This window comes from Cornus florida, unplaced genomic scaffold, assembly GCF_030987335.1.
Source record: "Cornus florida cultivar Cherokee Brave unplaced genomic scaffold, ASM3098733v1 CherokeeBrave_3.0.0_Hap2_Chr11, whole genome shotgun sequence".
Taxonomy (NCBI): Eukaryota; Viridiplantae; Streptophyta; class Magnoliopsida; order Cornales; family Cornaceae; genus Cornus; species Cornus florida.
In genome coordinates, this window is record NW_026775581.1 from 70,231,883 (window position 1) to 70,303,971 (window position 72,089).

The 72,089-nt window shown below is 36.7% G+C and overlaps 1 protein-coding gene, 1 long non-coding RNA gene and 1 pseudogene across 2 annotated transcripts; all 3 read right to left on the reverse strand.

Annotated features, from left to right (window-relative positions):
- Nucleotides 1–4,351: 4,351 nt before the first annotated feature.
- On the reverse strand, nt 4,352–47,625 carry LOC132282375 (uncharacterized). The gene is made up of 10 exons (XM_059784032.1): nt 47,447–47,625; nt 45,183–45,355; nt 33,983–34,114; nt 33,844–33,894; nt 32,639–32,735; nt 32,380–32,426; nt 11,456–11,675; nt 5,316–5,445; nt 5,206–5,248; nt 4,352–4,830 (listed from the first exon to the last, which is right to left on the reverse strand). Exons 1-10 carry the CDS (start codon nt 47,499–47,501, stop codon nt 4,750–4,752), a joined length of 1,029 nt encoding a protein of 342 aa, XP_059640015.1. The 5' UTR covers nt 47,502–47,625; the 3' UTR covers nt 4,352–4,749.
- A 1,204-nt stretch (nt 47,626–48,829) lies between these two features.
- Nucleotides 48,830–56,517, reverse strand: LOC132282657 (putative disease resistance RPP13-like protein 1; annotated as a pseudogene).
- A 4,277-nt stretch (nt 56,518–60,794) lies between these two features.
- Nucleotides 60,795–65,063, reverse strand: LOC132285772 (uncharacterized). The gene is made up of 2 exons (XR_009472605.1): nt 62,559–65,063; nt 60,795–61,652 (listed from the first exon to the last, which is right to left on the reverse strand). It is a non-coding gene; the product is annotated as an uncharacterized LOC132285772 (long non-coding RNA).
- Between the last annotated feature and the right edge of the window lie 7,026 nt (nt 65,064–72,089).

Below are 72,089 nucleotides of genomic sequence, written 5' to 3' on the forward strand. Positions count from 1 at the left end.
GAAAAAATATGAAGGAATGAACAATTTTTGTTCGGTAAAAATGATACAAGTAAATAAAAGAGAATAGGAAGGATGGCCGCCATACTTCCTCCTTTACAAATTTTCATCGGAAAAAAAATGGATAGAATAAAGAAAGACAAATGGAATATTATAGAAGTCTTAAATTAAATATTACCTTAAATTATTTAATTTTTAAATTACAGTACTATCCTCTATAAATTACAATATTATAAATTTTATTGGATATAATAGTAAAAATAATTAAAATTTTCTATTCATTCTCTCCCAACGTACATGGTAAATTATGAAATTATTCTCTACTCTTCTATCCAACCGAACAAAAAAAAGGAAATACACAATCATTTCCCTAGTGATGTCTCATCCATCTCTTTTTCTCTCCTTTCCATCCAATTTTTTTCTTTCCTACCAAACAAAGCATTAAGGTTTATAGAATGGTTAAAAAAAATTAATTTAACATTTTAACAATAGTTTTATTTTTTGAGAAGTTATAAAGAAAAGCTACAAAATGATTTATATTTCATATGGTTAATAATTTTATGAAACTGTGATAAAAAGAAAAAATATATTGTAATTCTCTTAAAAAATTTTAAACCCTTTTTGTGAGACAATTTTTCAAAACTCAAAACAAACATACTCTTAATGCTGCATTTGGCATGCACTAATGGAATACAATGCAAGTTAGAATCGGAATGAAATAAAATGGTCATTCTTATTTTATTGTTTGGTTATAAATATAAAATGAGTAGGAATGAAATGATAATAACTATTTTAGTATTTAGTTGAACAAATTTAAAATTTAGAATGGAATGAATCTTAAATTGAATTCTCCAACATACCCCTCTTAGTGGCAAATAAATTAAATTAACAAAATAATATTCTTCTATAATTTTTTTAAAAGTCATTATGGCGGCGGTAGGTGGCGGTGACAATAGTGGTGGAGGTGGAAAGCAATACTGGTATAGGTGGTGGTGTTGGAAGACAGTGGTAGTAGCGGTAATGTTGGTGGCAGAAGGCAGCAATGGTGTTGGTGGAAGACGATAGCAGTGGTGGTGTGGTGGTAGTGGTGGAAGTTGGTGGCGGTGGCAATGGTGTTAGTGGTGGAGGCGACGACGAAAGGTAGAAGAGGCGGCGATGGTGATGGCAGAGACAGTGGTGGTGGAAGCTAGGCAATGGAGGTGATTGTGGTTGAAGGTGGTAGTGCGTGGTGGAATGTGATAGAAATAGTGGTGGTGGTGGCGATTATGAAAAGTAGCTATCGGAGAAGGCGACGGTGTGATTATTGAAGGCTGCAATAATTGTGGCAATGACAATGACGGTGGTGGGAGGCAATAGAGTTTGCAGTGGTTGTGGTGGTGGTAGAAATTTAGAGATAGTAGTGATTTTTGGACTTAGAATATAAGGCTATTTTAAAATTTTAAATTTTTTAAAAAATTTATTTAGAAATAAAATGAATGTCTACAGACTTAGTTATAAAATAAATTTTTATTTCAATAAAATGTAATTTTCACTTAAAATTACGTACCAAACACATGAATAATGTTTCATTTCATTTCTGGACAAGAAACACGGCAACATGGAAAACAAACAAACGTTCATATCAAATCTCGAAATTGTCTTCCTTAAGTGTTTCAATCACCGTGATCTCAACCGTTGATCAAGAGGTGTATATCCCTAAAAAGCCAATAGGCCATATCCAATGACCCACATTCAACAATACAGGTGGTCCACCCCCCATCTCTCTCTCTCTCTCTCTAGATTGTCAAAATCTCAATTAATACCCTCCGTCCTCACCCGCGATATTTCTGGTAACGGAGACGTGGTTTGTCTGTCGGCTTATATGACGTCATTTTCAAGCCGTATTCTTCCATGTTAATTTGTCGGCTCGGCTCAGCCAAGTCATGGTCCCCACTCAACAATATAGGGCCCACATATTCTCTCTATTTTCTATTATTACCGTCCACACGTGAACCCAACGTTTGAATTCATACGTGGCTCAAGATGATTGGGTGGTCACCTGGTGGGATAGCCATGTCTCACATGGGAAATCAATGAACAGTGGTGGAGCAGTGACTGGGACCATTTGATGCACTCACACACACTCCCACTGATCGACTCAAAGTCCGAATCTCTCTCTTTCTTAAATTGACATTATCCTCTACAATGTTACGATCACATTTGATGTGATCATGTGAATGTGTTGTCTTTGACATTACATATGTATGTATGTGTGTGTAATTGTGTGTATTATGTTCATTTGATTTTTGGGGGTCAAATCTGGAAACAAATCTTTCAAGTTTCAACTCCGTCCAACTTGGGCTGCCTGCTATATTTGTGCTGCCTATAATGTTTCATACATGATGAGATCAACATAATAAGTTTTTTATTTCCATTATGATTTCAAGATTAGTTATAGCACTTATCTATATATGTATAAATTATTGATAAACTTTTCATTTTCAATTTTCTTTATGTAATATTTAATTTTGTAAAAGAAAAAGGAAGAAGATTTCTAACTGCACATTTAAAGGTTTTGTTCAAGGACTAAAGTTTTAATTTGGAGTATCTCAAGGAAAAATAAAATAAAATAAAATAAAATAAATTATTCGAATTTGATTTCACAAATATAAATTCTTGAAAGTAGTAGACTAAGATTCCATATAATATCTTAATTCAACACTTGAACTTGAATGAATTAAGTCAGTTTGATAACCCATTTTTTATTAGGTAAATTACACTTACCTTCCCTCTCTCAATGTTTACCTCTATGTTTTGAATAATTACAATTACTTCAAACTGACTATTGTCAGATGTATTAATTTTTTTTACTTTATATGAAGAAAAAAAAAATGCCTTTCAAATTGCTGTGAACATACTTTTGTCCGATACATGTTGTGTGAAAAGACAATTATACCCCCAATTCACGACATTTCCATCCATTTAATTTTTTCTTTAGTTAGAAATATAATTGTCTTTTTGCACAACAAACATTACACAAAAGTGCTTTCACAAAACAAAGGTAATTGTTTTTAGTTGCCCAAAACAATTTCACGGACTTAAAGTTTGGGCTCTACAAGACATGACTCGTTTGGATATGTAAACTCATTATTTTGTTTTCATCAATGTCCAAAGGATTGCAAAAAATACCAATACATCACAATCTAGAATTTACCATCACATGAGCAACAAGGGTTCAAAAGTAAAAAGACAAATTGCCAACACTATGGAGCCTTTAAGCACAAGGGGTGCAAGGGCATGTCGGCACATATGATCATCATCAATTAGCAGCTTCTTTCTCATAATGGTTGACAGTTTGTGGTTGCGAGGTTTCGTGTTCATGCACGCATTTTCTTTGCCATTAGACGGCCATCGAGCCAGGTCCAGAGCAAAAGTGGCCCATTGAAAGGCCCTTATCCCCTTTCACATTGAACCGTCACTTTCACAACTTTTTCTAGAACTACTAGTAATCCTATAATTCCCAAGCTGGCTGCCCATTGTCACGACATTGACACCCATAACACTACCATTGAAAGTATAATTACGGGTTCAAAATAAGAAACCGTCTCTCTACATGCCCTCCTCAGAACTTGGTGCAATGACAAGAGTCTCGTAACTTTAAAAAAACACTCGGACAACTCAACTTTTTATCATTTTTTGTATAATCTAAAGAAAATCATTAAGTCTCACGCGAGCTTATGATTGAAAATGTTAGGGGTCATGCTTTCAATTTAGTGACTGTGGGCGCAAACTCAGTTAAATCATCCTTGTAATAGAGTTACTCTTATATAAAATAGCCGCCATCAACACCATACTCAAATTTTTACCATTCTATCAAACAATGATCGCTCTGAAATTGAATAACACATGGTTGTCCAAAACTGCACCTCATAAAATGGAGGTACCTCACTTCCTTCAAAACAAGCCACTGAGAGATTTTTTTTCAATTAACCGGACACATGAATTGGGGGTATGAACTAGTGCTATAGGGGAAGGTGATGCTCCTAATATGACTCGATTAATATCTGATTTGTGGAACTGACGTCGGCCATTGTTAGGTTAGGATCTCACTCCAAATCATCAAATGCAGTTATAATTGAATCGAAGGATCAAATATAATGATCTGGTTTACTTTTATGGGATGAATATGATACTATTATCAAATTAAAATTCAATCTGGTAAGTTGTATAAAGTCGAGTGACTTCACATCCAACTCTTCCAAGGCTCCCAAGCCTGGAAAGGCACTAATTCTCAAAAAGGCATTCTGCAAGAGAAATACACCTTAAATTTGGGCTCAAAGCCTCAAACTGCAATGTGATGGGTCGGTTCTTTAGGCTGAGGCTACTTTCTAGTCAGTATGTGTAGAAAGTCCATACCAACTTTATCAATCCATTGGAAAGACCAATGCATACATTTGCTTAGGCCCAGAAGACAATCCTGAAAAAAAGTTCCTATTGCTAATGGTTTAAGTTTAGTCCCAATGCCAACCAAACAATTTGCTAGACAGAGGAGTTCCAATTACTAAATAGGGGTTTAACACATGAAGATAGGTAAATAGGGGTTTAACAATTTTCAGTTTTTTTCCTATTTCTTTGTCTTTTCTTTTCTTTCTTAACACATGGAGATAGTTAAATAGGGGTTCTCAAGTTTGTTTTGGAGATCAAAAGCAAAATGTAACCTGAATTCATGCTCTGATATCCATCACCAAGACTCGCCATTGTTCAACAGAAGGCTCAGAATGTATTTCTTAACACCCTTCCTCTTAAAATGGCTTCTGCTTTCCTCACCTGCTTCACAGGTCCTATGATGAATACCTACACAGAGGTTTATGGATTCGTTTCAATATTGAAATACAGAGAGTAAGCAATTGATATAATAGGTAAGTTAATGAAAAAAGATCAAATTGCTGGTATGATTTAGTTTTAATGATTTATTTAATTAAATTGTGTGCAGAGTGCACCGATGGAATTTAAACATGAGAAAGAAGGGTGCAGCAATTAGCTTCAGTGAGGGAGAGCAAATACAAAAGTAAACATTGGTGGTAATTTTTAGAACTTATTTATGAACACCAAATACTAAATCAGTTCCTTTTTTAATATAATACCCCAGTATAAAACAATATCCGGAATAGATGCATTTAGATTTGACTAAAAAAAGTGGTAAGCCACTAGTAGAGTTCATGAACAAACCTTATCTGGTGGTCCTTTTGCTCCCCCAATTAGAATTTCAGCTCTGAAGAATGCATATCAGGTCATGATCTAAAAGCAACACACACACACACAGAGAGAGAGAGAGTTACTTGCAAGATTCCTTGATTGACAAAATTGAAGATCCTTTTCTACCAATGATGCAACCCATTTTTCCAGGAGGAACGTTGAGCACTGACAAGATCTCCTCTTCTGGAGCATTGCCTTCTACAATGAGGTTGTCTGGCGGGATAAATCAAACTTTATCATTCAATGCATGATTTCACAAAAGCCCCAGAAGCAAAAACAAAATTCAACCAAATGCTCAATTTAAATCAGTCCATAGGATGAAATTTGTAGCATAATAAAACTATGTTTTACGAAAATCATAATATGTTCTACTTTTATAAAGAAAAATACACATATACATAAAGTAATTTAGAGCCTAACACGAACATGTTCAATTTCTGTTGCTTCTTGGTTAAACCCACCCCGAAAAAGAAATTTAAAATAAAGAAAGAAAAAAAGATCAAGGAGCCTCATATCCTGACTGGATCATCGTAACCCATATAAAGATGTCACTCAATAGTACATACAAAACACATACACCCACTTCCTCAGGGTACAGAAAGCAAATTTTTTTTTTTTTTTTTTTTCCTTTCGTTTTTCGGCTCCAATCAAGCCTAACCACAAGATTACAAAGATAGATTATTCATTCTCTCCAGACTGCCTACACGAGCGATCAGCAATAAAGCATACCACACAAACTAAGGCTCTAATTGGCATTCCAAAAAAGCAATTCCAGGTCTTCATATTGAAGATCTTACTGTTTTTCAAATCAACTACGTAATTACATCACTAATAACAATTCTCCACTTCATCATAATGAAAGAAAAAGTTTTTCATGATTGGATGCGATTTCTACTAGAGGGCCGGTCCATCAGCTTCATTCATTTCTTCCCAACGCATTATAGCTACACCAAATATGCTAGAAATATATTTATTTTAAATCACCGAAACTTCAAATGACCACCTCACACCTTTTGTTTCACCCCATCTTAGTTTCAGCAACCAACACCACATCATCCGCAGATTTACGCCACAAGATCTATTTTTTTACGCAATTGATTCACCTTTAGCTGGTCCAAAATAGAAGGGCTATAGTTAACCCAGTGTGTATACTAACAGGAAACAGAAACTTCTCTAATTCCCCACTACTAGTTCTCAAACTACAGATGCTCCTTTAAACTTGTGGTTAGACTTGATATTACCCTGATACCATTTGATAATTCAATTTATATTCTCTGCTTTAACAAAAACAAATAAACATATGTTTAATTGATATCACAAATTAAACATGTATATCACCATATCAATCAATCATGCAATAATGTAAAACAATTTAAAGTGTGAAATAAGTTAAGTATAGAAATGCACACCAGTGTTTTACGTAGAAAAACTCCCTTTTGGGAGTCAAAAAATCAAAATAATCCACCATGAAGAAAAAAATGTACAACCTAGATCTGTTCAATCCTTCGAACACTAGTTGATCCCTACACACAGTAAGACACCAAGCCTTCAGTCCTTCAAAGATCTCCAGGTCGTCTTTCTAATCTGTCTACAGCATTCAGTACACTCGAACACTACCTCTTCAACTTGAATCTATCTTCTGCAACTAAATTGTCCATCTTCAATAATCTGGTAGATTACTTTGAAGCAGCTTTGTTATAATTGTTGTATAGCACAACTCCAATAGTTACAACACTTTGAATATATCATATGATTACCATGTCTAATGTATATGATATATAATGAGAAATAAAAATATTTATTGGAAGGGGCCGGTGCAAGGGGGGCACGCCCCCACCCTTCTTCCCGAGCCTACATTGGCTCCATCCCTAAATGTAGGCCTTGTAAGATCAACTCGCAATATCAATACAAATCATGTGAAGTTTTCAAGAAATTTCCACTTATCTACTAATTGCTTCTGCAGAAAAATAGAATCAATCATTGTCAAGTCAACTATTAGCACACAAGTTTTGGCTGCCCTGTTTCCAGCAAACAGTCACCAAAAAAAGTTACAGCACCATTCACTTATGCTACCTTAATTCCTTACAAGTTTTATTACATGGACTCTACCATTCCCCTCAATGTACCAGTGTCGACACAATACAATATAAGTATGGATATGAGATGTGTGTCTGACACAGGAACCCACATCGACGCACAATATGGGATTTAGAAAGGTCAAGTGCTTAGACACACACCCGCACCCTAATACTGTTAGGAATTACCCCAAGATATCACACTATAATGGCAAATAAAACAGATGAAAAAGAACACACACAAACAACACAGGATTTATGTGGTTCAACAAATTGCTTACTCCACTGGCAAAAAACGACCATCTTTCTTTCAATATAAGGATTACACACTTCTCTTCTCACAAACTCAACTCAACTCACTCTCTCTCTCCAAACTTTTCTTCTCTAGCTTCTCCTATATATAGAGTCTTCAATTACCAATTCCTTGTTGGACAAGAATTCCCACAGCTTGCCTACCAAGGAGTTACAAAAACAATGTCCAACTCTACAATAGAAGCATCCCAATGAGAAACAATTACCTCCACAAGTCTAGGCCCTTTGGAAAGTCCCAAACGGAAAAGGAAACTGATTCCTGCACATATCAAGAAAGTGAGACCGGTCCGCAATAGTGCGAATGGTTGGACTTTCACCTCAGTCTTCACACTTTGATAAGTGCGACCGGTCGAAAATAATGCGACTGGTCGGACTTCTTCCGAATAGCATCCTTCGACAAAATTTGAGACATCCTCCAACAATCTCTAGCTTGGCTCAAATTTCGTTTATCAACGTGCTCCTCCATAGCTCCACCTTAAACAAAGATTCCTCCACCTCAAACCAAACATCTTCTTCCTTTTTGTCGTTCTTCGCCATTCCATCACTTACTTAGTGCTAGCAAACTCCAAGTTCAAATAGTTGAACTTGGAATCTACTCTCACATCACCAAATCGAACTTTTCTTGCTTCTGGGATGAAGGTTGGTGCTGCTGCGATTGCCAAGACTTCTTCCTTCCCTTGCCACTCTTGATCATCCATTACTTTTGTAGATCTAGAAATAGGCTTCCATTCTGTCTTTGTAACTGCTTCACCTAACAAGGTACTTCCAATAAAACATAGAGATTATTAACCTTCCTTTCCAAAAGCATGATACATGGCTCTCTTCTAATCTTCATCAACCCATGCTTTACTTCACACCAACCACCTTTTGAATCCAAAGCCCCTACAGAAATCACATTTCTTTGAACACTTAGAACATGACGTACATTCGTTAAGGTCCTTACCAATTCATTTGTTGTCCTAATTTTGATTGTCCCAATTCCCACAACATCACAAGAATAATTATTTCCCACCAATTACAGGTTTGTAGGAGGTAAACCACTCTTGACACATGAAAGGAACAAGCATAATCAAGTATCCACTCCTTTGCTTCTCTCTTGCTATCAACAATTGAAAGGGCTTCATCAACATCACTTTCCCCATTCATAGCCTCATACACAACAACAACAACAACAGATGTATTTTCCTTCCTTTTGGACACCACCACTTAAGATGCCCCTTTTCCCCACACTTCTAGCACCTTATCTCCGACATTGGCACAAAATTCACTGGAGCTCCTTCTTTCAAACCTCTTATTCTCTTGTACAACAAGAGCTTGAGACTGATGATGTTGATCCTCACTGTTCAACTTTTCATTAAACACTCCTAGCTCGTTCCATTGTGATTGTATCTCTCCCATAAAATTGCGCCCCCATCTTCACCACAGCCCACCCACTTTCCCTTCCACATGCCATTGAAAGGGCTTGCGACAGAAACAAAGAAATACTCCTTCTATCCCATATTAGATGTCACTTTTGGGGAGTATAACTTTTTAAGGGGACATGTAATTATTGCATTGTCCCCTTTGAGAATTACTAAATTACCCTTTCAAGTATATATATATATAATGAAGTTTGATTTTTTTTTAAAGTCTAAGGGTATTTTAAGGATGTTAGAGTTATGGCTCAAAATTCACGCAGAGAATTCTATTATGAAAAAACGCAACTGGTCTCGTTTCTTCAAACAACCATTCTGCCTAAACGCAACCAGTTCCGTTTTTCTATAATAGAATTCTCTGCGTGAATTTTGAGCCACAACTCTAACAATCTCCACCTTGGCTCAAAATTCTATCTTCATGCGCTCCTCCATAGCTCCACCTTGAACAAGGACCTCTTCATAACCCCACCTCAAACGCTTCATAGATCCACCTCAACTGAAGATTTCTCCGCCTCAAATAAAGCACTATGATGAAATTGAGAAACACTCCACCTTTTCTCAAATTCATCATGCTGCTTCTTCTCTATCTTCTCTATCCACCTCATTGGTGTTCAATTGCTCACGCATGGCAACCCACCAATTTTCAACTCATCTTCATCAATTGTTTTTCTGGATCAAAGCAACAAACCTCTCCTCTTGACTCTTCATATTCCCCTTTGCTCTTTATCGGGCTTAGAACAAACCCCTTCATTCTTCACACCCTTGCCCCATCTTGAGAACTAGCACCTACTCTTTGCTTATGCCCAAAACTTGTTCGTCATGGGCTTCACCCCTATCACCTTTGCTTCATCTTGGAAACTAGCATCCTCTGGCTTGTCCCAAGACTTGTTCCTCATGGGCCTATGTCTTCACACCATCTATCTTCTTCGTGTCATCATAAACTCTGATTGAATCTCCATAGCACGATCATCATCTGCTTTAACAAACTTTGCATTAATCTTTTACTACTGATCTTTAGGACCAATCACAGGCTCTAACCCACCATTGGCTCTGATACCAATTGTTGGGGAAAATTAACTTCTTCTAACCCACTCAATGGTCGGCTGTTGTTGAGAGTTAAATCCCTCATTCATCACACACAGGGGAAGCATCATCACATCATATCAACACATGCATATATGGAGATAACAATCATACGCATCCACACACAACATAATGTTTTACATGGTTCACCCAACTCTAGAGTTACATCCATGGAGAGAGAGATTTCACTATTATGAATCAAGGAAATGAATATACAACCACATGTCAAAACCCCAATCACTCACTCATCATCTTTTTTTAGGCTACATATATACACTTGGGAATTACATATACTCTCCTCTCTCCTCACAACACTCACCCTTAAACCCCTTACATCTTTTCTCTCTTCTCTCTAAACCTCTTGTTGAAAGATATAAATATTAAAGTTGCATCCTCTCTAACGACTTAAGCTTTTAGAGTAGATGGTTGTTAACATGGTATTAGAGCCAAAGGTCTCGAGTTCAAACCTCACAGTCACCCTGATTAAAAATTGAAAAACATATGTTGGACCAAAAGAAGGTCACACATGAGGGGGCGTGTTAAAGGACATAAATATTAAAGTTGCACCCTCTCTAACAGCTTAAGCTTTTAGAGTAGATGGTTCTTAACACCTCTCATACCCATCTCTATTAATAGAGTTTTCAAAACCCAATTCCTTGTTGGACAAGTATTCCCCAACTTGCATACAAGGAGTTACCATATCAATCTTTAACTCTAAAAAAGAAGGTACAACTTCTTCCCCAAATCTTCAGCCTTTTCCCCAAGTCTTCTGGCTTCCAAAATTGATTAGGAAGCTAATTCTTGCACATATCAGGCAAGCGTAACTAGTTGCGCCAACTGGTCCCGTTTCTTCAGACAACCATTCTACCCAAACGCAACTAGTTCCACTAAAACGCAACCGTGTTTTTCTAGAATAGAATTATTTGGGTGAATTTTGAGCCACAACTCAACAATCTCCACCTTGGCTCAAAATTCTATCTTCGTGTGCTCCTCAATAGCTCCACCTTAAACAAGGACCTCTTTATAGCTCTACCTCAACTAAAGATTTATCTACCTCAAATAAAGCACTATGATAAAATTGAGAAACACTCTAACAATGGAAAGACGCGAAATGTGTTGTCTGAATTTAGAAAGTGGACAAGTATTTTGGGACAACCCAAAAAGGAAAGATGGACAACTAAATTGGGACGGAGGGAGTAGAAGGTTGTTAACTTACATCAATGGCAACTGATTCAATCTCTTATATTTTAATAAAATAGTGCATCACCTAAGCGTGCTTGTGTGTGGTGCGAATCGGAAAGGGGGATGGGGGAATTTGGGTTGTCCGTCAGAGCATACCTGGAATAGAAGGAATAGATGGCCAATCAACATACTCATCATCATCATTGATGCAAAAACATCTACAACAAAGTGCACCACGAACAGCAAGTTTCCATAAAGATTGTTCATTCAACTTATCCAGCATATTGTGGTAAATGTAAAGAAGAAAACGGACATCATCTGCGGCTGCATGGACCATGCGTCCAGACAAAGGTCTGTAATTCCAAAATTTTGGATCCTGGAAATAAAATTCAGTTACAATATCATTCTCCGAGAAGAAAGTAGTATTTGTAACAAAATGGCATGCAAAATAATATGAACTATTGTTACCAGTATACACAACCTTCTACACAATCAACAATGGAAAGAGCCAATGGACTCTATTAAATTTATCAAACCAGTATTATGGGTAATCGGATGGCATCTCTTTTTGAACATACCCAAATTTACTATAGCAAATTTAACCATTAAATCTACCTTGTTGAATCATCTGGGGAGAAAGGGAGATGGGGAGCACTACTGCACTTGAAAGGATAAGTATAATTAAGGTTGAAGCACAACTCGTTATTAATTACTAGATCAGAACAATAGAACATAAGAAATATTTTATTTTCTTTTTGTTTCATATAATCTCATTGTTACCAGGTAGGTGAATTTTTCTGGACATAGAACAGGAATGCAGGCTCGGTACGCCACATACTCCAAAATGTGGTACAATGGGAAACGACCTATATAATGATAGTTGGAATGTGATGATGCAGTAAAATTGTGAAAATGATTTTCTTTAACCCAGAGAAGAGAATCAAAAGGCAGCACAACTAAATTGAACAAGTGAATTTAGTTTATGGAACTTTTATTAAATTGATTATGTAAAAGCATTAAGCTAAAAGCATCATATGTGAGTTGAACTGTTGATTGTGTAATGACCACTGCATTTCATTCATCTCCTCAAAAACTGTATTCTATAAGAAACTGGAAGTTCATCGATCAAAGAGTAGGTCGATTGTTCCACAAAACTCCAGTGGCCCTCGATCAAAAGCTCAATCGATCCAAGTCTACCATAGTTTTATACTTAGAAAAATTTCAGAACAGAAAGTTTCCAGAAATCTTATCAAATCAAAAACATGTAAAATTAGAAACCCTAATCATGCATGCATAAACCCTAATTTGGTAATTGTATCAAAGTGTTAAATTACCTTTTTACCCTTGTGAAAAAAGATTATGCAACTGCCCTTATGTATAGCTTCAAATTCCTTCATCAACCTTAAGAAAAAGGTAACAACAGTAACAACTTTTGAAGTTTATCAATCCAAGTCCTATTGACCTGACAGAAACTTTTAATAATTCTTGATGAAAAGTCTTACAAAGAGAAGATTAAGAGAGAGCTTTAACCAATTATTTGACCGGTTAAGTATTAGAATACAATAATAATAACTTATGTGACATACTTTGAATTTGTTGAGGCAAAAGCTAGGGCTTTAGCATTTTCCAGCAACGCTCTTTAAGTCATTCTTTTAAGGTAGATTATAAAGAAGAAAAGCAATCTGAGAACTAGGAAATCAGAATGATAAATCTCTCCCTTTTCATCAAAAACCAACCCAGTATAACCTTTGGAAAGAACACTCAGGACCTTCAATGAAACTACGCATTGAGTGACATATAAGACACATCCTAATTGTCAATTGTGCATGCATCCTGATGCAATAGATATTATCTGCCCATAAATAGTTCCATGTCCCAGAGGACTTCAAGCCTTGGCATTTCAATTCCCGGCTGTGGTTCTGTGAACCAAATGCATCTAGAATCACCAGGAAAGGCATTCAGTTCACAAACCAGAGACCTATCTCCACAGCAAGCTCCTCAAATTGACCCTGTCCAAGTTCAGCATGGAATAAATCTGACCAAAACTGAGAGCCACAAAAGTTGTCCACTTACCCTCATCAACAATGCAAGACACCAGGACCCCAAATAATCCAGAAGAACAACGGAACCTCAAAAGATTTCAAAAGTCATGTAAAACTGATTATATATATATATATATATATATATATATATTTGTAGTCAGGGAGAGGTGGTACTAAACTCCCCTAGGCAGGACATGCTCTACGCAATGTCCTTTTAGTAGGACTGATAATAAGGATAAATTACACTAACCTCCCCTAGATTAAGCAAAATCACATCGACCTCTCCTCTCTTTTTACAAGTTAACCTGACCTCCCCTGTCGGAGAGGTTGGTTTAACGGCATTAATGATTCATTTTACTTTACTAAATTTCCTCATTTGAAACTTTGCATGTCTAAAAATCCTGCCATCTCATATTCTCATTCATTTCTCCTTTGTCCTCATTTCTTCTTTTTCATTTCAAAAACCCTAATAGACTCTCTCACTCTCTCTCTAATTAGATTTGTCAGAAAAATGGATGAACCATATAGTACTCGTGAATTTGAGTAATGGGCCAGAAAAAAAAACTATAATAGCGGGTCCATGGCCAACGTGGGAGCAAATCAGAGAAGAAATCCTATATTTAAAAATAAAAATAAATCTTTGACCGAATGGTACATTGGCTGGTCAAAATGGGTTTCATTGGGTAGTCCAGTTTCAACAGATCAAATATTTCATATGGCTGATGGTCAATCCTTGTTAATGTGTATCAAATTATCTTTTGGATATTCTGCTTTGGTGCAGACCACTGGAAGGATCCATAGTGGTAAATTGCAATGCATATTGTGTACATTCAAATTATATATATACATATACATATAAACACACCAAATACCCAGTTTCCATCTGACTAATCACCAGGATTGGGAAAACTTCCTGCTCTAACTGAACCTGGTTACCCTCCATCAATGGCTGCCACTGCTATATGCACTTCTATATTCATTATAATTGTTTGCCACTTTTGACAAAAAACTGTTACTCATCCAAAAGCATCTAACCTTCACAGGGAAGATCACGTTCCCAAAGAAATGAAAACAGATAACTGTAACGTGATGGCATGGCTCTGTTTAGCTCCTGGGGTCAAACAAAACCTCTTCTCTGTGACTCTCTTATTCCTACCTATTGAGCCAAACAAGAACAATTTGGAAAAGTTATTGAAGGAAAATGTCTAAACTCTAAACTAGGTAGCCTCCTCATGATAGCCCTCCTCCTCTTCTTTACACTAATATGTGCAACCCATCCAACACTTCTCCAGCGATAAATTAAACTGGGGTAGGCCGACTTCAATTTTCATATCATTTCTTTAAGAAACTTCACAATTTAATATATTCTTCATTTTTAATTAATCTTAATAGTTACCATTGCAGATAAGGGTACGTGTACGTGTGCATGTGTAAGTTGCTGAGGTAGAGAGTATTGAGCCTATGAACCAAGTTGTGAAGGACTGACACAAATAGGAAGTGCTGTATGAGGACAGCTGCAGCCTATGTCAATTACTCCGTCCCATATCATTTGACCCATTTTGGGAACCTAACTTAATAAGATGATGACTTTTAATGTTTTTTTAATGGTATTGTTGGTGAATAAATTACCAAATCTACCCATGGCGGGTCTGTAGTGATGTCATGTTTTATACTTTAATTGTTTTTATAACTTCAATGCAAGAAGGTTAAATTAGGAATGTCATAAAATATAATACATTGACTTTTCAACAGGGAGAACTATTTTGGGATAACTAATAATGGAAAGGTGGGCAAATAATATGGGGATGGAGGTGGTATATCTATACTGTTAGAATGTTATATATATATATATATATATATATGTTGAGCCATTATGTAATTACATACAGTTGGTAGGGCCCTTGTGTTATGTAGTTGCCTTGTATCCTTTATATAAGCCTACATAGGCTAATTAGATTTGGTGTGTGAAATATATACATACAAGTTCTCTCTCTCTCTCTCTCTCTCTCTCTCTCATGATTTGGTATCAGAGCTGTTCTTTCTTGGTGGCTGCTAGTTCTCAAATCAGTGCTTCTGCTGCGTCTGTGTGTTCTTGTACAAATCAAAATCGAGAGAGAAAGAGATAGTCTCTGATCGATACCGGAAATAAGAGAGAAAGAGATGTTCTTCGCCGGAGCTCTGTTCGTCGTTCTGTTCAGAGCCGGAGATCTGAAGCTGGTGTTGTGGTCAGCGCCTCTGGTCTGTTGTTCTCAGATCTGAAGCTTTTTTGTTCTCAGATCTGAAGCTCGTGTTGTATCATCGCTGTTTTTTTTTTGTTGGCTTGCCGTCGCCGCTGCAAGGGCTAGGGTGTATTAGCCTCGATTCTTCATTCGCGAACCTCTTTTGCTTAAGTTTAGTGTCGGTAGCAGATTTCTGTTCTCGTCGGCGCTGATCACGGAGAAGAAGAGACGTGTTTGGTTGCAGGTGTGGAGCTATCCCAAACCAGGATATGCTATCCTGATCCAAGTTTACATAAACCCAATTTGTAGACTTGTTTGGCTACAGGTGTGAAGCTATCCCAACCTTGGTTTACTAAAACCAGGTTTGCAGAAATCTGGGGCTAGTCCGACCCGTTTCAGATCCGACCCGTTTGACCAGATCCGGTCCGTTTGCCCAGATCCGGCCCGTTTTTCAAGTTCGGCCAAAATACAGATTCAACATTTTTTTTTTTCTTCTTCTCTGTTTTTGCTGGATTCATCATGGCATCCAGTTCAGATTTATTTTCTCCCACATCCAGTCTTCATTCTCCCATGACTTCAGTTAAACTCAATGGGAAGAATTACATACTGTGGGCCAAATCTGTTAAAAATTTTCTCAAAGGTAAAGGCCTTGGTACTCATCTAACTAAAGAGAAACTCAAGGAAACGGATGCTTCTTTTGATGCATGGGAAAAGGAAGATGCTCAGATCATCTCTGTGATGATAAACAGTATTAAACCCCAAATCAGTTCAACTTTACTTTATTTGGATACTGCCAAGGAGATATGGGACAGATTGCAGCAACTGTATTCTGGGACAGGTAATATCACTCATGTTTATGAGCTTTGTAAACAGTACTTCAATCTTGAACAAGGTAATCACAGTATAGAAGAGTATTATTCCAAAGTTATGGGAGTCTGTGAGGAGCTAAATATGTATCAACCCATTAATGCTGATGTTCGAAGTATGCAACAACAACGTGAAGACTTTAATGTTGTCCGTTTTCTTACTGGTCTATCATCAACATATGAGTCTTTTCATTCACAGATTATGGGCAGTCCCACACTTCCATCTCTTGCTGATGTGTTTTCTCGACTTCAGCGCGACACTTACAAGTGATACCTCAACTTTGAATACTGGGCAAAGTGGTGAGCGTTCAACATTGATAGTTTCAAAGGGTGAAAATACTGCTTACCGTGGAGGTCGAGGGGGACGCTCCACACGTGGCGGTCATGATTCACGGGGAGGACGTGGCCGTGGCAGGGAATCACGAAAATGTACTCATTGTGGCCATTCTAATCATACTGTGAATTTTTGTTGGGACCTTCATAGCAAACCATCTAGTTAGGCAAATCAAGTTTCATCCTCTCCGAATGATGTTGCTTCTGGATCTCACAACGTAGCTGAATCAGATACGGTCCCTGTTCCACGTGATGAGCATAATCAGTTTTTGTCTTATAAGCAAGCATCTAATTCATCTTACGCGACTACCTTTGCCCAGTCAGGTACTGCACACACATGTCTATTGTCTTCCACTCACAGTCCTTGGATCATAGACACTGGAGCATCCGATCATATGACTGGATGTTCTTCTCTTCTATCTGATTTTAATTATGTACCTCCTTCTCAAAGAGTTACTCTTGTTAATGGTTCATCCACTAAGGTTTCAGGTTTAGGGACAACTCAACTTAGTGATTCCTTGTCTCTCTCGTCTTTTTATATGTTCCTCAGTTTCCCTTTAATTTAATGTCTATCAGTAAGCTTACTAAATCTCTCCAGTGCTCTGTTACATTTTATCCTACTTCTTATGTGTTTCAGGATGTCAAGACGAAGAAGAAGATTGGTACGGGGTATGTAGCTGGTAGCTTATATTACTTTGATTTGGCACCTGATCCTGTGGCTCTTCAGTCTTCTCTATCTCCATTCCAGTGGCACTGTCGTCTTGGTCACCCGTCGCTTCAAGTTTTAAAGCGTCAAGTTCCTAGTCTTAGTCATTTGAAATTCTTGTCATGTGAAGTTTGTCAACTTAGTAAGCACCATCGCGTGTCTTTAAAGTTCTCTAGTCCTTTTCATTTGGTTCATTCAGATGTATGGGGTCCAATAAAGCATTCTTCAATCAATAAATTCCATTATTTTGTGACATTTGTGGATGATTATTCTCGCCTGACTTGGTTGTTTCTGATGAGAGATCGTTCTGAGTTATTTTTAATTTTTCAAAAATTTCGAAAAGAAATCAAAACTCAGTTTGGATGCCCAATTCGTATTCTACGTTCTAATAATGCTACGGAATATTCTTCAACCCCCTTTGGTACATATCTTAGTGATAAAGGAATTATTCATCAAAATTCATGTGTTTATACTCCTCAACAAAATGGAGTTGCAAACGTAAAAATTGACACCTCTTAGAAGTAACCCGTGCTCTTTTGTTTCATATACGCATGCCTAAACGGTTTTGGGGTGATGCTGTTCTTACTGCCTATCATCTTATTAACCGTATGCCGTCATCTGTATTAGATGGCAAATCTCCACATTCTATTTTATTTCCTGATTCTCCCTTGTTTTCTCTTACTCCTAGAGTTTTTGAGAGTGTATGTTATGTCCATAATCTTGGTCCTGGTTTTGATAAACTCGACCCACGTGCCACAAAGTGTGTATTTCTTGAATACTCTCATTCTCATAAAGGTTATCGCTGCTATAGTCTTGTTTCTCAACGATACTTTATTAGTGCGGATGTAACCTTTTGTGAGTCCATCCCATATTTTTCAGATAGTGATTCAATTCTTGATATTACTCCTGAGTCGCCTCTTCCTGCGGTTCCTCTTCCCTCACTTTCTCTTCAACCGAGATCTCCTTTGCCTGCCTCGTTACAAGTGTACACTTGAAGACTAAAGCCATCTGCTGTCGTGCCTCCTCCATCATCTTCAAAGTCTTTGGATCCAACACAGTCCACTGTGTCTGATTCCTTGCCTATTGCACTTCGTAAAGGTACTCGCTCGTGTGTCACTAATCATCCCATTGCTCATTATGTCTCTTATAATTCCTTATCGCCATCCTTCTCATGTTTTTCCTCTCAGTTGTCTACTACATTTGTTTCTAAGACTGTGCAGGATGCTTTGTCTGATTCGGGCTGGAGGAAAGCAATGCAAGATGAAATGGATGCTTTGCATCAGAATGGTACATGGAATCTTATTCCATTACCTCCAGGTGTAAAACCTGTTGGTTGTCGCTAGGTATATACTGTGAAGTATCTTCCAGATGGGTCCGTTAAGCGTTTAAAAGCCCGTCTTGTTGCCAAAGGTTATACCCAGACTTATGGTATTGACTATGCTGAGACGTTTGCCCCTGTTGCTAAGATTTCTTCTATTCGTGTTTTGATTTCTCTTGCTGCTAATAGACATTGGCCTCTATTTCAGTTAGACGTTAAAAATGCATTTTTGTATGGTGACTTAGCAGAAGAGGTTTATATGGAGGAACCACCTGGGTTTGTTGCTCAGGGGGAGTATCTTTACACTGTTTGTCGCCTTAAAAAGGCTCTGTATGGATTGAAACAATCTCCACGGGCTTGGTTTGGAAAATTCTCTGAGGCGGCATGAAAATTTGGTCTTAACAGATGTCAGACCGACCATTCGGTATTTCACCAGCGCACTAAAGCTGGCTTCATATTTCTTGTGGTGTATATAGATGATATTGTGATCACAGGTGATGATTCTGAAGGCATTGCTAAGTTGAAGTTGTTTCTGCAATATCGATTCCACACTAAAGACTTGGGTAAACTTAGGTATTTCTTGGGTATTAAAGTTGTTCGAAAATATGTGTTGGACTTATTAGAAGAAACAGGTATGTTAGGTGGTCGCCCGGTTGATGACTACAAAACTTGTGTCTGATGAGGGTGATCTATTTAATGACCCGGGCAGATTTCGTCACCTTGTTAGGAAATTAATTTATCTCACTATCACTCGACCTAATATTTCATATGCAGTTAGTGTGGTAAGTCAGTTCACGGGAACTCCTAGAATGCCACATTGGATTGCTATTCTTCGGATTATTCGATATCTCAAGCAAGCTCAAGATTTTGGGTTACTATATAAATCAAATGGTCATCTCAGGGTGGAAGGTTTTACAGATGCCGACTGGGCTTGTTCTCCTTCAAATAAGAGATGTACTACAGGCTACTGCACATTTGTAAGAGAAAATCTAGTTACATGGCGAAGTAAAAAGCAAACGGTGGTAGCTCGGTCTAGTGCTGAAGCTGAGTATAGGGCAATGGCTCATACTACCAGTGAGTTGACCTGGATACAATATTTTCTAAAAGAACTTGGGTTGACAGTTGAAGCTCCTACTCCATTGTTCTGTGATAATCAAGCAGCAGTTCACATTGCTTCAGATCCCGTGTTTCATGAGAGAACCAAACATATTGAAATTGATTGTCACTTCATTTGAGAAAAAATATTACGTGGGAGCATCTCTACTCCATTCGTGAAGTCTAAAGATCAATTAGCTGATATGTTTACCAAAGCATTGGGTCATAACCAATTAAAAACTATCTGTTCCAAGCTGGGATTATTTGATATATATTCTCCAGCTCGAGGGGGAGTGTTAGAATGTTATTTGTATATATATGTTGGGCCATTATGTAATTACATACATGATAAGTGCTTAAATGTTGCACATTTCAGCATCTAAGCTAGGGTATTTCAGTCTTTGCATCTATCTTAAGTTTATGTTTTAGTCTTAATTTATGTTTATGTGTATTTCAGGGCAATAAAGTTAAAATGAGCTAAGAACGGTCCAATTAAGCCTTTTTGGAGTTAAGCAAAGATTTTCAGAAAATGGCACAAAGCGGTCAATCTCGGGCCTTTGATGATGTTCCCAAAGATGGAGAAGCAAACCAAATAGCCCAGGGCAAAAATGGAGCTGAATAAGGCTTAAAGGAATTTTCCAACTCTGGGGGATCGATCCCCCAGGGTGAGGGATCAATCCCTCAGGACTTGGCAACATTGCATATTTTTGTTTTAATGTTTGGGCTTATTTTGTAACCTAGTGGGCTTTAATAGGTTTATTACTTAAGCCCAGTGAGGCCCATTGTTTTTAGGGTTAGTATTTATTAGTTTAGTGATTTATTATTTGGGGATTTAAGTTTTGATTATTATTTTGAATCTGTATCGTGATATTGTTCTCTCTGAAAGAAAACGAAAGAAAGAAAAAAAGCGAGGGTTTCAAGAATATTTTTTACAGAGGCTTTGTCTACAGTTGAAGAAAGAAGAAGAAGGGCCAAAAGATGGAGATAGGACTTGTTGACACCATGATCATCTCCTCCATGAGCTAGTTCTTCACTTAGGGCTTGGATGAGCCCTAAGTTCATGTAACCCTAACATTTGTATTTCTTTTCTTGGGGAATTATTATGTTGTAATTAAATTGTATGGCCTTGCGATTTCTTAATATATACATGCTTGATTTGATAAATTAGGGTTTGTATTGATAAATTCTTCCATTGAAATCTCCAATTGATTGTATGTCTATGTATGATTAATTAGGGATTTTATTCTTCATTAGATGATTAGAATTTAATTCTTCCATTGATTCTTTATGAAAATTGCATGTCTAGGTGTGATTGATTTAGAATTATACTCTACACTAATACTTCTTTTAGTTGTATTTAGTGATGGCCATAGCATGAGACTTAGTTGATACAATTGTCAATTAATTTGATGGATAAAGGCTTAATCATGATAGATTGTTTTACAAATTAGCTTATTTGTCATTAGTTAATTGTAGTAAAGTAGGCAATCTGTGCTTGATTATTTTAATCCATGCTTCTAATTACAATTAGTATTATCTTCTTGATTGATGTGTGCTCTTATTGGATACATTTGTGAATGTGTATGGTGGGTTATGACGTAGTCTTGAATGGGTTTTACACTTTAGTTTAATTGTCATTAGGTAGACAATTCATTCTTGATGTTGATAATCTATGCTTACAATTGTGATTTGTGATGATAATGTGACCACATCTATAATTACACTAATAAATTCCCCATTAATTGAAAGCATATGGTTAATTGCATGGGCTTAGTGGTGAATCCTAACCCTAAGACTCTCTTCCTATCTCTTTAATTCTTAGTTTAATGTCATTTCTATTTTCATGCTTTTAATTGAATTTTAGTTTAATCACTCCACCAAAATATTTTTCTCTCACACTCTTTCTCTCTCTCTCTCTCTTCTCTCTTTTACAATCTAATTAGCATTAAAATCAAGTTTAGTCCCAACACGTGTTCAATCCCTTGGGTTCGATCCCTTCTCACTTCATACTACATAGTATAAGTGTCTAGCGGTTTACAAATGTAAACTATGATGCCCGCTTGATACCATTTCCAAAACCAAAGTGTTGTGCATTATTTTGTGCACACGCTCGGGTCGCATCATAATTTTGGCGCCGTTGCCGGGGATTGACGGTTTAGTTGGAATTAAATTAGGCATTAGGGCTAATTTAATTGTTTTCTTAAAATTACTATTTTCTTACTAATCCCCCTTGTTCAATTAGGTACTTGAAAAGAAAAGGAGCAAGCACTGGATTTTAGCACCTTTGTAACATTGTTGCTAGGGACTTTTGTAAGCTTCCTTGAATTTCTTTTATTATAATTGTTCAATTCTCTGTATGCTTGCGAGATAGCCCTTGTCGAGGCTATCACATTGTTTAAATTCTTGTCCAAGCATAAGCCCAAAAGGAGGCTACTACTTTCTTGATAGAAAGCATCGGCCCGTGTGGAGGCAATTTAATTTTGTGCATTGATATAACATGGGAGTATGGGAACATCGTATGTGGAGGTGGTGAATTGTTGTTGATTTTTGTTGTGGTTTGTTGTGAAGTTGTTGTGGTCTAATCTTGAATCATCCATTCGGTGTTAGGAGGTAGTTCTAGGAGAATTCTTCCATTCTTGATTATCCCACACTTAATGGAAAACCAATTTTAATATCTAGGGAATATGGATAATCTAGGTGAGTATTACCCTCTTAATGGGCATCCACCCTTGAGAATTCCCCATCCTAATGTGTTGCCACAACCCAATCAAGTGCAACAACCTCCAATAATGCCAATCCATCTTCAAGATCATGTAGTGTATCCCCCCAATCATCAATTATCTCTTCGGGATCACTACACTCCCAATGTATACAATGCATCAACATGCATCCAGTTGCCAAACTTTCGGGCAACCCATTACGAAATTAAGCCCGCAACCATCCAAATGTGCCCCATTTTCTATGGGGTAAACCATGAAGAACCATATAAACATTTGGATGAGTTTTTGGAAGTTTGTTCAACCGTGAAAATCACGGACCTTCCGGAAGAAGTCTTAAAAATGAAGCTTTTCCCTTTCACTCTTCGGGAAAAGGCTAAATATTGGTTCAATAACTTGAGGGCAAATTCAATCACATCTTGGGCTCAACTACAATATGAATTCCTAAAAAAATTTTACCCTACAAGTAGAACCGATGCTATGAGAGCTTCTATCCGTGAATTCTCCCAAAATGAGGGAGAACCTTTGCATGAAGCATGGGAGCGTTTGAACGATTTGTTACGGAAGTGTCCACATCACGACATTCCTAAGTGGCAATTAGTTCGTTGCTTCTATGAAAGCTTATCCGATACCCAAAAAGGTATGGTTGATGCTTCATGTGGAGGAGCCTATTTGGACAAAAATGAAGATGATGTGTGGCATCTTTTTGATCGCATGAGCGAAAATTCAATACATCGTTCTTCATCGTCCCGATTTGGCCAAAACTTGAATGAAGGAGGGAAGAAAACCTCCAGTCTTTCTCAAGTGGAAAGTTCCATGGAAATTGCCGCCGAAGTCAAAAATCTTACTCAAAGGTTTGATAAATTTCTTTTGAGCCAAAACTCGGCAATTCAATCATCTAACTCTTTCCATTCTCAAAATGTGATGTGCATGACTTGCTCTAGTTATACTCACAATACTTTCAATTGTCCTCTTGGACAAGTTTTTCCGAGTGAGTATCAAGAACAAGTCAATGCTGTTTTCATTCATCCGGGAAGTAATCCAAATTCTAACTCCTACAATTCTGGATGGAGTGATCCTAACTTTTCTTGGAGAAATCAAGGAGGAGGTATCATTCCTCCTATTCATAAAAATTCCCAAGAAAAGTATGTGCCTCCTCACCTCCGAAATGCAAATTCTCAAGCATACCACTCTCCATCTTATCCTCTTCCAAATGTGAATCAATTCTCTAATTCTCATTCTTCAAATCATCAATCTTATTCTCATCCACCTCAAGAGCCTCCTAGGAATCCCACTTTTGAGGATAAGGTTTTAGAAGCTTTGGGTGATCTTCAAAAGGAAAATCAAGTGTTTCATTCACATTCTCAATCAATTGCAAAATTTGAAGCCCAAATTGGGCAAATGGCTAAATCAATAAAAGAGAAAGGGCCTATTCAACCTGAGATTAACCGAAAGGCTTACTCCATTTCCACCTTGAGGAGTGGGAGAAAAATTGATAATAAAGTTGAGAGACCTAGTGAAGTTAGTGTTCCGGTGCAACCAAGTGTTAGCACATTTACCATTCCCAATTCCATTCCTACTTCACTAGGGACAAATGGTCACATTAATGAGCAAATTCCATCATCATCATCTTCCTCCCATGTAGAGAAGTCTTATGAGCCCAAAGCTCCATTTCCACAAGCTTTAAACGCTACTCCATTTTCGAGGCAAGAAGGAAAAATCCATGACATGATGGAAGTTTTTAAACAAGTTAAAATCAACCTTCCTCTTCTTAATGCTATTCAACAAATTCCACCATATGCCAAGTTCTTGAAGGACTTATGTACTCAAAAGAGGAAGAACAAGGGACCAAGCCCAAAGAAAGTACTTCTCACGGAGCAAGTAAGCTCTATCATTAAGCTTAGCACCCCACCTAAGTTCAAAGACCCTGGCGCTCCAACCATCTCTTGTACCATAGGGAACCATGAGGTAAAAAGGGCACTTCTTGACTTAGGGGCTAGTGTTAACGTTATTCCTTACTCCATGTATCTTCAATTAGGTTTGGGACATCTTAAGCCAACTTCGGTAGTTATTCAACTCGCCGATAGGTCTACAAAACAACCAAGGGGAATTGTTGAGGACATCCTCATCAAAGTAGACAAATTCTATTTCCCGGTTGATTTTGTTGTGCTTGACACTGAGCCGATTCCCAATCCTACCACTTACATTCCCATCATTTTAGGAAGACCATTTCTTGCCACCGCTAATGCGACAATCAATTGTAGGTCCGGCATTATGGACATCTCTTTTGGCAATATGATGGTTAAGCTTAATGTGTTTAACACGAGCCAACATCCTATCAATGAAGGCGAGTGTTTCATGGTGAATATCTTGGATGAAATTGTTGAAGAAGTCATTCCTTCCATTCCTTCTGAAGATCCTCTTGAGGCATGCCTCTCTCACTTCAACATGGACGCATTTGACATTGAAAGCTCCATATATGAAGTGAATTCTCTAATGGATTCCGTAGCCATCTTAGACTTCCCGCCATGGAAAAACTCAAAAGAACCTCTCCCTTCAATCGCAAGTACTCTTTCTTATCAAGAAGAGGAAGAAGTGGTAAGTACGCCAATGGCCAATCCAATTTATGAGGACATTCCTTATAATATTGAGCATGAAGTCATTGAGGCGACCTTAGTGAAGGAGGAGAAAGTGATCAATGTGGAAGTTGACAAAAATGATGAAGAGATTGAGTTTCTTAATAATCTAACCGAGCCTTTGAAAGACATTACCTTGCCAAATGCAAGGCCGCTCATTATGGACTTTATTTTCAAAACCGTGGATGAGAGGAAACAAATTGCATCTTTCACCATTTCTTTCCAAATCATTCTTTTGAGAGATGAATTTGTTGTTGTGAGAGCGGATCCATTGGGGAAAATAGATAAACGGATCAATAAGGATGTCTCATATCCGGTTTTTGATTCTTTCGACTAGTGAGTCACCCCAACGTCTTGCTAGAGACGTTAAACACTAGTTTTTTGTTGATTTGAAAAAAAAAAAAAAAAAAAAAAAAAAAAAAAAAAAAAAATTGCATTTTATTTTTATTTTATTTTCTTTTCTGTTTGTACATTTATACATTTTTAAATTCAAAAAAATAAATAAATAAATAAATAACAAAATAAAATAAAAAATGTTGTGATGAGTAGTTTAGGTTAGTATTTGATTTTATTATAATTTTTAGTAGTATTATTTTCTTTTGATTTTATTTTTATATATATTTCATTTTAGTATATATATTTTTCTTTTTAGTTTTGCTTAAATTAAAAAAAAAAAAAAAAAAGTAAAAAGAATAGTACTAGTTCATATAGGTTGCTTTGTAATTTTATTTATTATTATTTATTTTATTTTATTTTATCTATATGAGTGTATATAGTATTTTTAGTTTTGCTTAAAAAAATTGAAAAATTGAAAAAAAAGGAAAAAAGAAAGATCGATCCCCAAAATGGGTAGGAGATCGATCCCATTTTCTTGGCAGAGAGCAACAAAAAAATAGGCCAAGTGGATTGATCCCCCGTCTAAAGGGATCGATCCCATTTTACTTATGTTTCTCCCTTCTTATTAAACAGTGAAGGGGACATTTTTTGCCTAAAATTGTCGATCCCCCATCAAAGCAGATCGATCGCAACCTTTGAAACCACGAATACATTCCTCTCTGTTGCTTGAAATTCTGCTTCTTCCCCCAAAAATCTCTAAACCCAATTTCATTGTCCAACCCTCGTGATCTCTTCTCCTCTTCCACGGTGTCGCGGCTATCAAATTCCGGCGCCATGGACTGAGTTCTTCTCCGCTGACGGTTTGAGTTCGCCGTTTGCTTCGCCTTTTATTTTCCGACGCGGCTGGTACTTCCAACGGCGATTTGGACTGGGTTCTTCTCCAGCGATCAAGGCTGGATCTTTGCGGCGTCGCGGCTTGTTCCTTCCGGCGAGTTTCTGCATCGCCGTTTTCTCCGGCGTTTTCTGGCGAGCTCGTGATTCGCCATTTATCCGGCGATCAAGGCTGGATCTTTCCAGCGCCGGCTGGGTTATTTCCCGGCGATTTCGATTTCGCCGTTTTCCAGTGCCGACTGGGTTCTCTGTCGCGCGGCTGGGGATTTCGGCGTCATTCTTCTCCGGCCAAGATTCGCCATTTCTTTCCGGCGTGTTTGTGAATCCCGGCTGGTTTGGTCTCGCCGGCGATGGCGATTCTTGGCCGGTTTACCCAGCTCTGTCGGTTGTCTTCTCCGGCGAGCTTGTGATTTCTTAAAAAAAAAAAAAATTAAAAAATTGAATAAATATTAAAAAAAAAAAAAGAAAAAAGAAAAAGAAAAGAAAAAAATTAAATAACTATAAAAAAAAAAAACAAAATTAAATAACATAAAATAATAATAATATAAAATATAAATAAATAAATAATACTAAAAAAATTAATTAAATAAAAAAATACATAAAAAAATTTTTGAATTGATTTATTTTAGTATATATTTATTTCTTTTTAGTTTAGTATATATTTTTTCTTTTTAGTTTAGAATATTTTTCTTTGTGTTTAAAAAAAAAAAAAAAAAAAAAACATATCACAAAAATTTCAGAAATATGTGTCCCCGTTATGCCCTTCTGCTTAGTTATGCATGTTTTCATCTTTTACAAAGGGCTTGATATCATATCTCTTTACATCTTGTTCTATATTGTTTTGGAATGTATGCTTTACTTATCCCATTTGATATTTGATGTGAGTTGCTAGTGTGGCTTTTCTAGTAGGTTTTTGCGTCCAAGTTTGGGGGAGACCTCTTTTATCATGGATCATTGTCGGACGTCCTAAACTTTTGTCATTACGGTATACTCTTTTCATTTCTTCCATTGTTCTCATTGCACATTGAGGACAATGTGCAGTTTAAGTTTGGGGGTAAGGTAACCTTATTACATTCTACTTTAAGTTGAGCTTTAAATGCATGATTGAGATTTGAGATAGATTTGGCAATGATTTCGAACTTTTGAAGCATAGTGCCTTTAAAAAACAAGTTGTTAGAGTCTAATACTTCTTGTATGTTCTAGGATGCCATTTAGGGGTAAATTTTAATTTTTGACATTATGTTTGCTTTTGTGGTACACATCATCTTGTTGGTTGAAAATGCTTTGAGAGTTGATTCTAGAATTCTACATTTGCACTTGCGCACACTAGCATTCAATTTGTGGGGTACATGCTTAGTTGATTATTGTCTTGATTTATCCCAATTGAGCTAGTATGTTTTGAAAGCTTTCATTCTTGATAAAATGACCTTACAGAAAAGAAATAAAAGCACTTACCAAAGTTGAAAAAAAAAAAAAAAAAAAAAAAAAAAAAAAAAAAAAAAAAAAAACTGCATTCTTTCAACATGTCAACTGATTAAAAAGGAAGACAAGGAAAGAATGTAAGATGTATGATTAGTTTGAGTTCGTAGCCTAGCCATTCCGAGTCATTACGCCCTTAGGAGTGTCTTTACACTTAACGCCCTAAGACCATCTGGTTTGGGAGTCGTTGGCTCAACGCTTGTTACATGGGGTGATTAGAGAGCTTAAGGAACTTGGACATTGCACATGGTCATACATAAAAAAATAAAAATAAAAAATAATAAAAATGAAATCAATAAAAAAAAAAAAAAAAAATGTTTGATTGAATAACAAGGTTCATTCAATGTCTTGATGTCTGGTACTATAGCTGTATGCTAGTTTGAGGGTAAGGCTACGCCATTACTTTGATTTGCTAGGATAGCAACACATTTTGATGCTGGTTCACTCAAAAAGAATGATAGAATTGATTTAATTTGCATGATTAACTGCTGATGTGTGGAGGACCATTTTTGCTTACATGATGTTGAAATGTTGAGAATAGCTTAGAAATGGCAGAATTTGCATACTTGAGGTAGTCTACTTTCAACACTTGTTTAGTATGTGTCGTTGCTTCTCAAGTAAGAAAGAGCTTTTGATGTTTGTGGGTACCATTTCTGGAAACCCTCACGAGACTTCACTCGTCCACTAGGGGTCACCTAGGGGTTTAAAAGGCTTGTTGCATATGCTAAATGCAACCGTGATCCCTACGAAAGTGGTGTTATCTTTATTTGCTTAATTAGTTCATAGTTGTATATATGTTTGTTTCATTTCCATGTTGTAGTTCATTGCTAGGGACTAGCAATATCTAAGTTTGGGGGTGTGATAAGTGCTTAAATGTTGCACATTTCAGCATCTAAGCTAGGGTATTTCAGTCTTTGCATCTATCTTAAGTTTATGTTTTAGTCTTAATTTATGTTTATGTGTATTTCAGGGCAATAAAGTTAAAATGAGCTAAGAACGGTCCAATTAAGCCTTTTTGGAGTTAAGCAAAGATTTTCAGAAAATGGCACAAAGCGGTCAATCTCGGGCCTTTGATGATGTTCCCAAAGATGGAGAAGCAAACCAAATAGCCCAGGGCAAAAATGGAGCTGAATAAGGCTTAAAGGAATTTTCCAACTCTGGGGGATCGATCCCCCAGGGTGGGGGATCAATCCCTCAGGACTTGGCAACATTGCATATTTTTGTTTTAATGTTTGGGCTTATTTTGTAACCTAGTGGGCTTTAATAGGTTTATTACTTAAGCCCAGTGAGGCCCATTGTTTTTAGGGTTAGTATTTATTAGTTTAGTGATTTATTATTTGGGGATTTAAGTTTTGATTATTATTTTGAATCTGTATCGTGATATTGTTCTCTCTGAAAGAAAACGAAAGAAAGAAAAAAAGCGAGGGTTTCAAGAATATTTTTTACAGAGGCTTTGTCTACAGTTGAAGGAAGAAGAAGAAGGGCCAAAAGATGGAGATAGGACTTGTTGACACCATGATCATCTCCTCCATGAGCTAGTTCTTCACTTAGGGCTTGGATGAGCCCTAAGTTCATGTAACCCTAACCTTTGTATTTCTTTTCTTGGGGAATTATTATGTTGTAATTAAATTGTATGGCCTTGCGATTTCTTAATATATACATGCTTGATTTGATAAATTAGGGTTTGTATTGATAAATTCTTCCATTGAAATCTCCAATTGATTGTATGTCTATGTATGATTAATTAGGGATTTTATTCTTCATTAGATGATTAGAATTTAATTCTTCCATTGATTCTTTATGAAAATTGCATGTCTAGGTGTGATTGATTTAGAATTATACTCTACACTAATACTTCTTTTAGTTGTATTTAGTGATGGCCATAGCATGAGACTTAGTTGATACAATTGTCAATTAATTTGATGGATAAAGGCTTAATCATGATAGATTGTTTTACAAATTAGCTTATTTGTCATTAGTTAATTGTAGTAAAGTAGGCAATCTGTGCTTGATTATTTTAATCCATGCTTCTAATTACAATTAGTATTATCTTCTTAATTGATGTGTGCTCTTATTGGATACATTTGTGAATGTGTATGGTGGGTTATGACGTAGTCTTGAATGGGTTTTACACTTTAGTTTAATTGTCATTAGGTAGACAATTCATTCTTGATGTTGATAATCTATGCTTACAATTGTGATTTGTGATGATAATGTGACCACATCTATAATTACACTAATAAATTCCCCATTAATTGAAAGCATATGGTTAATTGCATGGGCTTAGTGGTGAATCCTAACCCTAAGACTCTCTTCCTATCTCTTTAATTCTTAGTTTAATGTCATTTCTATTTTCATGCTTTTAATTGAATTTTAGTTTAATCACTCCACCAAAATATTTTTCTCTCACACTCTTTCTCTCTCTCTCTCTCTTCTCTCTTTTACAATCTAATTAGCATTAAAATCAAGTTTAGTCCCAACACGTGTTCAATCCCTTGGGTTCGATCCCTTCTCACTTCATACTACATAGTATAAGTGTCTAGCGGTTTACAAATGTAAACTATGATGCCCGCTTGATACCATTTCCAAAACCAAAGTGTTGTGCATTATTTTGTGCACACGCTCGGGTCGCATCAATACAGTTGGTAGGGCCCTTGTGTTATTTAGTTGACTTGTATCCTTTATATAAGCCTACATAGGCTTATTAGGTTTGGTGTGTGAAATATATACATGCAAGTTCTCTCTCTCTCTCTCTCTCTCTCTCTCATGATTTGAACATATACCAAGAAGCACAAGCCATGAATCTTTAAGCAGATCTCCTTCTCCATTTTGAACGAGCTCTAACCTCATTTAAAAACCCTAGAAGTCAATTCTACTAGAGAAGCCAATAAAGTCATCAATCAGTGAGGTTCAAAATGTCTTTATGCAATATCAGGGCAATATTGGAATTTAAAATTTTTCCATCACTGACGTAATTATTTTCCGGTTTTGGCTGAAGCTAACCGAGGGGGAAACTGATTTTTCCATCACTGACGTAATTATTTTCCGTTTTTGACTGAAGCTAACCGAGGGGGAAACTGATAAAAGATGTGTTTTCAAGGGAGGTCAATGCAATTTGTCAAAGGATAACTTACTGTCATTTACCCTAATAATAAAATTACATAATTGTTTCATTAACCAGTCAATCCTAATGCTATTAACATTGTTTATTTTGCCAGACAAAAAACTGGTTTATCCAAATTCCAAAAGATGTTACTGATACTTCCAAATTTGTGAAGTAACTGTGTATTAGCATGAGATGTATCAACTATCAAGTAACACCTACAGCATGAAAGAAAGGAACATATCCCAATTTATTATAAGTTCCACAAAAATTATCTTCATATGTTCCTTTTGTACATAAATATTCAAAATGACAAAGTACTCATGCTGCAAATGTTGTTGTTTGGGAAGTCATGCACTTCTTCTCAATTGGATTTGCTGAGTTGATGGTTTTATTTGATGCTGCATAGTCTGTTGATGGTAATTGGCTCAGGGTTGAAATTTCCAGATTTTAGTGTTGATGGGGGCTGGTTTTGCTTCTCTGAAAGGGAGTCGGTTCAGGTTACAGGGATTAGATTTCATGATGTGGCGGGTTCCTTTCATCAATGTTTCAGTTGTAGAGCTGGATTGGTTTCATGTCAGACATTTAGTCTTTAGTTGCTTTTATTTTGTATGGCTTGGGTCATATTTGTTTTTATTTTGAAGCTTAGGTTTGGTGGATGGTAGTGGATTAATTCCACTTTTTGACATGTATTGGAGATTTTCTCTTCTTGTAATTGTATCACTTTTGAATATTTATAAAATTCAAAAATACCCATTCAGGAAAAAATAAAAATAAAAATAAAAAATAATAATTATGAAAAAACACCCAAAAAGTCAAAAGGTGTCATCATGCCTCAAACTTCATGCACGTCTTCTGTCTGGGTCTATGTAACATGGCCTGGCCCTAGGATACAAAATTTTTACCAGGTGACTCCAACTCATGCTTGAATTTTCAAGGATTTATCGACATTTGAGAGTTAAGGTAGGAGAGAGAGCTGGGAGAGACAGCTAACTACAAATGACCAAGGGAAATCATATTTACAATCCCATTTAGTAAGACATGTCTCCTAAGCTTTCATTTCCATGTAGGACTGTGATAACATTAAGGGGAAATTAAAATGAAAGTAATAAAGAGACAAATAAAGTAAGACAACCATTTGATAGGCATGTCAAATGTATCTTGAAAATCAAGGCATGCAATCTCCCCTACATACATTTATCGCCCTGATGACGAAGCAAATGAAAATTTATTAACTAGTTTCCAAAAAAATAATAAAGCAAGTCAACTACAATGACATTCTGTCTTAGTTAGAATGTCTTGAATAGTTCCAAACTAATAAGATAGATGCCTAACTGACCTCACTTAGAAGAGCTCGGACTACTTTCTTCTCGACAAATGATATACCTATATTCACAAACTTGAAGTAAATAATCGAAGAGAGTATAAAAATTAAAAAATTAAGAGATGCTACTTTTCTACTTCAAGTTTTTGGTATCTATTATTAAACCCGAAACATTAAAAGACAGCCATCAATATATAATCATAAGAGAATGCAAATGTCCCAATCATTATTGTGATTATATTGTTTTGTACACAATGCAGTATGGACATAGTACCGCAATATCGTGAATCTGCAAGGAGGCTAACAAAAGAAATATAGTCATCCGGTGATCTTTTCTGTCCTTCTTGTTCCTCTATCAGATTATATGCTATCTGTAAAGATATAAAAGAGTAAAATCAGCAATTCTCTTTGATCATACATAATGCAACACCGTTCATTTGAAAGAACCTTTTCTACTTCAAAGTAAACAATTTGAAGAACGAGATTGAGCTTGCTGCAACTAGTGGAGCATGAAAATAGGTCATGGGGGGAAATTCAAATAGTGGAAGGCCATGCTCTCCTGGAATTTAAAGCATGGATGTCATTAAGGATAATAATATATTTACATGAATAATGCCTTCTGAATTCTGATATAGATTTTGCTATGGGAAAATGTCAAAATTCTAGCACTTTGACATGTATTCAAAGCTAATACTTCTCTTTGAACCTCTAAAATAGCCAGTATTTACATTTCCCCTGAAGCAAGTTTCAATTTTCGTTCTTAACATTACTCTAATGGTGTAATGACTGTAATTATTTATTATGGGAATAACTATGTACAATCAAGTAACTAAACAAAAAAACCTAACGCGGATCTTCTTAGTTAAAATCCATTTTCTTCAAGTTCCTTCCACAAAAATTTAAATTCTGCAGTAACTAGTTTATTAAGGCTTTATGCAAAGCCAGCATTCAACTTGTTACAACTACAAGGAGTGGAGAAACCGGGCTGAAGATGAATCATTTGATTAAAATGCGTATAGCAACATTGAACATGCAGCCAATGTCGTCATTTATGATATATCAGCAGGCAAAAGAAAGTTAACTGATGTCACTAAACTCACTGCATTAATCACTACAGAAAACTATTTCTTTCAAAGCTTTAGACCTATTCTTTCCAACTTCACCTTTTAGAATCACAAACTCCCACCATTTTTTTTTTGGCAACTGAAGACCCCCCATCTCCCTACCCCCAAATAAATAATCTCGTAATTTGAATAAATAAATAAAATTCCCGTCCTTTCTTTTTAGTATCATATAATAATAAAAACCTGAGCCAGTTGTCCAGTAGTATGTGTCCTGGTTAACCACCCAGTCCATAGGGGATTAAAGATGGTAATTTTATGGAACTTCTCATGTCTCAAGAAAGCATCAGAGAGCCATCGTAGAAGAACACATGTAGAATATTCATCTTTAAGTTTAATAGGATAACTTGAAACTCACCTGGCTATCCACAACATTGTGCAACTTGATACCATACTGAAAATACAATGCCTGCAATGAGGGAAATATTCAATGCCGGGAAGAACATGTGATACATGATACACAAAACTTCAGGAAATTACTAAATCATTTCCAGGACCTCACTGTCCCGTTTGCAGTCGTGAATAACTTTTGTGATGTAACTAGACTCGAGAGCAGGCTTACAGGCTTTCATTAGCTTTTTCCCACCCTGAATAGCATCAATCAAATAGATACCATCTGGAAAAGCAAGCTGGGAAAGAAAAAAAAAGGATTGATGTCAATAAGAACTAATTCCTTATAAACAAGCTCGACTCCCACTGAATTGAAAATTCAGACGCAAGTAGTCAACATAAAAATTTGTTAAAGCTTGAAACTCAAATACATATACAAAGATAGCAAAAAGAAGATCTTTATCTAATTGAAATATCAATAGAGCAATTTGTAGTTATTTTGTGTATTTAAGTAATGGATCCACACTTGGTGGAAGAAGAAAGGACACTGCTTATTCTTGATGTCAAATTATGTACATGATACATAGGATATTACTTTCAGATGCTTGATGAGCGCTGAAAATATGCATATTCGAGCCCCTAAATATGTATATGTTAAGGCCTAAAGTGATACTTCTATCCATAGTTAGACTAATTTATGGTTAATGTGTGTTTGTAGGTACTTTCCCAAAGAAATGGTTAAAACCGGGACTTTATGATGATATCGAAGCTTACAGAGTCGTTGCCGGTCATTCAGAGCAAGCCGAGAGCTTAAATGGTGAAGTTTGAAGAAATTCAAGCCCTAAAGCTCAAGCCCAAGTGATGAGGCTCGAGCATTACAACAAAGAAAAGAAGAAAAGTCAACAAGGCCCAAAAGCTCAAGCCTTGTACCTTGAAGCTCGAGCCTTACCATAAGGTGCTCGGGCCTTAACCAAGGGTGCTCACGCCTTAACCCTCAAACTCGAGCATAAGGTGTTGGAAATTAAAGAGTTGATTTAATTGCAAGGCTATGCTCCCAGGTCTCGTGCCTCACCTCCAGGATCGAACACCATCCACTAAGGATCAAGCACTAACAACTGAGGCTCGAGCCTGGTGTCCTAAATGCTCGAGCCTAGTACCTAGTGCTCGAGCCCATGAAGCTTGGATCGAGCAATGTTAAAAGATTTCAATCCCAAAAATATTCTAAGTGTTGAAAAAAAAGACGCTTCGGAAAATAGTTGAAGAACATTGGCTAAGTGTCAAAGTGAAGATCGAGCACCATTTATTGAAGTTCCAGCCTTGGTCCTGAAGCTCGAGCCTGAACCTTAAAGCTCGAGCCTTCCATGACATGTCAGATTAATGTTGCGGGATTGCTCTCTTTATCAGCCGTATCTCATCCCAGTTGGGTCAGAAGACCTAAAAGCCCACCAAATACTATTTTCTTCTATAAAAGAAGGCATAAGCCTTAATAGAAGAGGTCCAAAATTTCAATCTCTTTTACGGTGTTATTCAGAAGGCTGAAGGTGTGGTTGCTTTTAGGATTCCTACAACCTTAGAAGTGAAAATCCTGAGAAGAGAAGTGTCGTCCGTGACGATGGAGATGAACTCAACACAGATAATATCCAACCTTGTCATGAGTAGCTAATTCCCCTCTTAAGGCATTGATGTAACCCAACCTAATATTATGGTTTGATTGTTTTAACTCTGGGTTAATATATGTTTTTTCTTGATTATATGACTATGAGCACTTGAGACAACTCAAGTGGTTTTCATGCTTTAATAGATTATAAACTGTTACTCGTTGTCTTAGATGTAATAGTCTATTTTCTATTCTCAACCTACCTTATTGGACGTTATCTGGCGGAGCCTTGCCGACCATAAGAATAGAGGTCATATAACGGTGTTCCAATGTATTTTGTAAAAGAATGTTTTCATAGTCTATGCTTAGGAAAGGTGGATTGTTTGCAACGTAGTTAAAGTAGTTAGAGTAGGTAGACGGACAGTCCACGCTAACCGTGGATAGGTTATAGTTAGCTAATTTTGTAAAACATCTTTCTCTAAAACCCGAATTGAACGAATGTTATTGAGTTCAATTCATTTAGAAAATATCATTGTTAAATTCCAAGAGTTAGTATAATTAACCCTAGTATGATGATTGCGGTGAAATCAAAGCTCTAAGATTCCTCTCTTTCTGATCATTCAATTTAGTTTAATTTGTTTTATTTAATATTTTGTTTTAATTCGAGTTTGTTAAATCGTGACAACCAACAAACTTTCCAACCAAGTTACCTGTAAACCATGAAATTAACTTAAAGACTAATACAAATTCCATCTCCCTGTGGGTTCGACATCCTCTTTACGTAGAGCTATCCTACACGATATCGTGCTATTGCAAGAGACATCAACAATGCTCCTCCTATCTGATATCGACTTCATTCTTATCTGTGTGCGTATTTGTACTTAGTTAACCATTATCATGTTAATGGATTGGATTTATTTGCTGGTCATTTTTAACATACACAAGCTTTTCTTTTTCTTTCAATCTGTTTCTCTCAGCAGTTTGCTATTTCTCACTGTTCAGATACTGTAGGTAGAAGTCCAAAATGACTGTTTTACCCTCATTAATACTCCTAATACGCTACCCAAATCTCATTTTATTCTTCTCTTCTCTCTCTCTCTCTCTCTCCACCTCCTTCCAGCACCACCACCTCCTCCCACCACTTCCACCATTGCCACCACCATAACCATTCTCCTTCCACCTCCTACAACTAGTACCACCTCCTCCCACCACAACTGCAACCTCCTACCACCACTGATACCATTATGACCTCCTCTCTTCTCCACCACCGACACCATTACGGGAGCTATTCTCTGTCTCTTTCCCCCTTACCCCTACTTCCCCCTAATTCCTCTCTCTGTCCTTCAAAACTGAAAGCAAAAACATTCAAGACCTGCCCTCTCTATTTGGAAGAAACAATTAAGGAAATTGTTGATGTTAAAAACTGAAACTGCCTCTGTATTCCTAGCTGAAAACACCTCTCTTAAGTGTGTGCAAAACAGAGGGAGAGATTGATACATTCTCACTACTTTCTTCAACTTCACACTTTCTCGCTACTCTCTACAATTTTAGACTCTCTCTCTCTACTCTTCAATTTCAGACTTTCTCTTCCTACCTCCAATGTCAGACTTTCTCTTTCTAGTCTCTTTCTCACGATTCCGACATCGAAACCGCATGTGAATATGGATACAAAACTGCGCCAACCACCACACTGTCGAGAAGGAGATGTTTGAGTGTTAGAATGTTTATTTGGGTCATTATGTAATTACCCATAGTAGTTAGGATTATTGTGTAATTAAGCAATATTGTGTAATTAAGGTATAACCCTTTGTCCTTTATATAAGCCTCATTTAGGCTGAAGGGAATATACAATATAAACAGATTTCTTTCTCTCTCTTTCTCTCTCTCTCTCATGAATCTGAACATGGTATCAGAGCTATATGGATTCAAGGGTGTGGGAAACGACAATTGCGTTGCCCTTGTATGAGATTGGAATCGTGATCGAAATCGTGAGTGTGTTGTTGGTGTCTTTGCCTGAAGTTCTTGTCGCCGGCAGGTTGAGAACATCATTCGTCGTCGTCGTCGTCAGATCTGAAACCTCCTTTGTCGCCATCAGATCTGAAGCCCCTTTGGCCGCTCGTGTTGTTGCCGCTTTGGTCGTCAGCAAGCTAGTCGACATCTACCGTCGTTAGTTGCAGAGGTGAGGCTTCATCGATTCGTCTTTTCTCTTGGTCGGAAGTTGCAGAGGTTTTGATTCGGTGTGGTGTCGCTGATTATTGCCATCGCCGCTGCGTGCTTGCCGGAGTCTGTCGGTGGTGTTGTGGAGAAGAACAGCCATGTTTGGTTGCGCGGTTATGCTATTCCAACCATGGTTTACTAAAACCGAGATAGCAGAGACCTGGTTTTGATCCGACTCGGTTGACCAGATCCGACCCGGTTGCCAATTCTGCAATTTTTTCCCAGGTTCGTTTTTTTTTACGTTCTTCATGGCTTCCAATTCAGACCTGTTATCTTCTACCTCCTTCAATCCCCCCATGACTGCAGTCAAGCTTAAAGGCAAAAATTACATTTTATGGGCCAAGTCAGTAGCCATTTTCCTGAAAGCCAAAGGCTTTGGCACTCATTTGGTTAAGGATAAACCCAAAAGCAGTGATGCTAATTTCAGTTCATGGGAACAAAGGGATGCTCAGATCATCTCCTTAATGCTGAATTGTATTGAACCTCATATTAGCTCCAACTTGTTATATCTGGACACTGCCAAGGAGATATGGACCCGACTTCAACAGTTTTATTCCGGTACTGGTAATATAACCAGAATTTATGAGGTGTGTAGAAAAATTTTTGATCTCCAGCAAGGGACTCACAGTTTAGAAGAATACCTCTCACGGGCAATGGGACTTTGTAAAGAAATGAACTTATATCAACCCATCACCTCTGATGTAAAAAGCATGCAACAGCAACGTGAGGATTTTAATGCTGTTCGGGTTCTCACAGGCTTGTCACAAGAGTATGAACCTGTTCGTGCACAGATTTTGGGTAGCCCTGCACTTCCCTCTCTACCTGATATGTTATCCAGACTCCAGCGTGCCACTTTATCGAGTGGCGCTTCAGAGGGTGCGTCAAGTGGTGTCACTGCTCCTCCTAGCAGTGACCATTCTGCCTTAGTTGTGAACCAGGGTGGCTTTCAGTCATCTCGTGGCGGTGGTGGTCGTTTTACTCATGGTCGTGGCCGTGGCCGTGGCCGTGGCCGTGGTCGAGGCAAAGGCAGAGACTCAAAACTTTGCACTCACTGCGGTCTTACTAATCACACTGTCAATTACTGTTGGGATCTTCATGGGAAACCGTCACCTTCTTCCTATACACATCAAGTGACTTCTAATGATGGGGATTCTTCTCTCTCTGTCACACCCACTGCTCCACATGTGGCTGTTGAGACTGCTAAGGTCACGATCCACAACGTTGAGTATGCTCAGTTTCTGTCTCAACAACGGCCTTCCACCTCATCTTCCATGGGGTCCTTGGCCCAATCAGGTAGTGCCCCTGCATGTCTTTTGTCCTCTAGTCAGAGTCCCTGGATTCTTGACTCTGGCACATCCGATCACATGACTGGTAGTTCTCATCTCTTATTTGATTTTCAGTCTGTTCCTTCCTCCCAAAGTGTTACTCTTGCTAATGAATCATCAACTAAAGTTTTGGGTTTGGGAACTATTCATCTTACCTCTTCTATGTCCCTTTCCTCTGTGTTATATGCTCCTCAATTCCCTTTTAATTTGTTGTCCATTAGTAAAATTACTAAATCTTTTAACCGTTCCGTTACATTTTATCCCACATGTTGTCTTTTTCAGGATCTCAAGAAGAAGAAGAGGATTGGTACAGGACTTGAAGTAGGTGGCTTGTATTACTTCAATCTTGCACCATCTCCCACGGCTCTTCAATCATCTTTGTCTTCTTTCTAGTGGCACTGTCGTCTCGGCCACCCATCACTATCAGTTCTACAGCGTCAAGTCCCCGGTCTTAGTCGTATTGAGTCCATGTCTTGTGAAACATGTCAGCTTATTAAGCATTGTCGTGTATCTTCAAACCGAGAGCTAATAATCGTGTTGCTAGTCCTTTCCAATTAGTTCATTCAGATGTATGGGGACCAATAAAACATATTTCTATTAATGGATTTCGTTATTTTGTGACTTTTATGGATGATCATTCTCGGATGACTTGGTTGTTTTTAATGAAAAATCGTTCTGAATTGTTTTCTATTTTCCATATATTTCACAAAGAAATAAAAACTCAATTTGGGTGTTCCATTAAAGTTTTACGTTCTGACAATGCCAAAGAATATTTCTCGGACCCCTTTGAGTCTTATTTTCATGCTAAAGGCATCATTCATCAATCATCTTGTACTTATACTCCGCAACAAAACGGAGTAGCTGAACGGAAAAATCATCATCTCTTGGAAGTTTGTCGTGCCCTTTTATTTCATATGCATGTTCCCAAACGATTTTGGAGTGATGCTGCTCTTACGGCATGTCATCTTATTAATCGAATGCCCTCATCAGTGTTAAAAGGTAAATCTCCTCATTCTATTCTATTTCCCGACTCCTTATCATTTAATCTGACTCCGCGGGTCTTTGGATGTGTGTGTTATGTCCATAACCTTGGACCCAGTCTTGACAAACTCGACCTTCGTGCCACTAAGTGTGTTTTTCTTGGGTATTACTCAGAAGGGCTATCGTTGTTACAGTCCTCATTTTCAACGCTATTTCACCAGTGCTGATGTCACATTTTCTGAGTCTCTCTCATATTTTTCTGATTCTACTACACCTCTAGATATTACTTCTGAGCCACCTATGCCAACGGTTCCATCTCAGTTTCCTGCTTCCGCACCTCCTCGCTCTGCTGTCCCATTGCAGGTTTATACTCGACGACCTCGACCGCCTACTTCGCTCCCTCCATCTCCTTCGGAGTCTTCGGATCCGACGCCTTTACCTGATGATTTGCCTATTGCTCTCCTTAAAGGTATTCGGTCGTGTGTTACTACTGCACATCCCATTTCTAACTTTGTCTCCTACCATCATATTTCATCCGCTTTATCTTGTTTTTTATCCAAAGTATCTGCTACTTTTGTTCCCAAGACTTTGTAGGATGCTCTCTCTGATTTGGGTTGGCGACAAGCCATGGTAGATGAAATGGATGCCCTTCACCGTAATGGAACATGGGATCATGTTCCCTTACCTCCGGGTTCCAAAACGGTTGGTTGTAAGTGGGTCTATACAGTTAAATACCTTCACGATGGGTCTATTAAGCGGTTGAAGGCTCGTCTAATGGCAGAGGGGTACACTCAGACTTATGGTGTTGATTATGATGAGACTTTTTCCCCTGTTGCTAAGATTTCTTCTATTCGGGTTCTTATTTCCATTGCTGCCAACTATAACTGGCCGTTGCTTCAATTGGATGTCAAAAATGCCTTCTTACATGGTGACCTGGTTGAAGAAGTTTATATGGAGCAACCACCTGGGTTTGTTGCTCAGGGGGAGTATCGTCACACTGTTTGTCGCCTTAAAAAGGCCCTATATGGATTGAAACAATCTCCACGGGCTTGGTTTGGAAAATTCTCTGAGGCGGCATTAGAATTTGGTCTTAACAGATGCCAGACCGATCATTCGGTATTTCACCTGCGCACTAAAGCTGGCTTCATTTTTCTTGTGGTGTATGTAGATGATATTGTGATCACAGGTGATAATTTTGCAGGCATTGCTAAGTTGAAGTTGTTTCTGCAAAATCGATTCCACACTAAAGACTAGGGTAAACTTAAGTACTTCTTGGGTATTGAAGTTGCTAAATCCGAGGAGGGTATTAGTTTATCTCAATAAAAATATGTGTTGGACTTGCTAGAAGAAATGGGTATGTTAGGTGGTCGTCCAGTTGATGCTCCTATGGATTCAAATACAAAACTTGTGTCTGATGAAGGTGATCTATTTAATGACCCGGGCAGATTTCGTCGCCTTGTTGGGAAAGTAATTTATCTCACTATCACTCGACCTGATATTTCATAAGCAGTTAGTGTTGTAAGTCAGTTCATGGGAACTCCTAGAATGCCACATTGGATTGTTGTTCTTCGGATTATCCGATATCTCAAGCAAGCTCCAGGTTTTGGGTTACTATACAAATCAAATGTTCATCTCAGGGTAGAAGGTTTTACAGATGCTGACTGGGCTGGTTTTCCTTCGGATAGGAGATCTACTACAGGCTACTGTACATTTGTAGGAGGAAATCTTATTACGTGGAAAAGTAAAAAGCAAACGGTGGTAGCTTGATCTAGTGCTGAAGCTGAGTACAGGGCAATGGCCCATACCACTAGTGAGTTGACATAGATACAACATTTTATAAAAGAACTTGGGTTGACAGTTGAAGCTCCTACTCCATTGTTCTGTGATAACCAAGCAGCTGTTCACATTGCATCAAAACCTGTGTTTCATGAGAGGACCAAACATATTGAGGTTGATTGTTACTTCATTCGGGAAAAAATATTAAGTGGGAGCATCTCTACTCCATTTGTGAAGTCTGAAGATCAACTAACTGATATGTTTACCAAAGCACTGGGTCATAACCGGTTAAGGACTATCTATTCCAAGCTGGGATTATTTGATATATATTCTCCAGCTTGAGAGGGAGTGTTAGAATGTTTAGTTGGGTCATTATGTAATTACCCATAGTAGTTAGGATTATTGTGTAATTAAGCAATATTGTGTAATTAGGGTATAACCCTTTGTCCTTTATATAAGCCTCATTTGGGCTGAAGGGAATATACAATATATACAGATTTCTTTCTCTCTCTCTCTCATGAATCTGAACATTAAGCATACATGCCAAAACTCAGGGAAACACAGTGTGATTTGGCCATTCTTTTATGTCGCATGTAAAAAAGTCAAATCTCAAGGGAGGTCAGTATATTTTACCCAATACTTCAAGTAAAATGACAAAAACAAGATTTTTACGTGACAACTCCAAGGAAAAAAAAAAACCACGGAATCTAGTCCAAGCCGATCAAATCCATTATGGGAAAGAAGTATTACAACTAGGTTGACTAACTTCTAATACCCCTAGAAACTCCTAGTTACCTCCTGCATAGACTAATGCCAAACTCTCCACTCGAGTCTCCAAGCCGTCCGCTTCGTCAAAAGATTCAATCTTCATGCAATCTGCTTCTCCACAAGAATCACAGGCACTTTGATCTCCATGACCAGATGTCCAACCTTTGTTTTCATTGTGTTGAATTTAGTTTGGTGTTTTAGCCTCCATAAGCACAACACAAGTATGAACAAAACCTCAAACACATACTCTCACCAATGATGAAGTATGATTCAAAGAAAAACTATAGCATAGAATTGCTAGAATGCACTCTATTATGCACTATATGCTCAAAAATAATAATATGTAGCTCGATATATTTTTTCTGAACATAGGTGTTCAGTATATAGAGTATAAAACCCTTAAAAGACAAGGTTTAAAAGAGATTTAGTTCTACATGGAAACTAAATTTCGTATGGTTTGATGAGTTAGCCAAGTGCAGGTCGATAGACACAAGGCCCAGTGGCGTTCACTTTATCCCTCAATCAATCAAGGTGCCATGTCCTTATTCAATTAGGGTTTTGTTTAAGGGAAATTGTAAACAGTTTTACGCACCACACAAAAGGATTTTCAAGATCAAAACATGCAAAGTATGAAACTTTAATTGAGGAATGCATAAAGCATAATGGTGAGTGCATGTGAGTATATTGAAAACATGAACCCTAAAATAGTGAGTGAACATAAGAGTGTAGTATTTACCTTTTTGCCCTTGATTGCATATTTCCTTTCTGAATTTGATATTGGAGAAGAGGTAACCAACTAAAACTAACTATCTTCTAACAACTAAAAAATTTCTAAAAATTAAACAAAAATACAAACTCAAGCATTTGTAGTATGATTTGACAACCTAAGTCCTATTGACTTAACAAAAAGGAATCACTAGAGTCTATTTTATATTTCATTTGAAGCCAAAATTATCCTATTAGTGGTAGTTAGGAAATCATAGATCCCCTACAAAGAAAATTTTTTTTTTTTGATAAGTAAAAAATTTTAAAAAGAAAGCGCTCAGAAGGGGAGCGAAACCCAAATACAAACGAAAGGCCAAAAAGCGACTCAAGCCTTCAAAGAGGCCAAAAAAACAACAATCTCCTCAATAGATCTATAATCTCTCCCGGAAACCCAACAAAAAAGGGTGGAATAATAGAAAACTTGAGCATAGAAGAAGGCTTCTCCTTTCCATCGAAATAGCGCCGATTTCTCTCAAGCCAAATACACCACCAAATACAAAGAGGAGCAGCCCTCCAAGCATCCTGAATGAGAGCCCCCACTGAGAAACCTCTCCAAGTCTCAATCAACCCACTAGAGGAGCGAGGCATGACCCAAGGGATCCCAAACAAACCAAGCAATAAATCCCAACACTCCCTAGCCAAGCTGCAATGAAACAGAAGATGATCCACAGTCTCCTCATCGCTCCGACACAAGTAACATCGATTAACCACCACCTGATTCCTTCTTCTCAAATTATCTTGAGTAAGAATCTTACCCAAAACAGAGGTCCAAGCAAAGAAGGCCACCTTGAGAGGAGCCTTAGACCGCCAAATAGACTTCCAAGGGAAAGGGCCTCCAAAGCCAAGCGAAAGACACCTGAAAAAGGACCGAACCTCAAAACGGCCTTTAGAGTTAGGATCCCAAAGCCAACAATCCGAATCCACAACTAAAATCACCTGGCAGTACAACAAATCCAAAAAGCGAGTGACCTCCTCAATCTCCCAATTCTGAAAATGCCTCCTAAAATGAACATCCCAAGTCAGTCTCCCATTATCAAGATGATAACAGTCAACAAAATTTCATCTCGTGATTTCTGAAAAATGTTATTTTCCCCTCTAAAGACTAAAGGTATCAACTGAAAGTGAAAAAATCATTAAGTGCTACCTCAAAAGAAATGCATCTAATAAAGGAATCACACCTAGCTACTCGTGTACACCACTACTATGCTGGCTGGATTGATTTATTTAATAAATACACAAGTGCACTTTCTTCGATTTTAGCAAAACTTAATGGGAGAATATTCTAACTGGTTTAGGCTTAGGTTGCAGCTAGGACAGATTAGCCTAGTTAAGTTACAAACCAATAGAGTAACTGTGTAAAGTGAAACAAGAAAAGAAGAAAATACCTACACAAAAGCTATGGAGGAAAGGAAATCCAAAATCCCAAACACAAACACAAAAATATTGAAATGATGAGCTTCAATGGGGTTGCGATAAATCCTATGTCTAGCTTATATCATATTGTACATATAAATTATTGGCGAGTTTATCATCACATGAAAAGAAGTTTAAGGTTTTTGGTAGTAGATGAGCTAAAACCAAATGCTAATCAATTATACCATCCTACTATTTATAGAAAGTTAACGTTCATTTATTACCAAGAAAAGAAAACAAGTGATTTTTCATATTGTTGGTGATGTGAATTGTATGTTCTGAGATGGAATCATAAGCAGTATGTTTGGACATGCATATGCATGTAACTGAACATCATTACGTATATATGGCCTCCATAAAGAAATAAAGAGTTCATACTTGTTTAAGTATCAATTTGATGACTTAGAGAACATTCAATTTGATGACTAAGAGAACATTCAATGACATAAAATCAAAGGTATAGCCCATTATATGAAGTAGAAAGTTGTCATCTCTGCAAAAGAAGTATAAAGACAAACATAATACCTGCATAATGCAAAGAGTTCCATATCGACTGAGGTCAACACCCTCACAATCAAATCCAATAACCAACTGTCTTTCCGGAGAGGGATAGAGAAAGTCAGTTGGAAGTTGAGATGCATGGGTGACTATATGAATTGGAACCAGTGATAGAAATTCATGATATGGGTGCTTGCCACCTGTATTATAATATTTAATAGTCTTAGAAATCAAATATGGCAACTGCTAACATCAATATCTTCAAAAATAAAAGAGCTAGTGAAATGACAACAGACAGATTAAAGTTAAATGAGATGAACTCCAGTCCTGATTAAGGAAATAATCTTTGTATTCCAATGGCAATTGTCCCCCTTAAGCATAACATTTTTTTTTTTTTGGGATAGAATTCCATATGTATAATCACTTATTTCACAATACTTCATGTTTAATTGATGGCCTGATTTACTTTGAAAACAGGCTGGGATGCAGGAAGATAATAAGTCATATCATAATTCTTTTCATTTTGCCATGTAAATGTGCAAAATGTCATGTACCATTAGGAAATGCCTAAATAAAAACTGTAGGTTATTTTTCCCCTTCTCCAGGTACATTATATTTAATTATCCTTTCCATTTCCCAACATTTTTTTCTAGAAACACAACATTTGCTTTTTCATTCCACTATATGTTCACATATTTCATTTTTTAATAGGTACAAACCGTACAATCAAATAATAAAACATTTTTCAGGACAATTGATTCATTATTTTTAAGCGTTTCAACAGATTTTCACTCTTTCGCAAATAAAATTCGAAAGTGAAAGAGTGATTTCATATCAGATTTTAAGGACAAACAGAACAAACAATAAACAATTACTTCTTTTTAATTGAAGTGGTAAATGATCCTGTTTACAGCTACATTATATTTCATATGGTGGGAAAGGAATGATAGAATGCATAATGATAGAGTGAGAGAGTCTAAGGAACTAGCAAAGTGTATTCTTTGGGAGGTACTTGATGTTATGGGGGTATGCCTTCAGGACATCTTGTAGTTTACTTGTTTTGATGGCTAGGTTTGAGAGCTTTGTGTATCCTTTTTAAGGGTATTGTTTTTGTTTTGGTAAGGGTATGCCCTTACTTGTCTTTTGTACCATATTGTTCATATATTTAAATATACTCCTTCATTTAATAAAAAATAAAAATAAATAAAAAAATAAAAAGTGGTAAAACAATAGAGCGAACAGATAGCACCAAAACAGGACAATTTTCAGGAAAAGGAAGTTATATCTGATAAATGGAGTAACATAATTCAACTTTCCACAGGCCCGAAACAAATAAAAGCCCACAAACAAAATCACCATTCCAGAATTAAATTTTGAGGATTGATGGAGCAACAACTGTTAAAAAAATGCAAACAAACACAATCATCATAAGGATGCATACATGAAATGGACTTTTAAATGATTAGATGATGCGATAAGGTCATATCAACCTTGGGAAAACTATAAATTTATAACATAAATTTAAACAATAGTCACTGCAACAAAAACCGCAAGAGAGACCAAAGGTAAACATATGCCACCAAACATCAACTTTCTAGGGGGAAAACCCTAAAACACAAATCGAGTGCGAAACCCACATTCAAAGACAAATGATGATCAAAATCCAGAGGTTTTTTTTTTTTTTTTTTCTCAGATAGTTGCAAACTCTGCAAGCACTCAATCCCCGCAAACCAAATGCATCATTTGAGTCTGGGGCTCATAGAAAGCAAAAACCAAGTTTCCCTCACTCAATAGCAAAAACTGGCAATGACCAATACCAACCGAAAAAAAAAACCACATTCAGAAACAGGCGATGATCAAAACTCCAAAAGGCAAAAATCAAAACCAAACCCACATTCTAAAAACAGACAATGATTAAAACCCATAAAGTAAAATGTTCCAGAGAGAACCGAAAATTAACAGTTAAAATGAGAGCAAGCTGAAACTATCGCTACTATATACCTGACTCAAGGACTCATAGAAAGCAAAAACCAAATTGCACTCACTCAATAGCAAAACCTACATTCAGAAACTGGTAATGACCCATTAAAAAAATAATAAATAAACGCAAAACACGAAACCCACATTCAGAAACAGGTGATGATCAAAACTCCAAAAAGAAAAAATCAAAAACCAAACCCACATTCAAAACACAGACATGATCAAAACCCATAAAGTAAAATGTTTCAGAAAGAACCGAAAATTAATAGTTAAAATGAGAAGAGGCTGAAAATATCGATGTTATTATATACCCGAGTCAGAAGGCAGAGGAATGTATGTCTGACGGGGAATAGTAGCAAACGCCATGAGATCAAAACAACTCCTAAAACATAAACAACAAAGGCAAAGAAAATAATTTTCAAAACAACAAGAACAAATCTTTGTCCGTAAAGGCAATGAAAATAATTTTCCAAACTTCAAACGTTATTAGAACTCACACTGTAGTTGCAACTCAAACAGGCCCCGTGTTTGTCGTTATTTGATATCTGTGTGTATTTTGAGTGTGTGAGATAGAAAAAATACTGTCCTCGCACGTGCCACCATCTGAGGAAAAACTTTTCAATCCTAATTCCTGAAAAATAATAATAATAGTAATAATTACGGGAAAGTTCAAGAAAGGGAAATTTCGTTTGATTAAAATCACATGATGTTTAAATTCAAAATAGGTAGAAATGTTTGAGCAAAAATGCATCCGATAAGTTAATGGTAACTACATTCAGGATGGACCAAGAAATTATGTGATGGGAGTTTTTTTTTTTTAAACAATAATAAAATAAAAAATGTTGTGAAGGTAATAATAAAGTTATTCACTTATTCTATAATTTTAATGAGATAATTTTAAAATTTTATAAGTATATAGTAAAAAATAGTAATAATCAATTATTGGGTCAATTTATTTAACCAAAATATATATATATTAATATTAAAACTTAATTTCTATCTAACCCATACCACCTAATGTTTTTTTTTTTATTTTATTTATTTAACCAAATATAAATATATATATATTAGCCGAGATGGGCCATATTTCATGTATTGACAACTGTACTTCTGAAACATCCTAATTGTGTGAAGCCTCATGGTTTAGGTGTCACAAACAAAGTATTTTCTGCATGAAGACAATCATTTTCTGCATGCTAGGTCGTACAAGGTTATATATATTGGACGTCTCGTTTTTAGTGACCTTAAATTTGTATCTAGGTGGACTTGGGATTTAACTCATTGGGGTTGATTATTGTTTAGAAACTAAAGTTGATTTATAAAAATATTTTAAGCCTCATGAATATGGCCTTTTATTAGGTCCTCTAATCCTCTTTGAATTCATAATCAATTTTTCTTCCAATTCATGTTTTGATCTAAAACTTGAATTTGAACTAAAGCTTCAAGGAGTTTGAGCTCAACAGTAAAAATGAGCCAAACAATCGCAGCTCGAGTTTTACAAGTAATATCCGGGTCAAGTTCAAACTCAACAAAAAAAACTCGAATTTGACTGTTGAATTCAATCTCAAGCTATCAGAGACCGGAAGCTCGAGTTTGACTAGTAATGTCGAACTCAACTAAAAATGGAGTTTGATTGCTGAGTTCAATCTCGAACAATTCACAAACCGGATTAGGCTCTACCTACTCTATTGCAATTCTACTAAAATGATATATTATATACATGTTAAATTGCTACCCACATTACACAGCCTTATTTTCCTTCATCTTTCAAAACAAATCAAATCTAGTGTCCTCGAAATGAAATAAAATGTCAATTACATCAATGATTCTAACAAATAAAAACATCCAAGCATATCATAACTCTCTGTGCAACCTGCCAAAAAAAGAGGAAATAAAGTTAGAAACTAAACTAGTAACATTTTTTCCATTTTATTTATTAGAACTTGATAAATCGTGATCGTCCTTGCCATAATCCCATATGAATATTGTCGGCCACATGAATTCTCTCTTCTTTTCTTCCTTTTTTTCTTTTTTTCCATTCTTTTGTATTACACGCCATCTCACCTATTATATTTAACCTTTTAAAATATATTAGAATATATTAGAAGTCAATACATGACTCGTACAATACTTACATAGGGAGAGATGTCCGTGTGATCCTCACTCCGGCAATTAACTGTTCTGGAACATCAAAAAAGCCTAGGTAAAAAAACTGTTCCCATCACACTAGATGCAACATATTTTTAAGCTATCTACACAAATTAATATGAAACAAAGAAAAATAAGGGTAAAAAAAAAAAAGACTTAAATCACTCAACACATGTAGCTCAACTGCAATGGCATGAAACATCAATTAGATGCATCATATAACTAGTTTTCAAATGCCTCAAGAATTTGCAAATCAAAACAAAATATAATACCATTAAGGAGATGAACAGAGACATAATAATTGATACCAGTACAGAAACTTTAATCCTATTCCTAGAAAACAACATAGAACAATCCAAATATATATTACAGCAATGTCTAATCAAGCATACAAAACCCCCATCCATATCCCTGCGATATATGCTAAAGCATATAACCAAGTAAAACTGATTGAAAGAGTAATCAATACCCTAGGTTATTTCTCAACAACCACTAGTTTTAGTATAGATGAACCTGATTCATGTTCAAGTTCCTATACATAGAGTACAAAATCATGCACATGCATGTTCAGTTAACAGCACGATCCTCCTTCAAATAAAGGCAGATCAGAAATTTAAAAACGATGCATTTTAGACCCCTATGAGTCTATGATGAGTAGATAATTCTGTAAGTGAACAGTTATGTATGGACTAATAAATGTTAGCACACAACAATGAACCTCTAAATAAAATACTGTCTATCACAAATACCGACATTAACTTTAATATTACCTGCTGCTTAAGATTATGCTCAAGTATAATCTCATCTTTTTTGGACTAAACTTATTTGGAAAAACATCAAATAATTAATGGAATTTGATATGGTTTTTGGGAAGCTTAAGTGCTGAAATGTTTCTTCCTGTCTAGACATTTCAGAAGAGGCAATGGAACTATTTATCGATCATCTTTTGCAAAATGGTTTGCAATCAACCTTTGATTCAGGTTGGATGATCCCTGGAGGTATATTATAGTATATATGTGAGTCAGTTCTTGGGCTTTGGTTAGCTTCATGGAAAGAATCGAATAACGACGTCATCCAGACCAATTATTAAAATCAGACGAGGAATATACAGAGGCTTGCAAAACAAGGTTTACAGCATTGGCCCTACCATGAAATTAAAAAAGAACAAAGAAGGATGGCATCCTTCCGGGTTATAAATCATGAAAGAAATTTAAAGGATTTCTTACTCTCGCAGTTTCGAGAACAGTTGTTATCTTTTCGGTGATTGATTACGGTTCATAGTGATAAGGTATTTAGGCATCACCAGAGGTCGCAGTAGTAGTATAATTATAATCATCTTCAAAAGGACAGAGTGCAAGATTCAATATTGCATTGATGATCCCCTTTTTGGGCCATGAGGTAGAATTAAACATCAGGCCTTTCTAATTACTTGGAAGGGAGATCAAATTATGAAATCAAATCACACAGCAAAGCAGCTTAGGGGGCATCCAGGTACAGTTGATGTAACCAAGTTCGCCAATTCGTTATCAAACTTAAGATGCTAGGATTACATTTACGCTAGGTCCAATAGGTTTACAAATCATTAGATTAATTTAATAGCATATCAAGTGAACAAGTCATTAAGATATAGCTTCCAGATTATCATCATCATATGCTGTGAAAGAGGAGATTGGTTTGCTTTTAGTTTATAATCTTTCCTTTTCTTTAAAGAACCCCTGGAGGATAGGTCAGTGCTCTGTGTGATACTTGATAAAGAAGAAGATTAATTACATCAATATAGCTATATACGGAAGGAAGAATGATAAAGAGCTTCTCTATAGTTCAATAACATTACATGATTTTGTAAAGCTAGTTGATTGCCAAACATTAAAACAATCAAGGAGACAAGGACAATTTGACTCTTTGTGTGATCGAACGGTCATTAGATCACTGCAATTTTTTTTATGTTTGCAGCAATATTGAAGTGTCTTGTGATAAAATTATTTGCTTGACTTCTTTATTGCTATAAACTCATTAAAAAAATAAAAAAATAAATCCTGTTTTAACTATGATGTATGTCAGTCCGACAAGAATAGTTAGTAGTCAAGGACACTATCTAGAAATATTTCATGGGGTGATGCAAGAATTAAGCTTCATCTTAAAGTCAATGAACACTTTCTATTAGAGTTTGGTAATCTCCAGAAGAGATTAAGACAAAAATCATGCCATGGAGAGGATGAAGAAGAAGAAGAACAAATGTTCTAGTTCACAGCAATGCTGAAGAAAATACCTTAAGATGAACAAAAGAATATTCTCGTGTCTTCAATGAAAGGAATGGAAACTGGTTATATGAGAATATTTCTTCGGGTTGCCCATTCTCTGAGTGGAACTTAACATCATGAGATGACAATTTGATGCACAAATCTTCAGTTGAAGTCTGTAATACACAGAGTCAAATGAAAAAACAAATGCAAAAGAGCAGAATCCAGTTCATAGCCGGCCCATGCTCCCACAAAATACTCCAATGACAACAACACAGCTAAAAAGTGCATGAATATCCAAATGTTCCTTGAATGAAGAAAAGTATATTCTTAATCTAAAATGTGCAAATACTACTTGTTCCGTTCCAAGAGGTCATTAGCCGACAAATGCACTCCATAAATGCAACTTTATTGGCTATGTCTCAATGGATAGAACAAAAACAACTTTTTTAAGGAAAATCTAAAACCCAAATCAGAATATGCACATCCTTTAAAGTTTTGTTTTTTTATTGATGCACATTGAGAAGGAAATTGCATGTGTTATGAGGAGATGATAAGATTAAAAGAAGAGCCATGAGACTGAGCTTACCACTTATAATGTAGTAGGGAATATCTATCAGGACGCAAGGGATGTCGGCAATCTTGGGCCAGTAATCACCTCCATCCTCCAAGCACCGTTGCTCAAGAAGTGGACAATCCCTGAACTGAAAACTTCGAAGCATGGAAGGCAGCCCTTCCTCGGGCAAGGATCGAAGTTTAGGGCAGGCTGAGATCCCTAGATGTCGAAGAGAGCTGAGATTTTGGAGTCCATTGGATGACACAGATTCCAAATTAGGGAGATTTCCAAGGCGTAATTCAGTTAGAGTTGGAGGAAGTAGAAAGCAGTTGTCATGATCGTCAGGAAAGGTCACCAGCTCTGGATATACAGCACAAAGATCTAATTTTTGAAGAGAGGTGAGTCTGTGCAGGCCCCATTCAGACAAGGGCTTGACTTTTCCACAACCGGTAATAAAAAGTTCAATTAGATTGGGGGGCAAATTCCCTTGAGGAAATGACTCGAGACTATCACAGTCATATATGTCTATGGATTCAAGTGATTCAAGACTTTTAATCTGATCAAATGGCAACGACCTCAGATTGTCACAGCAGGAGATAGAAAACACTCTCAGGTTGGGAGTGGACAAGCCCTTTTCTGGGAATGACTGGAAACTTGGACAGTGAATTATTTGGAGGTATTCGAGGCTTTGAATCTGGTTGGTCAACAATGATCTCACATTGTCGCAACTCTCAAGAATAAGTTTTTTCAGGTTCGGAGTGGGCAAGCCTCTTTCTAGGGAGTCCAGATCACAACAATATATTTCCAGTTCACAGAGACTAGCAAAATTGTTTGGATACCCAAGGAACATCCCAATGTTTGGCCACTCAGAAATGGTCATTCTTTCAAGTGACGACATAATGCTGAAGTCCTGTAGCACAGTGTCTGAAACAGATTCCAAATTTGCACAAACAGAAATCTCAAGAACCTTAAGGGTGTTGGGTAATGTGTCAGTGGGCCAAGACCTCAATGATGAACAGTTTTTGATTTCCAAGACTTCAAGACCAGAGATGCCATCAGGCAGGGACTTCAGGGCCTCACACCCCACCATCTGAAGTCTTCTAAGCGTGGGTGAGACACCTGTCTTTGGAAAGCAAACAAATTTTGGACACCAAACAATATCCAAAGATGTGAGAGACGTGTGGCTGTTCAGACCATTTGGCAACTTCTCAAAATTGACACAACCATCTACATATAACTCCTTTAGATTGCAAGGCAGCCCTTGATCTTCTTTTCCAAAGGAAACAAGTTCGGGACACGACTCAACATGTAGTCTCTGTAGGCAGACAAGAGTTTGCCATGTAACCCAATTTTGCCACAAAGCCACCAGTTGGTTGCATTCTTTAAAGACAAGAATTTCAAGTGCTACCAAGAATTGCATGAATGCTTCCTCGAGGTGAGAAAGCCCTATAATACTCACAACTTCCAAGCTGGTTAGAGAGGTCAGATCACCAATACTTTTAAGCACCACCTCGTGACACTCTCGCAAATCTAATTTTTGAAGAGAGGGAAGCCTTAAAACTGAAACCCTAATCAACTTGGGACATTTCCGTATAGTGAGCTCACGGAGGCAAGGGAATTGTGTCGCAGCTTCTTCAACTCCGGTTGAACATGACCATTCTTCCCATGCCGGCATGTCCTCAAAGAGTAGAGTCTCGAGTGATGGAAAAGGAAACCCCAAACGATAATGACCCCTGCAAAACTCGACCCCTAGTTTTTTCACTTCATGCATGCCTTGAATGCATAGGTTTTTTAGCATGCATAGTTGCCCGAGTGGTGGTAAAGAGCTGCATTTTCTACAACCAACAATGGTCAAGTTTACTATTTGAGAGAACGATGGATTCTCCATCCAACTTGGAAATTTTGTGCCCCCATAGAACTTAAACGCGAGGCTTTTCAAGTTTCCGTGAGGTTGTAGCGTGTCCAGTACATCCATTTCAAGGTTTTCATTTCGGAAATCATCGAAGTCATTACACCATGCCAACTCTAATTCATCAAGGTCTTCCTTGGCCCTTAAATTTGCCTCTTTTGCTTCTTGAAGATCCTTCACATTTTGCAACTCTACAATAGAAACAATCCCCCGTAAAAGCCTTAGATTCCTCAACTCTTTAAGTCCTAACCCATTATTTTTGCTCACAACAAACTTTGACAAAGTCTGCAGATTTGTTAGTCTACCAATCCCTGAGGACATCTCTCGTAATTGCACAGTATCAATAACATCAAGGTGGCGTAAGTTAATTAAATTTCCAATACTTGGGGGCAACACACAAAGATCATTGCAATTGTGCAATAATAGTGTTTGTAAATTGTAGAGAGTACTCACAGATTCAGGTAACTCCCTGATTGAAGTTTTAGATAAATTAAGATACCTTAGATGCTTCAAATCACCAATTGAGTCTGGTAGCTTAGTTATGGAATAACCAGACAGAGATAATACCCTTAAGCATTGTAATTTTGGCAATAAATCAAGCAAAACCGAGTTTGCTAAGTAAAAGTCTGACCACTTTGGTAGATGTGACATTCGCAAGGGTTTCATCTGAATTGGTAATGGTAATAGAGTTCGCAAATGCTGAACTTTACAAAGAGGCCTGAAATTTTGAACGCGCTCAAATCGTTGACGAAAATATGACAAGTGCCGAGCTCGTTCAAGAATTTCAGATTGCTCATTACCCTCCAACTTACCCAACCTAAAGCATATATCCCCAGCAACATGTTGAGCTAGATCATTTAGAAGGTCATGCATGACGAATCGTGATTTACTAGCTGCTGATTCTTGGAAAAATATCCTAGAGAATAGGTCATCAAAGCATACAACCCCAAAATCTTCCATCCGCTTCTTTCCTTTTGATAGATGCAAAAGACCTGCACCCATCCACAGCAAAACTAGTTCCTCTTTGTCAAACTCATAACCCTTTGGAAATAGTGCGCAGTAAGCAAAGCACTGCTTCAAATGAGAAGGGAGATAATGATAGCTCAACCTAAGAGCAGGAAGAATGCCACTTCTTTGCTCGGGTAAATCCCAGATCTTGCTATTCAATACATTTTCCCACACTCCTTTTTGTAGTTCATTGCGCAAGAGGCCTCCTAGTGTTTTTGCTGCCAAAGGCAATCCTTTACATTTATTCACAATTTCCTCCCCAATTCCTTTCAAATCTGGATGTGCATCAAAGCTGCCTCTCCCGAGTGCATGATGAGCAAATAAAGATAGACATGCATCTTTCGACAGCTATTTAAGAGAGTAAGCCGTAGACAGACTCATGGTTGATGCAACCTTTCCATGGCGGGTTGTAACAATAATTTTGCTCCCAGGTGACCCACCCATAAAAGGACTTTGTAGGACCTCCCATTCTTCATTCTTCTCGTTCCAAACACCATCCACAACAAGAAGAAATCTTTTCACTGACAAGTTCTTCTTTAGTTCCTCCTGCAGCGTATTCAGACCCACGTAGTGATGAGGCTTCGAAGTGATTTCCTCGAGAACTGTCTTCGTCACTCTAAAAACATCAAAATCATCAGAAGCACAAATCCACATCTTCAGATCAAAACGACCCACTAGACGTTCATCATCATAGACCAGCTGAGCCAGAGTTGTCTTACCAATACCGCCCATGCCCACAATGGGAATGACAGAAACACTAGCTTCATCCCTTAGCAACAACTCAAGTATAGCCTCTTTATCATTTTCTCTGCCATAAACACGACAATTGTCTACCAAAGAACAACTAGTTTGCAATCGTTCTGTCACAATGGTCGACTCAATTTCGACATCAATCGGTTTCAAATCCAAGCAATTCATTTGGGTTTCAATATCTTGTAATCTAACATTAATTTCCTCCATCTTAAGTACAGCACTAGTAGTTGGGATGAGGTTTCGTACCTTATTACCAGTGCTAGCTTCTGATTCTGTCATCAGCAGAGCTTCTTGGGTAGCGAAATCGTCCAGCAAATCATCCAAATCGTAGGCCAAATCACTGAGTTCATCAACCCACTTCTTGACTCCATCATTTGTCAGTTGGTTCATCTCTGCATCACCCAGAACAGCACCAATTTCGGGCAATCTTTGCTCCAAATTCTTCAACTGAGTATCGATTCCCTCTCGACGTGCATAGTTGAACACCTCGCGAGAGACCAATTTCTCAAGCAGCCCTTGAATGATCGGCCCGAGAAGGGTTTGTGAGATCCCAGGTACATCCTCCATTGTTGATGGAAATGAAAGCAATCAAAGGAGAGAGATATGGGTTTGTGAGGGCTTTGAGCGATACGAATGTTTGGTCCTTCAAATTGAACCAAAAATGCAAGAACAAGAGGGTCGATGGGAGGTTTGATTTTGAAAAGTCTTTGGAGAAGAGTGCGTCGAGTGAGCAGATGAGAGACGCCAAGGAGGCTTCAATCATTTTGACCACCAAGTATTTGAATAGTTATCTTTGAAAAGTCCAAAGTGATTACTTCAATAATGAGTTTATGACATTTTCAGGACTTCATTCTAACACAACAATTTCATCATTAAACTTCCACGCTATTTACGTATTTTAAAATGTTAACCGATGTTAATTCTAAGTTTGCAACAAACGTAATTTTGAAGTTTAATAAGAATTAATTTCACAAAAAACTATTCCAACGTGCCTCAATTTTTAGAAATACAAGAAAAGTTAAGTAATTTATCTTTTTAATTTTAATTTCACAAGAAATTCTTACATTCGTTTTATTTTTACGAGAACTTAAGCACTCCAATTTCTACTTTGAAAGGTTCCAATATCACTAGATTGCATGTTGAACTTTAAGTTGCTTCTTGATGTGTGTATATATATATATATATATATATATATATATAAAATAAGTCATAATAATAAATCAAAGAGATAACTGCAGACATAGGAATCAGTACAGTAATGAACACATTAATTCTAGCACCAAAAAAGACAACATAATCAAACATTTTCTTAATAGAAACTTTCCAAGACTAATCTGATGCAGTTTTTTTAAGGTGATGAAAAAACTGAATCTAATCAAACCAGTTGGATCGACCTATCAACATTCCTACAACCCAACCATCATCTTCAACAACTCAAAATTGTGACATCTAACTGTTATATGCCTTATGTATTATGTATAAGATAATGCAGTAATAAATAATCCCCAGGTTATTTATTTCTCGATGACCACCAATTTTAGTACTGTGAAACTGAACAATGTAAATGTTCCTAATACAGAGTGAAAGACCTGTCATGCTCATGCATTATTGGTCAACATGACCCTACACAAATAAGCTTTTAAAACTAAGAGTAAATTAGACCACATCATCAATCAAGTCAATAACACATATTGCAACTCCCATAAAGCATACAACTCTCAAATTCACAAGCAACACATACAACTCCCGAATTCACAAGCAACAAATACAACTCCTATAAAACAAACAACTCAGAAATTCACAAGCAACGAGTACAACAACATAATTCCTCCTTCAAAGACACAAGTAAATCATAGAACTCCACCATCTCCGTGACACACACAACATATTTACAACATTACAGAATTGCAGGAAGTTGTTCACCATGGAAACATAACTGCCAAGGTTGATAAAGAGAAGGGTTACTCTTCGATTTTGTTGTCTGAGAAGTGCAAGCCCCATTGCAAATCTATAACAAGTAGACAATTCTCTTAGTCAGCACTATAACTGCAAACCAATAAACAGTCACAACAATAATAAAATACTAATGATAACAGATAGCAAAAACAATTATGATCTTAACCTAGCGACAGCCATCTTACCGGCTGGGTGAGATTATAACTAATAATCTTACCTTTTCGGAACTAGCTTAATAATAAAAACATTATATCTACCACCAAAGGATATAGTATAGTGGTACTTTCTCGCCTTCCAAAGGGAAAGGTCAAGAGTTCAAGTCCTCATAGGGGCACGTGGGTGTGTGAAAATAAAAAATAAAAATAAAAAGAAATCAACAAGACTTTATCTCATTGCAAAATGGTGTCAACAATGCTATATATCTACCTTCAATTTGGTTCAGGATGGATAGACCATGGAGGCATATGTTAATTGATATGTGTGACTCAGTACTTGAGCTTTGGTGATTTTAAAGGGAAATGAGTATCAACTAGGAAAAAAAAGTTTCAATACAGTGAGGATGTCACTACCGAAATCAAAGTTGCATGGCGAAGCAGGTTAGAGGCCATGGAGATATCAAATTTAAGATACAATAATCGCATCTATGCTTCGTACAATATATCTACATATAATTAGGTTAATTTAATAGCAGACCAGTCATTAAAATATAGCTTCAAGATTATCCTCATAAATGCTGTGAAACAGGAGAATGTTCAGTTTGATTTATCTTCATTCTTATCATTATTATTTTTATGCACAACCATCTCTTGATACATAATGAATTTTAGGTCTTCCTTTTCTTCTTTTTTATTCACAATGGAAGAATAATTCAAAACCCAGCACAAGAACAAGAGGGGTGAGTGGTAGCTTCAAAAGTCCCAGAGACATTGGAAAGTATCGGCCATAATACCAGAAAGTAGGAGAAAGTTGGTAAGGCCACTTTATTGTTTTCTCCTCCAAACAAATTTAGATGAGTCTAATTATCTCCCGTCAAGTGGCACCCCATGGTAAAAACAATTTAAAACTCTTTCTTTCTTTCTCTTCCAACAAACACAATAAACTGTGAGCTTATTCTCTCCTCTTCCATTAAATCGAATAAAAAAATTAGAAGGAGATAACCTCTTCTCTAGAAATGTTTGATCCATCCATTCTCGTCTCTATTCCATCTAAATTTTTTATTTCCAACTGCGCGAAGCATAATCCATGGAGCATGCCGTGATGGAAAACTAATTAAAAACCTCAACTTTCATGACTTCTATGTTTTTCCTTATCCTCGAGTTGATTAAAATTCCAAATAAAAAGCCTAGAGAGCCGTTTTCCAAACAAAAAAAATAGGATCCATGTATAGTAGTTTTCTAAAAGTAATTCTATAGCGACTCCCTCATTAAAAACTTACTCTTGTTTGAGTCTTCATAGAGAGCAGTTCTCCAAACAAAAAGATAGGATCCATTAGCTTCAAGCTGGTGATATTAACACAACCTTTATTTCAGAGGATTTAATCACAACATAAATAGGAGGAAAATTTTAAGCTTGTCTGATGAGAATATAGACATACATAATTCATGATGCTAACGAAATTCGAGTGATTACAGATAACCTATTTTTTTCCTAATTCCTCGTGTACGAGTGATTACAGAGCTATCTCTTGTTACAATTGTATTTATAAATGCATTGCCAAATTAATTGCTAACAAGATTAAGCCTGTTTATGTCTCTTTTGCCCGCCCTTTTGGACCTTGGCCCCCTCTGTTTTTTCTTTCAAATAAAATTCCAAAATCTAGGCAAAATCGTCACTAGCAATGGCTCCAGCAGCTTCTTGGGCAAATTAGACCACATGAATCAAGTCCGTATCATATGCAATTCCGATGAAGAATACAATTCCCAAATTCACAAGCAACACATACAACTCCCAAATTCACAAACAACAAAAATAACTCCCAAATTCACAAGCAACAAATTTAACTCCATAATTCCTCCTTCAAACGTTCATAAAGTGTACGCAGTCACCCTTATTGGACATGAATAAATCATAGAACTCCATCATCTCAATGACATGCGCACCATATTTACAACATTACAGATTTGCAAGGAAGATATTTAACATGGAAATGGAACCGCAAAGGCTCATAAAGAGAAGGTCTCGCTTGGATTTTGTTGTCTGAGAAGTACAAGCCCCATTGCAAATCAATAACAAGTAGGCAATTCTCTTAGTCAACACTATAACTAAAAACCAATAAACAATAACACATAACAACAATGAAACACTAATTATAACAGATAGCAAAAACAACTATAATCTTCCCTAGCAACAACCACCTTAGCTGCTGAGGTGATATTATAACCTACAATAACCCACATTTTTGGACTTGACTTAATTGGAAAAATATTATAACTGGTGAAATTTATATATGCTTCTTGGGAAGATAAAGCATCAATATATATATATATTTTGTTTTGGTCAAGAGTGATATATATCACCTTCAATTTGGTTGAGGGTGGATGGATAATGGAGCTATTATAATGTATATGCATGATTTAATCCTTGAGCGTTATTTCGGCCAATTATTAATACGACAGATAAGAGGGATATAAGGAATCATGAAAAAATAAGGTTTACTTCACTAGAATTATCAATAAAAAATAAAATAAAATAAAAATTGATTGCGTCATTTCCAGGATCTTACAAGCTGTCTCAAAAATTAGAAAATATTTGTTTTATTTTCATGATCCATTACATGGTGCTTCCACCAGTCAATTAGGTATTAAGGGCATCATTAGATGTTGTAAAGGTATTATGATTATAATCCTCTTCAAACAGAGCAGATTGAAGATTCAATATAGTGAGGATGCCACAACCTTTTGAAGGCATGGAGAATTGAAATTGAGCTTTTCTAAGGCAAAACCAATGAAATCAAAATTGCATAGCAAAGCAGGTTAGGGGGCATGGAGATATCAAACTTAATATATCTACATATAATTAAGTTACTTTAATATCAAATTAGTCGTTCAAGATTATCCTCGCCAAATGCTGTGAAACAAGACACCCTGCAGTTTTCTTTTTCTTTATTTTTTTTTAATTTTATTTTTTATTTATGCAAAATTAGTTTCTAATACTTAATGATTTATGAATTTTAGTGTTCTTATATCCTTTAAAGAAAAACTCCTACCCATTGAAGATAGGTCAATGCTAAATGTGATACTTGATAAAAAATAATGTTCAAGTGAATATAGCTAAATAGGGAGGGAAGAACAATTCCACACTTCCCAATTGTTCCATAACATACATTCCTTGATTACCAAACGTGATTTATTAAGGATACGTTTGATTGAGCAGATTTTTAATGTCTACAGCAACCAAATGATAATAGAGCTATTCAATTGAATTCTTATCTGATAAAAAATAATAATAATTAAAGAGAGTATATGAAGTAAGAGAGTATATTAAAAAAAAAAAAAAAAATGTCTTTCGAAGTCGATAAAATTATTTTTCTCAATCCTTTTCACATCAAAATCTTTGAAAATAATGATGTTTTAACCATGCTGTAACCCTGCCCAACAAGGAAAAACTACATATAATTAGTAGGCAAGATAGTTTGTAGAACAATATTATGGGAACAATGTGAGATATAAATTTCACTTCTCAAATTCAATTAAACAATTGTAACGACCTGAACCCGTGGGTTCGAATCGCTAACCGGGTCCATACCCGAACCCGAGGTCAACTAAGGACACTACCGTCCTTTCCTATGTCAATGCATATTATACGTGTTATTCCAGGATTTATAAAAATAAATAAATAAATAAATAAATAATAATTAAATGAGATCATAACTACAAAGTATGTCAAAATAGTCCACTAACCCATCAAGACCTGTGGAGGAGCGTGGTCCGCCACTTCCTTCCCGTATCCTGAAAAAATGTTAAATAATGGGGTGAGCTAAACGCTCAGTAAGAAGTGCCTAAGACACACCTCTTATGACCCCGTGAATCCACGTATAGAATAAAAATCAAGATAATGGGATCATACTATACTGGGGATATAATTCATAACCACAACGTCAAATATAACCACAATTGTCATTCAAGTCACAATTATACCATGTATGCCAATGAAGTGCAATGTCATGTCCATGTCGCTCCCCATTTTCTGAAACATTACCATTTCAACTTCCAAACCGTTAGTGCAATCCGACCCAAGGCACCTCCAAGGCATCACGAAGGGAGGATTGGCTAACTATCCACGACCACAAGGCACCTCCAAGGCGTCGCATCCGGCCTAGTTAGTTCAATCTCTAGTCCCCTCTAGACTACACTAACACCACGGACCACTAGGCGCCTCCTAGGCATCCGATTTTCGCAAACACTTTTCGAAAACAATTTTCTCAAAACGATTTCATTTACTTAAAAAAAACACTTTTCCCTTTCTCTTTCTTTCCCAATGGATGCATGAATGCTTCATACTTCTAAACACAATTCAACTTTTGAATTTCACACATGCTTTCCATAATAAATTTCAAAATACGTAATTCATGCTTTCATTCAACATTGATTTAACATAGTAAACATACAAGGCACAAATTCTATTCCACACAGGCATGCTTATACACAAAACATCAACTAACACATAATCACATTTCTTATATACATCATTTAAGCATGCTTTCTCCTCAAATAACAATTAACACATAACCACACATCACTTGTATAACAATTAAGTCACCTTTGCAAGAATCCACAAAATTTAGGCATGCTTTACAACAATTAATGAAAGATAATTCACTAAAATCTAAGAAAATGTGAATTAGAAACCCCTACCTCAATTTTATAGAAAAATCCTCAAAATGGGTCCTAAATTTGAAATCCCTAGAGTGCATCAAAACCACTTTTGCTCCGATCAAATCGTAGATCTCGACGCGCTCTTCGTTTTGCCGCAAACAACTCCCAAAAATACCAAAAGATGAAGGAGAAATCAAAAATTAAATTTTTGTTTTGAAAAGAAAAAAAAAATGGATCAAGAAGGGGGAGAGATAAAGAGCGTACAGGAGTGAGTAAATGTAAAGGCCAACATGGCCTTTTGGCCAAAATTTGTATAAGTGGTGGGTCCCACCACTTTTAATTTAACTTTTCCTTTAATTTTTTTCTATCACAAAAAAAAAAAAAAAAAAAAAAAAAAAAAAAAAAAAAAGAAAAACCATATATATACCATAAACATTACAACAATCACATAGGAAATATAATTGTAGAGGTTGGTAATTCTGGAAAAGATAACAAGACAAAAACAAGAGTCACCCAAATAACAAGAACAGAAAACATCAGTTCGCATGATGCAGAAGAAAATACCTAAATATGAACATGAGACTGTAGAACATGAGCATTACGTCGCATAAAAAAATAGTCTGAACATTTTTCAAGACCTTTTTCTTAAAGGTTCTGGCCAGTAATCACCTTTTTTTTTTCCGGTAAATAATAGGAAGGATGATTCCCTGGCCAGTAATCACCTTTGTTCTCCAAGTGTAGTGGTTGAAGAGGTGCACGATCATCGAACCAAAGTCTTTGAAGCGTGGAAGGCTGGTCTTCCTCTGGCAAGTATCGAAAGTTAGGGCAGTTGCGGATAGATAGAATTTGAAGTGAGGTGAGATTTTGGAGGCCCTTCATGGATAACAGATTTGGCATATTTGCGATGCATAAATCAGTTAGAGTTGTAGGAAGAAAGGAGACCAGCTCTGATACTAGCCCTATAACATTCACAACTTCTCAGCTGGATAGTGAAGTCCCATCAACAATACTTTTTAGCACCACCACCTCACACTCTTCCAAGTATAATTTTTGAAGAGAGCAAAGCCTTAAAAGTGAAACCCTAGTCAATTTGGGACAACCATGTATGCTGAGCTCACGGAGGCAAGGAAATTGACTTCCAGATTCTTCAACACCAATAGAAATAGAACAAGACCATTCTTCCCATGCCGGCATGTCCTCAAACATCAAAGTCTCCAAGGATGGAAAGGGAAATCCTAAAGGACAACGATCCCCATAATTTTTTTTTGTAGAGCTACTCAAAATGCCGCCCATAATACAATACATTTACATAGGAGAAAATAATGCAAAGCACTTAGAAATAGTTTTTGATCGAGAATCAGACAAGTGTCGGCCATAATACAATACATTAAAAATAGGAGAAAATAATTCATAACACTTTAAAAGAAGTAGTTGAACTCCAATATGGATGCCATTTCAGTCTGTATCTAACGCTTTATTTTAATCATATATATATTCCTAATTCTAGACAGTTGGGGTCATGAATTCATAACTTTATTGCTTTGATAAAATGATCCTAAATATATACCCAAATACTCTTTAAATTGATTTTATATATATATATAACAAAAAGACTTCTTTTTTTTTTTTTTTTTACCCCTTTTCACGCAGATGAAAACATAAGACATATATAATCAGATTCTATAAATTTTTATCAAATAACCAAATGCAAAATCCCCATTTATGCCTAAATAATGATCTATCTAAATTAATGTTTAATACCTTCATGACAAAATCAAATGGTAACCTTCACCCACAGGCATCTACTCACTTCCTCACACTGTCAATGACTCAAATCCCTATGTCCATATCCTACCCTTGCATGGACACACCTCACTTGGTTCTCACTTCTCTCACTGCATACCCAAACATAACTTCATCTTGTCGACTGCAATTCTCCACACATGATCGAAAACCAGTTGCCCTGGCACACTCCCAATTTTTGCAGTCTATGTTCTGCACTCCCTGAGTCACACAACCACCGTTTGTTTCCAATGCCCATTTGTATCCCCCATTTGGAACTTTATACAAACACGTTGTGCGCGTTTTACACCTACTGAATTCATCTCACGGGCATGTCAATTATTGATTGAGAAGGCGAACTTCTCCACAGAAAATTATGCCTTGTGCTCTTGTTAACTATATTTGGATGGAAAATGCTGTGCTTAATCAAATCATCACCTCTGTCCGTGAGAAGCTAATGTGCTGCTCTGTTACAGATACAAATAATGCCAGACATATTGCGGTGGAATGGGAGCTCCCTGGCCCTTTCGTCCCACCACCACCGTGCCACCAGATTGACTCCGACGACGGCGGAATGTTCAAACACCTGTAGATCTGTTTGACCATTGCTGTTAAATGCAGAGAAGACCAGACTGCTACTAACTGCTAATATAGCAGTTGGAACTTGGAATTGTAATGGCATAGTTGTTTCCCTTTGGGTTGTGTTTTGGACTTGGGCCAAGTCTTATTAAGGCTTTAATTTGTAATGAGCTCTGGGCTCTGTAAATCTATTGGCCCAATTGTGTTTTTACATTCCCTTAATATATATAATCTTGTTATATATATATGTTTGTGGGGCCCACAATCTCAAGTCATCCATGATGACATTATTGGCTTACGAAGAAAGCTCAATTCTTACTTACAGTGAAAGGCCATATGTATATACTACTTGTAAGGACACACTTGAATAAAAGTTTTCCACTCTCTCTCTCTCTTTCTCTGTGTGAAAAAATTATTTCTCTGAATATTACTCTATATATACATATATATTCATTACACGTTATCAGCATGAGACTCTGTCAACTGAGAAGAAAATTCTATTTTTCTTTCTCACTTCAAAGGGTAAGAAAAATAAGTAATTATATTAAACTGTTGTTGTACAAATTTTACTTATAATTAAAATTGTTGACCCTGCAGTCTCGCAAATACTTATTTATTTATTTATATTAGAATATTTTTGTCCATTCTTTATAGAAAAGTAAATTGCTGAGCCCGAAGTCTCGCAAATACTAAATTATTTATATTTAATTGACAAACTCAAAGTTTTGCATATATTAATATACTTTTTGTAAGTCTGAAGTTTCACGAATATTTGGTATAATATATTTACTGACAATTCATATTATATTTGCTAAATATCTTGTTACAATCTTTTACATGTTACTTCATGTACATTACTTGTGATGTTTCCAATTTTTGTTATTTTTCATTTTTCTGAAAATTTTGTTGTTGCAAGGGAATTTTCGTCTTTTGCCCTTTTCCATTCCGGACACTGTGGAGTATGCCGGTTGTATCCGAGAGTTGTCTGAGACATTTCATTGAGTTCAGGACTCTTTAAAATGCGAGGGTGATCATTTTGGGTTTTTTTTTTTTAGTTTAGTTTTTTGGACCGGACGGACCCGTGTGGGACCCGTTACCGGAACTGTTGCTTACGGAGATTTTAGTTGGGTCCATTTGCATCAAATTTTTTTTTATTTTATTGTGTTTTTTTTTATTTTTTTGATTGTAAATTAAATGTGTATGTATATATGTATGTGGTGCAAAATAAGAATAAAAGAAAAAGGAAAAATGAAAAGAGATTGGTGGGACCCACCACCATTTTTAAGTGGTCATGAGACCACACCCTTGCTCCCAATTCTCTCTATCCCTCTCAATTCTTCATTTTTTTTTTTCTTTTTCTACAACTTCAACTTTAGATCTTTCTCTTATCAATTGGAGATTTTGAATGCCGTTTACGGCAAATTAAAGAGCGCGTCGAGGGCTTCAATTTGATCGGAGCAAATTCATGTTTGGTGCACTCTAGGAGGTTTGGGATCTAGGGCTTGGAATTGGGGATTTTGCAATTCTTGAGGTAGGGGTGTTCTAATGCATGATTTCTTATACTTTTGTGAGTTTTATAACTTGAATTGATGTCTAGAATGTTCAATTAGTATAAATTCTTATAAAAATTGCTTAAATGATTGGTATGGGATATATGTGACTAATTGTTAGTTGTTTTATAGTATTCAAACATACTTATATTAAGTTGAATCCATGTCTTATATGCTTGTTATGCAAAGTTGATGTTAAATAAGAACTTTAGTTATATAGTTTAGAAATTGTCTTATATAGCATGTGTGAAAGTTTTATGGTGGAATTGATAAATTGAAGTATGAAACATTCCATGCATTCATTGGGATAGAAAAAGGGGAAAAATGTCTTTCAAACAAGTGAAGTTGTTTTGGGAAAAGTTTTCTAAAGTGTTTGCGAAAACCCGGACGCCTAGGAAGAACCTAGTGGTCCGTGGTGTTAGTGTAGTCTAGAGAGGAGTTTAGTTGAGCTAAACAGGCCAGATGCGACACCTTGGAGGTGCCTTATGGTCGTGGTTGTGGTTGCTTAGCTGTGATACCCCCGGATCTCCGGATACGAGTTGGCCAGGCCCACGCCCGATTACCCGAGGATATCAAACCAATTAGCAATAATCAAACACAGAATACAATTAAAACAAATGAGATAAATAAAATTTGCTGAAATGAAAACTAAAAATGATAATCCAATAATTGAAACCTCAGAATAAATAATTCCATTGATAAATAAACTATTCTACTACAACTGATCCTCCACGAATATAAATCGTTCTCCAAATTATACAACTCGGGAATCCATCTAGTGGACCCCTAAAATATCCCACTGAACTCAAATGACTAAAAATAAAACCAAAGCCTAAAACATGAAACATAAAACAAAGTCCTACAGCATCGGTGGAGTGAATGACTGTATCTGCTCAGCACGATCCAGCTCTAAGACTGGAACTAACGAACACCTGTAAAAATAAGAGTGGGTCAGGCCCACATGCAAATTCTTCTCTAACTGCAATCCAAACAGTGACCCGATACTCAAATACACCCTAAATATCTCAACAATATCTGTATAGTCTGTAATAGATAAATATATATCCACACTACAGGACTCTCACTAAACCATGCTGAGGGTCTCAACCTGAATAGAAGGTAGCATGCAATACGCACCTGAGTGGGCATGACTACCTAAGCATAACAAGGTATACCTCAACCAACATAGCTAGCTATGCATCCTACTGCATATACGCACCCTAACCAATGAGTCTGAGACTCAAGCTCATATCATGGTATCATAAAAATATATTTAAAATCCATTCATATCCATCCATAGAAAATCTAATACATCGTTCGGCTTATTCAACCGCACAGACTTATATAAGAGATCCAATAAGTCGTTCAACTTATTCAGCTGCACAAACTTAAATATAAGGAAAATTATGTTTTTATAATTCGTATCCTTATTCCAAAATAGATAGGACTGAGTATTTTGAATCTGTCTATCTCTAGTATGCCACTGTCCCATACCGATGCATACAATGCATAAAATCCATATAATTGATAGAATAGGTAAAGCTGTTCACCAATTAAAATCCATGAGGTAGGAATTAGCGTTTTGAGCTAAACCATACCTAGTATGTCACCGTCTCATACCAGTGCATACAATCCTCCATATCCATGTAAATTACAATATATAAATAATAAGCAAGTATTTTACAGTTCAAAACCAAATATCCATAGCATTGCAGAAAAGTGTTTTAAGTTTCAGCAATTTAAATCCAAGAGTTAAACCATGTATTGTTTAACAGTTCAACAACTAGCATCCAAAATATGCATAGATCAGTTTTAATGAATCAACTACTCTATCATGCATTTAAATAAGTTTTGTAATCATGTTATAGTTCAAACAATTGCTAAATTAATATAAACAATTTAATTCTTTCCACCCGGTAACAGCGTACTAAGTTCTATACTCGTATTCTGTTTTATCTTTTTACACGGAGCCATACACTATGCCCCAAGTCCAATTTGTTAATTAAAAGACTTCACCATGTATTTAAAATTTAATTTGAAATTATGATATAGCAGTTTAAATTGTCAAACTAAAACTAGACAACAAATCTCCTTCCAGCCGTTAACCGTACACACAGTTGTTAAATTAGTGCACTGTTAATTTCATTCACTTCGAGGTCAACCTTACTTAATTTAAGGACTTAATAACACTCAAAACCAACCTTCTAATCCCTTTGTAAAACCCCAGAGTCAACAGAACAGTTCCCATGCTCCAACAGTAACCAAACAGTTCGTAAATTTTTTTTCAGAAAAACACTATTGGAAAGAGCCTGCTCTAAATTTAAAGAGCAAGCTCTTTTTGAGCCTGGAGCCCGCTCTAAACATCTTAGAGCTGGCTTAATGAGTGTGGGAGCTGGCTCCCACATCCATGGAGCCAGCTCTCACCTCCTTTGAGAGCCTCTATCCCCGTTCTGCTCCGTTTCAGTCCGTCTGCTCCCTCTCTGATCAATTCCTACCACTCTGTTGGTTTTTAAAATAGATCTTAAGCATCTTATTAACACCCAGGAGCATCCCAAAGGTTTGATAACAACCATTAGATTCAATTACAGAGATTAAATTTACTACCGAACTAACATGCGTTAGGAACAAATCTGAAACTATTTTGCAATAACAATTCTATTCCAACCCCTCTGTTCCTCTTCACTACTGAACTTAGGAGTCCTATTTAATCCCAGTATCATCACCATGATTTATTTACAGAGGTTAAAAGCAATTACAAAAACTAAAATTGCTAATAATATAACATGCTTAAAACAGAAAACAAGACTTGCATGCATTATAACAGAATTGATTTTAATACGTAAAGATCATCAATATAACATATGGTAAGCATGTAAGTTCTAATTAATAATTACTCAAACCCTAGAGACTATCTAGGTACACAGAACACGAGCCAACGGGAAGGAGGAAGAAAAGAACTTGCCTGGAATAAACCCTCGTCACCGTCTTCCTAAGTTTTGCGACGACATCCGTTCTCAGTCAACTCTACCTCCTACTGCTCAACCTTCCTCCTCCTAGATTCAACCTTCAAGCCACGACCAAAACCCTCTCTGAAGTTGCTCTGTTTTGTCTCCCCAACCTCTCTCTGTTTTCACTCTAAAACTCTCTGTACTCACTGCTCGTGAATAAGGTTTGTGATTTCAACCCTAAACAGACTTATAACAGTATATATAGGCATATAATAACCTACGTCTACTTATATTGAGAGATGAAAACCCACTAAACCCTAGTCGGACAACTACACGATCCATAAACTAAATACCCTAATAATTTAACCTAATTAACTCCTTTAAACAATCAAAACTAATTTAATAAAATAAAATAAAATAAAATCCAACTAACCAATTAATTAAAACCACAATTAAATTACGTAGAATAATTAACCAACAAAACAATTCAAAAACCCAAATAATAATTAAATCAAATAAAGACTAAACAATTAAATCAAATAAAGAACAAAACAAATAATTTAATCAATTAAACATAAACACATATCTACATAATCACATAAAACACTTAGAATAAATAGTAAAATTCCAATTATATCCTTTTTAATTTTAGGGGTATTACATTAGCCAATCCTCCTTTCGTGACGTCTTAGAGGTGCCTTGGGTCGGATTACACTAACGGTTTGAAAGTTAAAACGAAAATGTTTCGAATATGGGGAGTGACATTGCATGACATTACACTTCATTAGAATATATGGTGTGTATGTGTTCGGGTGACAATTGTTATTTACTTGTCGCTGTAATTATTGCCATGTACCCCTATGCAATGATCCCGTTCTCTTTTATCTATTCCTTACGTGGATTTACGGGGTCATAAGAAGTGTGTATTAGACACTTCCTACTGAGCGTTTAGCTCACCCCATTATTTTAATATTTTCAGGTTCGGGAAAAGAAGTGGCGGACGACCATCCACCACAGCTTTAGCTTGGATTAGGAGAATATATATTTTGCTACCTTTTGTATTAGGCCTCTGTAGGTGCAAAATTTCGCCCAACCAATAATGATTGAGAAAAATAAAACAACTCACTCAAAAACAATAAAAATAAATAAGAACAGTGTGTAGAAAAGCGTAGAATTGCTTGATCCTTTATTGGAGGTCTCAGCCTCTATTTATATACAAAAGATTGCAAAATTATGGTAGGACTCGCGTTGCTTGCCCTCCAATTCTTTCTATATAACCATTCTTTTCTAATAGAGTTCTTTCCATTGTCGAATTTTCCATACATAGAAATTGCCTTGTACAGAACTTCCTATCCGAATTTTCCTTCTACAGTAAATCCTTCAAATGGTAGGACTTGTGCATTCTTGGGCTGAATATATTTTGATCCGGCTGGGCTTGGGTAACAGGCCGGATGTTAAATACTGATACGCTGGGCTGACGACAAGCTGGGCTGATGACTTCTTGATTCGGCCTTGATGGAAGTTGGAGGACAAATAACAATGGTCTTGGGCTGTAAATACCCTCAACATGGGCTTGAGCATGATGGGCCTCATATGTCCTTGGAATGTAGATATGGGTAGTGGTGACGTGTGCGCTTTTTATTGGAGGGAGTTTTTTCCCTCCACACTTTGCCCCAAATTCCATTTTTAATTGAGTGACGGCTCCTATTAAAGAGGGAATTGAAACCGGTTTTTACTTTGCTTCAGAAACGGTTCGTGGTCTTTCATTATTACTCCGTCATACAAGATTTTGCAAGAGTTACATTTGCCCTGCTGCACTTCTGCGTCCTTCATTCCATCGCTTCCTTCGCTTTGTCAGGTTAGTTTCGCATATTTCTCTTCAATCTTTCATTATGAGTACTTCATCTACTCCCGAACGTGTAGACCTTGGGGATTCTGAATCCACACCTTCATCTTCCCCCGTTCGCATTAGGGCTCCCCCTCCTAGGGTTTCTACAGATCGCCCTTCGTTGAATCCATTAGGTACTTCCCCTCTTCCAACCGAAACATCCACCTCAGGCTCTGATTATGTTCTTACCCATGAAGAGAAGAAAGCAATCATCTCTATTCGCCGCATCAAGTTCTCTATTGCTTCGGTAATGGAAGAATTTGATATTCCTGAGGGAGTAGAAATTGCAGAATATCCCGAGGGTGCCGATTTCACCTCCGGCGAGGGAATTGAGGAGGATGAGTTGCTTCTTTCGGTAGGGCACCTTAACGCCCTCCGATTCCCTCTTCATCCCTTCTATCATTTAGTTTTCAATAAGCTAGGTCTTGCCCCCCTTCAGGTAAATCCTAATTTCTTTCGCATCCTTTCGGCACTGTTGGTGCGCCGGAAATTAGAGGCTCTGGATTTGACCCTTGCCGACCTTCTGCTTACTTACAATATATCTAAGCATGTGACCGAGCCTGGTCGCTTCTTTTTTACTTCTCCCCTTCATCAGAGGATATGCACGAACCTCCCTTCATCCGAAAAGAAATGGAAAGAAATGATGGTTGTAATTAAAGGAAAATGGTTCGTGTCCCAATTAATTGCGCTCCCTATCCCGCGCAAATTCGGGAAATTAGGTATAGAATATTTAACCTCCCTTCATACCAAGTGTTCTGGCTGTTTTCCTTGCCAAGTCTTAATATTTCGCCGTATTTATGAGTTTCTTGGTGTTTTTTCAGCT

Bases quoted from the DNA above. Each gene is read 5' to 3' on its own strand.
- LOC132282375 (XM_059784032.1), bottom strand. From the start codon at position 47,501: ATGGCGTTTGCTACTATTCCCCGTCAGACATACATTCCTCTGCCTTCT. The intron at 45,356-47,446 runs GTATATAATAAC...ATTATAATACAG, and splicing joins TCCTCTGCCTTCTGACTCGG to GTGGCAAGCACCCATATCAT. The intron at 33,895-33,982 runs GTCCTGGAAATG...CCCTCATTGCAG, and splicing joins ACTGCAAACGGGACAGTGAG to GCATTGTATTTTCAGTATGG.